This window comes from Hypomesus transpacificus, chromosome 12 (genome assembly GCF_021917145.1).
Source record: "Hypomesus transpacificus isolate Combined female chromosome 12, fHypTra1, whole genome shotgun sequence".
Lineage (NCBI taxonomy): Eukaryota > Metazoa > Chordata > Actinopteri > Osmeriformes > Osmeridae > Hypomesus > Hypomesus transpacificus.
Window position 1 is genome coordinate 7,745,976 of NC_061071.1, and position 71,332 is coordinate 7,817,307.

The window sequence follows — 71,332 nt, forward strand, 5'->3', positions numbered from 1 at the left end:
ACCGCAGAGAAGTTGCTGGTGCGGTTGGTCTCCATGTTGTCCCTCCATGCTCCGTCCTCATCCATGACGCTCAAACAACTGGGTCGTGAGGGGAAGAGGACGGGGAGATAAAGAGAGATACCGGAGGAGGTTACAGGGGTTAGGTGCGAGGAGAAGATATATGCCGCTTCAGGTGATATCCCACCCCCTTTGGCGAATCGAATCAAGTGTAAGTGGATATAGAGGCGGTGGGACGGAAATCGATTTACTGCGGCTGAGAGATGCCTGAACTCTCAGCTCTGTCGGCCATACGATAGCATCGGACCACAGCACGGAGCTCGGGTTCCGGTTCTGAGTGCTTCATCATGGTGGTTCCATCCCATCCAAATGGCATTAGTGCACACCACTAAAGCCATTTAGGCTGGTTATGAGAACAGAAGTGAACCTCCTTGGAGCTGAGAGCCTAGTTTGTTTTTACTATGGAGGTCTTCACAAAGCAGACAGCTTCAGCAAGGCATTTACAGAACTGTGGGTAATGCTCATTTTAAGGTGCACTACTCAGACTAACTACTACTCGCACTAACAGACTTCAGACGAATGGAAGCGTATGACTGAACTCTCTCCAGAGAAGGTGCTGCAAAGCCATTTGAAACACCTTTTGAGGAGATGAACAATAATCCTTTAAGGGTGAAATTCCTGGAAATAACTACATCCATATCTACGGTCATGGCCTGGATTTAACATGACAAATACATCTCCATGTGAAGTCGATTTGGGTATTTTGACCCAAATATGTTAACCTCATCTGTCTGCAGGGGCTTCGATTGGTGTTGGATCAGCTGGGCGTCCAGTTGCAGATCAAGGGCTTAGTACCACAAGACTTGAGGGTTCAGTGTAAGGACAGTATGGGATTGACACGCTATGTACGGTGTTGGTGAATTATCTGGGTACTCCTGAAAACATCATTTGGGAGAGACGCTTCACTGGCCTAGTTGAATTTCCAAAGGGCCTCTCATCAAATTCGGCAAAAAACAATCTATCAGACAAAAGTCGAGATGATCTTAAGTGTTTATCTTCCGCCCATCACCTTTCCCCATCTTCAGAGAACAGACTGTGCATATTAGGGCTCTCCAGAGTAAAGTGCTAACTGTGTGCCCTTCCTCAGGGAGCAGCGATTGGCTGTGCGTGTTGGCAGGACCTCTGGCACCCCATACATCAGCGTGGTGGGCAGGGTCCAGCCAGAGGCAGGACTCGGGACACTGTGTGCCCATTAAGGATTACACAACCCTCTGCACACGCCTGCATATTCCTCCCCTTTACTCACCTTGTGGTCCAGTCTGTGCACCAGCTCAGAGACGCTGGGTTAAGGGGACCAGAACACTTGTCATTAGAAATAGGTGAAATGAAGGAATCCAAAATCGATGTTTATTAAAATATTTATTTTTGGACCTTTTTGTACTGACAGGGCTACATGTGCAACCGCAGCTGTGAGACAGGCCAACTATAAATGTGCTGAAATTCCAAAGCGCAGTTAATGAACAAGTCAACAAACAAACCCCTACGTGAACAAAATCGTTTTTACATTCATCGTCTGACAAACTAGCCAATCGCAATTTGATAATCGGGTCACACGCTTACTGGCCTGGTGCTTTCTACAATAGGTTTGACGTCGTGAATAAACTGAATCAAAACAGGCATACAGTGATCCAAACTCCACAGTCCTACGTAAACAGTCCTCGGACTCGAAAGGCTGCTAGTGTAAAAACCCTTTTGCAACCACCCCAGGGGATTCCAAGCAGTCATTCCTCACGTCGACGCGTGGCATCAGAGAAGGGAGCTCTCAGAATCCCAAGAGTCATGTAAGCAACGCTTTGAAACGGTCTCCCTCCCAACTGTTTCGTTAGGAACAGACGGACGGAGAGAGAGGGAGAGAGCGTCTCCTGAACGTCCCCTCCACAGACCCGGGACACAGGCAGCGGCGTGGAAAACAGGTCGCGTCCAGGATCATCACATCTCGGAGGGGGGGCGGGTGAAGTCGTTCTTGAGCCGAGGTTCACCGGGGGGGGGGGGAAAGATGGTCATCCGAAGCTGGGGCCGCACTCTGCCTTCTTATCGGTGAAACCAAACGGGCCAGCCCTGTTCAGCTCCAGGAGGAGAAGGCCTGGGCCGAGGTCTCCCTGGAGGCTGTGGGCCTGGAGCATGGGGAAGGGCAGAGACAGGGGGAAGCCTAGCTAGGAGAGGACAGGGCTGGCTGTCCTAGAGGAGAGCAGGGCCGGGCCGTGCCGAGCCGCCCCCCCTTCAGTAGACAGGTCGAGGGTGCTTCATGTTGTAGTGGGCCTCGGAGGCAGACACATAGGCAGACTCTGGGAAAAAGTCTTCGTGGAACTCAGCCAGAAACCTAGGGGAAGAGAGCAGAAACGAGGGGTAAAGGAACCAACAGGGCTCATGCGTTTGATTTAAGAGGCCAGTTCGTATTTGTACGCGGCTGCACTAGGCTTAACCCTTAAAAGTACCTTCTCAGGTTGTCGGGTTGAATGTTTCAGGGAAGGGTTGAGGTACAGAACACATCAGCAAGGACAACGTAGGCCTGTAGGTGAGCCTGATGTCGAGTGGGGGAGGGGGTGACCAAAGTCATCCAGGAAATTCCCACATCCAAGTTCATCCAACAACGATTCCTCCCCCCCCCCCTTCCAGTTTCCTGGATGTCAGGGGCGAGTCCCTCATCACTCACAGTCCCTGTGTCCCTTGTCATGGACTTGTCAACTCGGTTCTGCAGGAAACCCCCCCCATGCCCCCCCCCCCCCCCCCACCCAGGAACCTCTCCAGCCTGAAGCCTGTCCAGCGACTTGCCTTAAAAAACCCAACTCAGCAGAGCTGGAGAGGGAAAATCTCCCTGTCTAATCAGGGGAAAATAATCCGGAATGTTCTTAGTATCCGCTGCCTGGCCAAATCCCCTAAATCTTGCCATCTCATCTTAGCTCCACCGGCTTCCTAATCTGACTGCAAACAAATTATCCTCATCAAAGGAGAAATTAAGAGTGATTTAACAAGCAACAAATGATTCTCCGTCCTCGTTGGCTCTGGTGCCCGGCACTCCGGACGGACCACATCTGAGACCTGCGAGAAGATGAACGTGCCAGTGTCCGGCTCCAAGCGGGCCGCGCCACCCTCGACCGGACACAACTGTCCTCCGTGAGTTCATTCCATGACCAGGGAAATACAGGCTTGCACCTGCTAGGTGTGGGACCTGAGCCAGGGAGCAGAGACTGGCTGGAACCACAGGGACGCACGGGACACCTCAGAGGAGAGGCCAGGAGAGGCTGACAAACACGCCCGTGCAACAGCAGCCAGCGGTGGCTGGCCAGGGGTACTGCACATGTTTGATTAGACGAGAAGAAATAAATCCCTTAGGTTCGGGGGCCAGCTGAAGATCGTTGGGCTGGATTTAAAGATTAGAGACAGAGGCTTGTGTAACGCCCACTCATCTTCTGCACTTTAATGTGGTCTTGCACTCCCTCCCTCTCTCCCTCTTCCTTCCCTCCCTCCCTCCCTCCCTCCCTCCCTCCCTCCCTCCCTCCCTCCCTCCCTCCCTCCCTCCCTCCCTCCCTCCCTCCCTCCCTCCCTCCCTCCCTCCCTCCCTCCCTCCCTCCCTCCCTCACACTAAATCAAACCTCGGGGACAAATAACGCCTCAATCAGCCGATCTCCTCAACCTCACAACAAAGGAACGTGGTCGGCATGCGCTGGGCCAGACACTCCGCCCAGTCCTGCAGCCCCGGGGGTTTTACTATGTCGCTGTAAAAGAGACTGTAAAGGGGCTGAGCAGCTTACAGGCTCCGCAGACAAACACTGGGCCTATTGGTTGACTGTCTCACACACACCCACACACACACACACTGTTGGCATACTAGTTAGGCTGTGCCTGCTTAATGATATTGAAAGCGCTGTGCTTACACCCCCAAGGTAATTTCCCCTCAGGGGTGACTCGTTAAGAAACGACGCGCGTGTGTGTGTGTGTGTGCGCACTGACAGCTCTGTTAACTGTATTGGTCGAAAAGCGTGTGTGCTCGCGACTTCTCTCTCTCTCTGTGTGTGTGTGTAAGCAGATCAATGCCCACTACGTACAGCTCGGGCCGGAGCGAGGCTCCCTCCCTGAAACCTGATCCGTCCCGGCGGTGGCAACTCACCCACCCAACTCACCCACCCCCCCCCCCCCCCCCCCCGCCTCGTCATGCTAGGCTACAGCTAGCGGCACGGCCCATCTCGGCTTGACGAGACACCCAGCACACTGTGTAGTTAAAGTGCTGACACAGGCTTTGTGGGCCGTGGACAAATAGCCAAGAGAGGATATCGCTACGGTGACCAAGAACTGCATAATGAAGCTACGGATGACTGGAATCTCAAGGCAGCATGTTTGATATATTTCTTTTGCTTCTACATATTATGTATTTATATATGTGTATTGATTTTTTTTCTCCCCAAGGCAAGCGCACCCCATCATCTGAGGTCACCTCTGTGTCTGCTGTTCGGAGCTAGCCTATCTGAATGACAGATGAATCCAGAACAGCAGAGAGCTTGAGGTTTCGGGGGGGACAATCATGACAGCAAAGGTACGACTAATTAGTCTGCGGAGATAAGCCGCTTTCGGTGAGTGGAGACAGTCCCCCTTGGGCTGGAGGGAATCGATTGGACGTTGGGCAAACACCAGCAGGGGTTGGTTTTGTTTGGAGGAGCGGGGAGTGGAGGCGGTGGGGAGTGGAGGGGCGTACCTGAGGAAGAGCTCTAGGTGTTTGACCAGGGCCCGAAGGTTCTTCTCTGGGATGTGCATCTTCCCGAGGATCTCTGGCAGCTTCACTGTCCAGAGGAGAGACAAGGGAGGAACGACTTAGTGCTGCTCTCTGTGGGCTGGCCTCGACACACAGCTTCACAGACCCAGTCGGAGAGGGTTGGCCTTTACAGTGCAGGAGGCAGGAGCTACGGTGAAGCACTAGGAAAGCTCCTTTCTCGACACAGACTTTGCAGGAAAACATTTTCCATTTCAATTTTTTTTTTTTCAATATACCAAGACATGTTTTGGCGTGCAGAATGTTTCCGGTTTCCGGGTGTGTTGGTGAGAAGGGTGGGTGCGGCGGAGGACACCCACCGAAGAGGCGGAGGAGGTGCTGGGAGCCGTACAGGTAGGAGGGCGGAGGGGGCTGGTCACTCTGGGGGTAGTTGTCGGGGGTCAGCTTCCAGCTCAAGACCTGCACTCGGCCGCCATAGCAAGACGAGAAGCAGTCAAACACAGGGCCCACATTTTTTGAGGTCCAGTTCACTGTTGAGACTTCACAGAGGGATACACACCATACAGACGGAGGGTGCGACCACTGAAGCGGGACGGGGGGGGGGGACGGCGGCGAACCAGACGGTGTTCTCACCTCGTTAAGCTCGTTGTTCCTGCGGCTCTCAAGGCCAGAGAACACGCCGCTGCCCTCCTTACTGGGCGTCAGGGGCAGGGGAGACGATGAACCACTGTGGACCGGTGTTTCTGGAGAGAGGGTTGGGGGTTCACAGTTAGCTTCCGGAGATCCATGTGCCATTGGAGGCTAGTATGAAACAAATGTTCTACCCGTGATGTGCAAAAGGTGTAAGAGTGCCCTCTACTGGGAAAACATGGTAAATACAATTACAAAGGGTGGACAACGTAAAGTGACGCAGCAAACACATCAAGGTCACCAGCTTATGTTGTGTGTGTGTGTGTGTGCACGTGTGCAAACCATTGCTGCTCTTACTCTTCTCCAGATTGAGGAAGAACTTGGGCAGCTGGGCAGGCGTGTCCGCCAGGCGCCGTTTGGGCTGAGGCGACGCGGTGGCACTGCCACTGCCCCCCTCCGCCAGGCGGTCCCCACCGGAAGTGTGGCGCGTGGAGCGCCGCAGGGACTGGGGAGCGTCCGAGTCGGGGCAGCGCCTGCGCTTGGGGGTGGTGGCTGTGGAGGCCTCGCTCAGGGCAGGCTGGCTGTCTGTGGACTGGGGGGTCGAGGGGTTGTGGCCCGTGGGGCTGGGGGTGCGTTCGCGGAGGGTCCTGCCAGACGGAAAGGGGGAGAGGGTGGGGTCAGTGAGAGTACATGTATGTTTGAGAGAACCTTCTTTTCAGATCAACAGGAGTTAGAAGTAGAACAAGTGTGTCTTACTTGCTGGAGCTGGTGGTGTTGTCTCTTATAGGTAGGAAGAACTTGGAGGAGCTGACTTTCTTAAACTGGGCATGCTCGTTGGAGTAGAGGAGGATCATGGGAAGGGTGAAGTCGAAGGTGATCCGGAGTCCGTCCACCATCTCCTTGCATAGCTCCTCACTGTGGAAAAGAAACAAAATGACACAACTTTATATGCAAAATGGCAACAAAATAACATTAAAAGTATCTGTACAGAGCCAATTGCGGATTCTTCTACCTCAACCTCGAAGACTCACTTTTTTTCGGGAGGAACGTAGTGAGGACTGACGCTGGCCTGGGCGGAGCTCTGAGCATGCCGATACCTCTCATTGGCTGAGAAGGCAGCATTAATAGCGAAGTGCTTCACGTAGGATTCCAGAATATTCACTATGTTCATCTGGCATGGAAGCTTCACTAACTGGGGAGAGAACATCAACTGATATTTAGACACTGAGATGGCGAAGCAGTGTTTTTTTTATTTTTTATGTTTACAATGTTTTAGAATGGGGGGAAAAGGGGTAAATTGATGTATGGTTTTGTGTTTTCTTCCCGAGTACAGGCATTTTCCTGTACCTTCTTTCTCTTGTTGATGTAGTAGCAGTCATCCTCCAGCTTCTTCTTCAGAACTTCGGGGATGTCAATATTGATGGTTTTGTCCTCCCCCTCCCTCTTGGCGTGAGCCTCCTGTTCTTCCTTATAGGGAAACGCAAAACAGCAGTCAGAAAGACAGTCACCACCTTGAGAATTGAAAATAAACAGGATGGCAAGAAAATGAAAGGTAGAAAAGTAGACAACGATGCAATCCCAGACCCCCCCCCCTGCCCCTTGTGTGATACTATGGCTGCAACACCTTACCATCTTGTCTAAATCCTCAGAGGAGTCACTTTCCTCGCTTTTTAAAGATTCAGGGTCCTCAGAATTGTCCTCGTCACTGTGGTCTGAAGATGAAATCAAACCTAATCGGAAAAAATAATTATAATAATTGTTTACGGTAATGACGGTTCATTATCTCGTTTTTCCCATTTGACCATAATTCAGGATAAGTACTAGACATGGTAGAATCCAGGTCCTAAGTGTGGTTGACCATCTTATGGTTAATATCCTTGACAGGTCAGGTGTACTCCCGCCACAGAACGTGACGAGTTATTCTGCCTGTGTCGCTTTTTGAAGTAAGAGTCTGGACCGTTCTCACATGTGTCCTCACAGTCTTCCTTCTCCTCTTCAGTAAGGGTCTTAAGAGCTGACTCAACACCAGGCAGACAGCGACGTCTCTTCCCCCATCCCTTTCTCCTCCTGGTGACAAAAATAAGGCACCTGTGTCACCAAAATGGTTAACCGGACATCGACCGACATGGTGCTTATCCACTGGCCAACAAGTACATGACTGGTTCTAGAGAATGCAAAGCAAGTAACAAGTGTAAACGTGGTGCAATTTCCATCGTTTCCACACCGTTTGGTTGGGACTTACATGCGCGCCACAGCTTTGCGAGCCAGTTTCCTCTGTAATTTGCGGTTTTCGTCGGTGTCCCTGAGCACATGGTCCTCTGCAGCCCAGCGATCCCAACTGTAACAGAAACCAACACATAGGCCTATGTATCACATCTGTCTATTGACACGTAGCTAGCCAATTATTACATTGCTTCATGCTGCTGAATGTACCTTCGGTTCCAACCATTGAAGTGAATCAGGTACTCAGAGACTCTTTTACCACGCTCATCCTTACCAATTACAATATCAACAACCTGAAACGTATGATCAAAAACAGTCAGTCAATAGGTCACATCCACCAACCAAATTAAAAGAAGAATATATATGTCATAGGCTTCTTGTATACAAGTATGTTACTAGACCGATGAGATACAGATGGATGTCAATTACATTAGCTAGCTCTACGTACAGTAGCTCAAGTCTAGTTAGCTTTTCTAAGCTAAGTAGCTAGGTTAATTATGTTTATAGCTACAGTAGAGCTATAAACGTTAGCGGTATGACAAGTTGGTAATATTTGGTCGTGGCCTGTAATACACAAATGTATTGAAATCGTTTGCTGAACAATGTGTGTGTTTGAATGCTCATATTGCCAGTATTTTTTCTTTGTTGACGTTAGCCAGCTTAGCTTGCTACTAGTACTGCTAGCTTGCTCTGATCAACTTCACGTTTCCTGTTCGTTGAAGCTGTTGTTGTTCTTAGCGCTCGTGGTAGTGATGAGCATAGTGCTTGATGACGGTCTGACTGGGCCAACAATTCGAGTCAGCTTGCAGTAGGCACACGCAAGTGGCCTAATGCATGCGCACCGAGAAGCTAGCTAGCTATCTAGCTACTAAGCTAACGTATGCTAGCTATCGAATGAACAGATATTGGATACATTTCGCTTGCAATATTTTTTTTATTATTGCATGCAAAATTTATTTGGCTGTTGCTGAAAGTCAACCACTGCAAACTGCACACGAGCCATTCCAAAAATTCAGGCTAGCTAGAGACAATCTCTACTTACTTTTGCATCATACAGTACTTTGGCCTTCGTTGGATCAGGTTCGAAACACAAGACCTTTTCTCCTTTGTGGAATTTAAATTTCATTCCCCGCGAGTTCATTTGTTCGTCATGGCGAGGAGGAGAGGAGGTATCTGGACCCCCACTCCTTAACCCCTTCGTTACTGGGCTGTATCCCACGGGGTCTTCGGAAAACTATGGAAACAGGATAGCAACCTTACTAACCAAAACGCAATTGGAAATGGTACTGTGGACCTCTATGGACACCGTCGAACTATAATGTATTGCCCAGAAGATGTCGCCAAATATCAAAATAATCACGCACACATCTTCTTTTTTCACACGTTTAAATATATTATAGTGTTAATAAGTGTTACATTTTGATATAATTGTAAAAAAAATTGAGGAATGCATATCTTGCTGTGCATAGACCAAAGCATAAAAACATCACATCTAAATCCTCACTGTGACACAAACTATGATAGGCTATTAAATGTAACTGATATTCCATTTATAAATCTTTCTAAATTAATTAAATCTACAGATAAATCTGCAAGTAAACGGACCAGAGAACGTTCTACCATGGCTATCAATAACAATCACTGACTTAATCACTGTACCCCTCCAAAGAGCAGTCGCCTACACAGACCGATGTTGCTCTAAAGATAGAAGGGATATTTTCATGAAAAGCACATGTCCCTAAGCATGACAAATTTGAGTACAGCTGACCAGTCAACATGAAACCATTTCACTTAATTGAAACAACATTTTGCTTTAAACGTGAAGGTATGGGGGAGCTTACGCACACATGTTATGATGTCACTCTGACAACAGATTCTATGTCCCAAGGCATGTGCAAGTTTGATTTCAATGCTGAGGCCCCTGAACCCTAAACCCCTATCCCTCCATGCTATAGTTTTCTGTAACACTGCCCCCTCCTCTCACACATCTCACTCACTTACACAGGCACACAAAACATGCTTTTTGTCCTGCAAGCTGTCCAATTCACTGCACTTCGAGTCCTTTAAAAACACTATAGATTTTCTTTGTTCGTCTCTCTCTCTCTCTCTCTCTCTCTCTCTCTCTCTCTCTCTCTCTCTCTCTCTCTCAAACATACACATAGACGTGCACACGCTCTTCTTCTCTGCCGGCTGTTTTTAGGCTGGTCAAATCGGACTGAGCTGTTATCAGTGTCATGCCGTGCTACTTCATAAGCTTCTTTATCAGAGCACTCCTCCCCCAGCATCCTGTGGTGCTTCATATTTCCCATACTTTCTCACACACACATGCACACACACAGAGTTGTAACTCCAGTTTTACTTTTAGACTTCATCTGAGGTGAGTTGTATGGTACAACAACACAGAGGCCTAACCTCTGAATACATTCACAAGGGTAACACCAAATCTGGAATTGAATTCAGTTTTACTACCTAGGCAGGACAATGTGTTCCCATTCCCACATATTTACATAGATACATTTATAAGAAACAGGTCTTAGCAATGTCTCAGACCATGATATATGTCTACCAGCTAATGCAAAACAGAATATGGAAGATTAATCCTTAACCAAATTAATGCTTGAATCAAATTCAATTAAGTTGAATTGTGCTACAATACATAATACCAGGTAAACATAGTAGCCTAAATCAATTAAATAGATGCGTGCAAAGAGTAACCCAATAACCAGACTGATGAACAAGGCTACATGGATTCAAAACCTTTTATGCATGGTCTTACGCAATGTAGTGCGCATATAACGGTCCCGGTCGGTCCTGGATACACACAGTGATGAAGTTCGCTCAGCTCAACCTGCCGCGTCACACTCCAGTTTGGTTTAGAGTTAGTACGTAGGTAGGCTACGTGCAGAGGAACACGAGAGGACAAATTCAGTCTCTTTTTCCAATGGGACTAAACTGCATTCCGGTTTCAGCGCAAAAGCAATCTAGACGGAGCTACATGGATTTCAAAGGGTAGCTTCTGATGGGGCAGCGTGGAGTAGGGTAGTTCATTAGGTAACTCAAACTGAACTCCAGAAATCAACTGGCACGTCCGCTAATGCGCTCTTGCGTTGAGCGGATACGGAGAGATGTCCTCCTCTCAAGGAATACTGAATAGCGTCTTCTCGTGCTCTTCTCCAGCATCAAAAGCTGTCTCTAAAAGGAAGCTACGGCAAACGCGTAGCTTGGATCCTGCCATCATAAGACACTGTGGCAGCGAGACTGATGTAGCACCTGGGGAAATATTGAAGGCACCTGGGCTAGGCAAAGCAGGTGTCTTTGCGTCCTCGCCGTTGCATGGGTCCCCGGAACACCTGGCTGCGTTGAAGCAAGACCTGCGGTCCAAAACTCTGAGATTGAATCAACCGCGATCCTCCATCTCGCCCCCATCCACACCACTGGACGTATCCCCGTCTTCAAACTTTCACTTCGAATATGATGTTAGGGGCGCAAAAAGGAATACTGCATGGGATTTACCTTTTCTTGTCCGGAGCCCCAGTAACACTACCCTTGGGAGCACCAACACTTTGTTCTCACCTCGGAAGTGGCTCCAAAAGAAGCTGCAACAATCAAGCTCAAACGCCTATATCGTGTGGAAATCCGAGGTAAGTTTTTAACATAGGGAAAGCCGAGACATGCTTATGACAGCATATTCATTTTACTTTATGGTAATTTGAAGTGTGTGAGTAAGCTTTTGGATGTGAATCGTTAGGGACTCAATTTAACCTGTTAAATTGTGTATATTCAACTAAATCTTAATTTTGGTGTCTGCCCTACTGCAGTATAACACTTGGTCATACCCGAGTCAATTAGGCCTCTTTTTGTAACTACTGGGTGCACTTAAACTAATGTGGGGAAATGGACCACTACCGTTATTGCTAACTTTAAAGCAAGTTAAAACTCCAGGATTACTTTCTAATACTTACTTTCCAAGACACAGGTCTGACTTTTAGTGCAAATATAGCGGGAATGAACACATTGCAAGATGTGGCTATTAAGTCCTCACAAGAACACCCTTGGTATGCCCTTCTTATTTTTAGCAGAGGGCTTTATTGGCTGCATATTTGGCTACAGTCCATCTGCTCTGGTGGAAAGGTATGATGATTTTGACCATATTGTATGACTCTCCTCAAAGCCCCAGTGTAAAACAACGTTAAGCACACACATCACAGAAAGGTTTGCTTTGGCACCGATTGGAGTTCTCATGAGTGTGAAACTGTCACAAGGTCAATCGCAGCCACATTTCAAGAAGGTTTCTCACGCGTTGCAGACCACCAAAGTGTATCGCTGTTCCCAGAGCCGGAACAAGGAAATATAAGTACAGAGAGAAGGGAAGACCCTAACCCCATTTGAACAGCTTGATCCAGACTCAGGAACTCATGGAGAGTTATGATACTTCAGGGCTTGCAGGTCTTAGACGCTAACACGCACACACACACACATGCACACACACAAATGCACACAAAAACGCACACGGCAGATTTTCTTTTCAAAACATATCCTTTGTATTCCAGTATGTTCTTCAACAATGACAAACATCGACACAGTATCTGTTCCAGTAGTGCAGCGAGAAGACATGGTAGAGCTGTTTTAAAGAGCCTCACTGCATAGGAAAACCTACTCAGTGAGATATACCTGTTGTCATGCTTACTTCCAGTTCACCTGTAGTCATGCTTACTTCCAGTTCACCTGTAAACATGCCTACTTACAGTTCACTTGTAAACATGCCTACTTACAGTTCACCTGTAAACATGCCGACTTACAGTTCACCTGTAAACATGCCTACTTCCAGTTCACCTATAGACATGCCTACTTCCAGTTCACCTGTAATCATGCAAACTTGTAGTTCAGCTGTGGACATGCCTACTTACAGTTAACCTGTAATCATGCCTACTTACAGTTAACCTGTGAACATCCCTACTTACAGTTCATCACATCATATGATGATGTTGCACCATACCTGTCATGACTGTGGTCTGCTTTGCTCTAAGGAGAGAAAGACTGAAACAAAGAGAAATGAAAGACTCCTAGTCTCTTTGTGAAGTCAGAATACGCAAATCACAAATATTACTAATAGTAATACTAATAATACTCAAGAGTGATGAGTCATAGAGAAAAGTGAAGGTTTGTGGATAAGACCTTGCTGTTGCCACGGTTATAAATACATACCAGCAAACAATTTCGTATGTGCTCATTGTTTGTCAGTAAGAACTTTTTCTAAAGTTTCAGTGTAACAAGTCAGAATATGCTGACAGTCATCAATCATCATTATAATAACATAATCTCAATAAAAAAATGTCAGTCAGCAAGACAGATCGTAATAATAATCAATGTCCAATTTAAGGGCTGCATTGTTTGAGTTTTTTTTAGCAATGTAGCCTATTAATGATTCAGTGAGGCAGATTTTTTTGATGTGTATTGGATTCAGTATATCTGACTGTCTTGTAATTTATGTTCATAATCAATACATATTTTGTGATTCTTTAGAAGCACATTGGCCCAATTGCAAATTGGCAAAGGTGGCTACAGATTTATGAGCAATGTCAGTTTTTGGATCCCTTTCAACTCCCACCACATGTTGTACTCACAATGCAGAATGACGCGGTTCATGAGTGAGAGTTGGGTTCACCCAAGATTTATATGAATGGAACCTGCTGTTCAGTGTTTCATGAAGATTTACTTAGAACCCACAATTTGAATTCCTTAGTATTACCGTCCCTTGATTCCTTTTAGTAAATCAGAGTATCTCTATTTAAGTTTGAGGTACGTAACTGAATAAATTAAGCTGAAAGTCTCAACATAAAAAAATGGCTTCCTAGTCATTTGTATTTTGCTTTTGCATGCATATATAGAATCAATCTGATGGTAATCAAACAGAGGATGTTTGTAAAGAGTTACTTGAAGGTTTATGTTCAGAAACTATTTTTGGACCATTAGCAGTTCATGGGTGAGGATGGGGGGCGGGGGGGAGGGTAGATTGGGAGGGAAGAGAATGTAAGATGCACGCTTGTGTTACAATCTACAGTCTTACTCCCTCTTGTGAAGGCCAGATTGAATCAACAGGTGAAAACCGTTACTGAGCATAAACTGTTGACATTTAATCAACTGTTGGAGGTGAGGCTAGGTAGCCATCACCCGCCCAGACCCAGGGCATGATGCCTTGCATGCTTTAATGCATCCATTTGGCTGGGGCACCGACGCATACATTTTGATTTCATTGACGATAGCAAACTCCCTTGCTTTTTCTCTTCTCAGATTGTTTTAGATTCTGCCAGCTGGCTTGGATCATTGCCACGGCCAATTCTTTTGGAATCGACATCCTGTTGCTAGCATGCCTGCTAGCTAGATCTTACTGTTGAGCGATCTAAAATACCCTCTCCACCCCCAGTCATAGGATTTCGAAAGTTATTAGCCTCTATTAACCTGCTTTAAACTAACTGCCTAACGGAAAGCATCTGTTAAGAAGATTGTCAAACAGGAGATGCGGCACTGCATGGTTTTGGTCAGTTTGTCTAATCGTAACAAGTTCTGTTACTATTCAGATCACACCAGTCCAAAGGTGTCTGGCTGATTGAGGTAAACAATAGTTAAATGGAGGACATCCTCCAAGAACTCACATTTCTGCCTCAGTGAAGTGTTGGAGGACTCGGGCCTTGACAGTTGTACATCGTTGGAATGTTTCACCCATAAAGTGTGGATGGCTACAACTGGATTGGAACCACCTGTCAAAGGTATCTTGCCTCTCCTTGTCGTTTCCCACTGCTTAGATTGCAACTCTGTCTCTGCCTTAGAAGGTAATCTGCTCATTTGGATCATCTGACTATTGTTGTCTGGAAGGACTGTATATCAAATGACCACCCCTTATCTTGAAAATCGGATATGCATCTGTTTCCCAACTGTGAAATAACCTACATCATTTGTTTGGCACGGCCATGTCACACTCTTTTATTCTCTATGGGGAATAGGATTGGGATTTGAGTCAGTACATCTGCTTCTTCCAGACTATTAACCATTCAACTTGTATGTTGCCATTGACCACGTTGTCATTTGTCTTGATCTATTTGGTATTTGGATTGTGTAAAGATGAGTCAGTGGTTGAATTCAACTGAACTGTGTGTAGATAGTGGACTATTCAGTGGACTACACCATAGATTGACTCTTTCTGTACTATAGCCATCCACAACTCTAAGGTTGCTACATTTTTGTTTTGTAAAGAACTGGTTCACTCAGATAACCATCAGACTGTGGCAGCTCTGCACCCAAAAAACAACAATGGGATTTTTTTGCAGTATCAATAATCGGGTTGATCTCATAGGATTCATTTTTACAGTAGGGAGAAATGAAAATAATCATAAACTGAACTCCCTGTCATAAGGGAATCCTCCATTTTTGTTACTGGTTACTGCTGAGCATGTTCAAAAAGAAATGCCATAGGTTATAACATTCTTTCATTACTTATAACATTTTATCCGACAAGATGCCTACTGAATACTTAATGGTATGTGCAACGTTTTCTATTTGATTTAGTTGTGCAAGATGGCTTAAGGTTAGGAGTTGATGAATTCTGACAAAGGTATTTGCATCAACGGTTGAGAAACCTCATTTGAATAGGTGCCTGCAAATAGTTACATTTGAGTGTGTATGTGTGTGTGTGTGAGACTGCCATACTGATAGGTTATAACATTCTTTCATTACTTATAACATTTTATCCGACAAGATGCCTACTGAATACTTAATGGTATGTTCAACGTTTTCTATTTGATTTAGTTGTGCAAGATGGCTTAAGGTTAGGAGTTGATGAATTCTGACAAAGGTATTTGCATCAACGGTTGAGAAACCTCATTTGAATAGGTGCCTGCAAATAGTTACATTTGAGTGTGTATGTGTGTGTGTGTGAGACTGTGTGTGAGAGAGTGTGTGTGTGTGAGAGAGAGGGGGGGGGGAGAGGGAGAAGGAGAGGGAGAGGGGGAGGGAGTGAAGGAGGGGGGGGGGGAAGGGGGGGGGAGGGGGGGGAGAGATAGAGAGAGAGAGTTCTGTTGATTTGTTAATAACTTGTCTTTAAGGTACGTTTCTCAACATTGAAAGGAGAACCGCTTGACATAGAGCTGCCTGTAAAGTAAACATTAATTTCCGCTGCCAAATCTTGGTGTCTGTTGCAGATTACCTTTCTCCTCCAATGTGAAGCCATCCTTGTGTAGATCTTTGTTTAGAGAGAGCACATTAATGTGGTCTGTCATGGGGAAGGCATGGGTTTGATTCAAGCTATTTCCAAACCTCACAACTCTTACCCTGGAGGGTTTGGACGGGGTGTTAGGTTTACAAGTACAATTTATTTATTCATTTCTTCAAATGTAAACTGTAGCAATATGATACATACCCGCCAAAGTCTTCCCATGAATAATATCCTGACTGCTCCATTTTAAACAGACCTGAAATTTGAGGCCATGTTAAACATGGTGTTATTGCTGTGAGAGAAGCCACACCGTAGATAACCATCTTTTGAGAAACATTCAAATAGAAATAAGAATGTTCTTTCTGTTTATAAACCCATGGTGCCTAGTGCCTGCTCAGAATCATAAACCTCACAGTAAAAACATTCACATTAAACTGTGCTCACCCTGAGGTACTGTGGTGAATGTCTTCCAGATTGTCCACACGTTGTCACATGACAACACATTCTTGTTTTCTGTTTTCTCTGTGTTTGCGTCCCTGATTTGAGCTGTCTGTTTTTGCTGTGGATGCTGCACTGTTTTTGCCTGCAGGGAACTGGGATCTTCATAAGGCCAGAGGAAGTGGAAACGTTTTCATTTCCTGTCACTGCTGCAGAATGATCCTGAAGGAAAGAACACAATACAATTGGTCCACTTTGGTTTGTAAACAATGGACACCTGAGTTCAACCAGGGACAATCTCCGACCTATTTATTCATAATGTGATGGCATTTATTTTTATAACCATTTCATTTTACTCAGTAAATTAACTTGATGTCTACAGCATGTGACATTATCCAGTGTCCTGTGCTTTCTGTTGCATAGGACATTTGATGTGCTTTAATATCCCGTCAAGCATTATTTCCTTAAATGTCTGTGTGCATGAGGCAAAAATTAGCAATGTGGATGTGCAATATCAGGCAACAATGACTCGCAAATATTTTTGAATAATTTGTAAGTATTCAGTCATTGTATTCCCTTCAACAGTGTGCTTGCTGATTATGGGTAATCCTCTATAGTTTTCTATGCATGGCCCTCTGTTCATTTGAGCCAGTGTCCCACGATGGATTCAGGCTCACACGAGGGAGCTCGGGAAGTTGTTTGGAATTCCAGGCCAGTGAAGCCTGGGGCCCTGTCAGAGAGGGGTGGCGGCCCCCAATTCCCGAACCTATCATCTGGCTTTACAGTCAGCTAAACGCCTGCTATTTCTTCCTTTTTTGACACAGTTTTCCATGGCCATATTTGCTTCCCAGAATAACTGAAGCAGTGGGGTCTGTTATACACAGTAGCTTGTCCTGTAGACCTTTCCCTACTAACAGTTTCTCACTGGATCCTCTCCTCTCTCCCTGTGGAGCAATGTGACCTGACCTCCCGTTTCCCTGGAAGCCAACAGGCTCAGCCTCCCTCTTCCTCCCCCTCCCCCTCCTCCTCCTCCTCCTCCTCCTCCTCCTCCTCCTCCTCCTCCTCCTCCTCCTCCTCCTCCTCCTCCTCCTCCTCCTCCTCCTCCTCCTCCTCCTCCACACCCAAGCATTCTTTAGAACATCATATCATAAGAAACCATAATCACCAGCAATTAGCTATGAGCTAGACAACCACTGCCTCCCACTGCTGAAAAAGTACTAATTTCCCAATCAGTTGATGGTGGAATCTGTCCAAAGCTATAGTTACAGGCACAAGCCTGAGGCCAAAGTTCTATACACACAGTTCAACAAGTACATGGATAAAAGCTAAATAACTTAAGGCATTTCTCAGCACTAACAATAAAATGGGCTAGCGGGCTAACTCTAACTGCCCAGATTACTCAGCGAAAGAGGCAGAAAGAGGGAGATTCAAAGACATAAAGAGATATAGTGAATGCCTCATCCCAGCCATTCTTATCTTTGTGTTCTCCTCTCTCCCTGTGGCCTGGCTCTGAGGAGACTGTCTTATCTGCTCCATGCAGCTTGGGCCCAGTGGTCTGCCAAACAGGCTGAAATAACTCACAACTTACAAGGATAGTGATTGGTTGATGCATGATATATTCCAAGCTCAAGTGTCCAAGCCAGTATTGCAACTGTGCTAATACTGAATACAACATGTTTCATTTTTTTTATAGAGGCTTAGAGCACAATAGGGGCCCTTGAGCTTGATGTCAAGTTGGGAGATTGGGCCAAAATGGAAGTGTATTTTTGGTTCTTATTTGCTTGGTTTTCTATTTTAAACATTGCTGACCGGACTGCCTCCAAGCAAAAATGCTTGTAATGCCTAAATAAATATGTCTGTGTGCGATGCAGAGCCCTGCGAGACAGGCTGACCAGAACCTTTCACCCCCAAATCTCTCCTGCTGCTTGGAAGAAAAGCCTAACAGGGAACCAGCATTTCAGAAACAACGGACCTTCATAGCTATAAATAGAAAACATTTTCTTTTTTGAAGTAGCCCTACTCCCCTTGAGAGGGCTTTGGCATTATAGATGGGTGTGTATCCCCACCCATGTGTGTATATGTTACACAGAGAGAGAGAGAGAGAGAGAGAGAGAGAGGGAGAGGGAGAGGGAGAGGGAGAGGGAGAGGGAGAGGGAGAGGGAGAGGGAGAGGGAGAGGAAGAGGGAGAGGGAGAGGGAGAGGGAGAGGGGAAAGGTTGTGGCTCAATAGAATATCTTCAGTACAGCTATTATAAATGATCATTATATGTTGCCGTCATTGTGGATATAATTATAGGAATGTGCTTTTCATCAGTGAGGAAGTCATTTAGCCTTCAAGAGAATTCCTATAACACCATCTCGTGGTGATCACTATAAAATGACAGCATAAAGTGCTTACTGCACTTCTTAGCCACAGAGGGGGGCTATTATCCTTCTTACAGCAAAGCGTTGCACACAAAACCTTTTGAGACTTATTTATTGAATAGGCCTACAGGACGACTGCACAACATACATATGCTTCAACTACGGTGTGAATTACACCAATGGGGGGGGGGGGGGGGGGTTGGAGGACCACACCACACCTTCAATCTATCTCACTGTAAACAAATGCTCATATACAACATGTATGAATGCTAGATAAAGCTTCCATTATGACCGTCCTGTTTACGTTGTGACACAGCAGCCTGTCAGAAGCTTATGGCTGCACCGCGGTGATAGTTTACAGTGCCGTGAGGAGCAGCTCTTGGGTGGGCTGCGGTGCCGTCTGTCCTCAGCTGCTGCCCTCCTCTGGCCAGCTGGAGCGACGACGGCCATTCTGGGCAACAACACGTGGTCCTCAAGTTACGGAGGAGCGTTGCATCACCGATGCAGATGGCAATCTTGAGTAACATACCTGACACACTGAGTATTATATCATAGGAAACATTGTTATATATTTATATACTACACTATATGTGTTGTAATAATACATGAGTGTTGGTTATTCGTTTTAAGTATTTAATTGCCTGGACTGCCATAGAATTGGTCTCTGTGCTGAGGCTATCCTTTTTTTTAACCGTACTATCCGATGGTTATCACCCTCATTGTGGTGGGTTTGTTCTCAAAATGGCTTCTCTGTAATATCTCGACCTTGTTTTTTCAACAGCTCCATTGCTGGCCCTCTTGTTCCTCCACAAGAGGAAAAAGTGAAGATGAATAACAGTGTGCGCAAGCAAACTCCAGCTGAGGGTTGTGTTTGTACTGCTTCAGCAGGGACAGGCGTCACATCCAGGCATGGATCACAATCCATGCTGTTGGTTCTCTTCCCAGAATCCTTATGCAGTGACGTGTGTGTGTGTGTGTGTGTGAGGATGTGCGGGTGTGGGGTGTGTGTTGCAATTCCATTTGCTGTGAATACCACAGAGGTCTCATTTTGCACTGTTCTTGTGTTATATCGTCGATCCTTTTCCCCGTTCTTTATCTCTCCAGTTTGATTCCTGCCCCTCCCTCCCCTTCTCCTCCCCAGGATCTGAAGCCTTCCTGGCTCACAGACGGCCTCATTAGACAGACAGCACAGGAGCTGTCACTTTGTTATCTTGGTTACTGAGTAAAACGGTACTTGTGTCTGGTCCCCTCCCTCCCTCTCATTGGTGGCCAGTCAGTGGCTGTTTCGTGTGTGTGTGTGTGTTTCATTAGTGACTGTGTGTGCAGATCAGTATTTACATCTGTGTTCATGTCTTCAAGCTTCAATCAGAAAAGCAAACCCCTCTACCCCCTTTACAACCACAAATTGCATTAAGATGGACGGTTGGATGTGATGCACGTCTCCCCCCCCCCCCCCATAGTAATGAGTTTGCAGCTTAACAGTCGAGACTCTCTCTTCTCCTTCCCAGATCGGTCAGTGTGCTACTTGGGAATGGGAGCCGAATAAACACAGCCGACGAGCTCCCTTTTTTTTAGCGACCGCTTCACCGGTCCGTCCGTCCGTCAGTGGGTCTTGGCTGTCCGTCTAACTTTACCCGTCCCTCGGTCCCGTTCGATGACCGTGGCGCGTCACCCAGCGCCACGCGGGGCCCCCGCAGATGAGAACAGCCTGTAGGCCTGCTGGAATGGAGACATTACAGGGATAAACATTTTTCTTTCGGGTTCTTTCGGGTAATTTGAGCCAAGGAGAAGCCTCTCTACTGCATGGGGGATAGGTCAGAGGGAAGGAGCGACAGTGGAGGGAGGCTGTAGAAGCGAGGTTGCCTACAGGGCCGGGAGTCGGTGCTCTCGTTTCAAAATGAGGGGATAGTACCAGTGAGAAGGAGACCCCGTTGGGTGATTTTCAATTTTTCAATTAAAAACCTAGAGTAGTGAGGAACTAAAGAGAGGAGAGAAACAACACAGAAGTGTAATTTTGGAGGTATCCTTTGTGAAGTTTAATGAGGGGATTTCTTAATGAAGTTTGAGTCCCAGGGTACGTTGAATAAACAAACAACAAAAAAACACCCTCAAGAGTAGCCTATTGCATTCCACACGGCGATAAGTCTTGGCCTAAAAAGATAGGGAGGTGTGTTGGACCCGCTTTTCCACAGGAGGCCTTATTCATTGTAATTTGCCTCAATTGGAGAAGGATGGCTGGGGAGCTTCCAGCTCAAGGGGGAGCGTGGGAAACGAAGTCTCGGGTACGGCTCAGCCTTGTTTGGCCAGCACGGTCTGCCGTCACACCTGTGTCGGATTAGCTTAGCCAGCAGGGAGGGCTCTCGTCTAATGGAGCTATAATATACTTTAAATGAGTTACTGCTGCTCATGGGGCATTGTCACACTGCAGACGCGGGCACCACTGTCTGTCCGGCGTACACGGCACATGACCAGACTGTACCAAAGAAAAACCTGAAACATGATGAGTTCATCGTATGGTGTTGTCTTTCGAAATTTGGAGTGTGAAATGGTCATTTGATTGCACTAAAGGCAGGCTTCTGGCCCAGTTGGTAAGCAATGTGAGTTTTGTGAGCCTATGTGGAGTAACATACGATATAGTGTGCGAAACGCAGCGCTCTCTCTGCTGTGTGTGAGGATATAGGTTGGGGCTCAGAGCATTAGACGCAGTCGCTGGCCAAACCGGTGACCCTGCAGCCTCGCTCGATGAAGCCGTCTGTCTCATCCTGTGTTTTCTTGTCTGGAGCCCCCCCCCCCACACACATACACACGCCCCCCTCCGGAGCCCCCCCCCCCCCCCCCCCCCCCCCCCCCGCAGAGCAGGCTGATGAAGCAGCTGGGAACACTACGATCATGCTGACACACACTGCTGACCTTTCACAAAAAAGAAAAAAAACACAGTCGGGTCAGCTCATTGACGCATTCCTATGAAAAGCCTGTTTGACTGGGAACGCAGTGGAACTGCACGGAGGCATCTCCAAACGGCCCTGAGTATTTGTGTCTGCAGGGCACATACGAGGACCCATGGTGTCTAATGGAAAACTGACTACATTTATCTGTGTGTTTTGGTCAGTAAATGTTAGCCATTGATTTTCAACTCCATTTGTGGAGTGCAGTTGCTTGTTCCATGTCATATCCTGTAGCTGACATCATGGCATCTATATATAGTGCATACACGTAAATGTGCACAATGTAGTATTGATGTACGCATAATTTAGACGTTTAATGACCTCCATTGTCATGGATATTGACGCATGAACAGTATCCCCCCCCTGGAATACTGGTCAACATGCTTCTTTTTTTTCTACGTGTTTCATTTGTTGCCGTTCTGCGTGTTTCTTTGTTGCCATGGTGATGACAGAGTGCCGTAAACACTCGAGTGTCTGTGGCAGTCTGTAGCAGTGGGCGTGGCGTACAGCAGAGAGAAGAATGCTCCTTGCCTGAGCTAAAGGCTTCTCGTTGTCTCCCGACTGGATGCACGTACATATTTCAATGTACAGGCCCCATACACGCATGTATACACACGCCCCGGAGTTACTCAGACAGGACCCACTGGTGAAGGGTCACTGTGTGCTGAGGTAGGGGAGTTGTTCCTGTGTGTGGTGTGGTTAGGGAAATGTGTTGGCGCTGGTCTCCCTGTGGGAGATGGAGCAAGCTGGGGCAGGGCACGTGGGGGAGTCTGGTTAGGATTCCAGACGCATTCCGGAGGTCCCAGGGAGAGCAGAGAGCCAAGATGCATCTCTCAACCCCCCCCCCCCCCCCCCCACCCATATACCTCTCACCCTGCTTACCTCTCCTTTCTAACTCACTTCCCCTTTCCCTGTTTCTTCTTCTGCGGGGAGATGCATGCTCAAGCCCTCGACGACACGCAGACAAAACGGACCAAACTAAGAGAGAAGGCCACACAATGACATAATCCTCTAAAATAGCTCTCCAAATTTAGATATTTTGGTGGCACGAGTAAATATTTAAAGATCTGTGGAAAAGTACTTTGCAGCAAGCCGAATGACATCATGTTTGCATTTTTTAATAATTTTTTCATTGCGAAGCCCGTAGACATTCTCAAGCTGTTTTGTGTACACGTCTTTGCCTGGATTCAGCGATTGGTGGAAGGTCGTCGTGTGTTGTTTGCTTCAAAACCTCAGCACTAGGCCAGGGTTTTTACATGCTGTCTGCATTATTTGAAACAAATCAGATTTCAAACCTGGATGGGAAAGGTTCCCCAGTGTCGGCTAACTCTCCTTTTTATAACACATACAAATGTGTCTGTTTTTATAGCTCACAGAGGGCATTCTCCGAAACCATGTGTTTATACTCCGGCGTAAATATTTAGGCCTTCTGTCTGAAAGAATAGGAGCTTCTAAGCTGTGCCTCAGATAAGGGTTTGATCTGAAGTATGTCACCGTTTAAGGCTGTCGAATGTGACGTCCCTCAAAATCGACCAGTGTGAAAGAAAGGTCCTGTTTTGGAAAACCTTTCGTCAGCAATTGAACAAAATATGTTCTCTGGAGACGTCGAGTCCGGGGATTTTTGTTCTCCACTAACAAACAATACATATGTGTTATCAACAGATAGGATGACCACACACAAACAGGCTCCTCCAAACACTGACACTCCAGTCGTTTTGTTATGTCTGACCTGGTCTGATAGGGTCAGCCACCAAAAGAGAGGTCACCCTATCAAGGTTGGCAGAAGGCCAGAGAGACACTGGAGGGATGGAGAGATGTTGAGGCTTTATGTCGCGCATGCAAGAGCAAAGGGTCTAAACCCAATGACCTTTGCCTGTGCAAATGAGCTGTGCAATGATTTTTGCCCACAACATGATTGCAATAGTGAGCGCTTGACAAACAGTAGTGTGTACTCAAGAGAAGTGTGCGCCTGCGGACGTTTCGATTTTGTTTGTAAAGATGGCAAAGTTGTCTTTTTGCCTGACATATTTGTTTTTGCTGGGAATATTAGATTTGCTGAGGAAGAATTTGTCTAAGGATCTGTACAATTGTTCTCTCGCCAGGACACAACCAAGTTCCCGTAAACCCCCCCCCCCCTCCCATTTTTATTTTTTTATCAAAACAATTTCAAGACTCTTTAAGATTCATGGAAAGCCTCTCTGAGTGCCAGCCATCTTTCAGTCCTAATTGTCTGTGCCATCTGATAATCCTTGCACTGGAGTGTGTCTCCACTTATGCAATAGTCCGGCTGCGACACCATGGCAACGGCCTTCTGCGAAAAACACCAAGCGTAGGTGGCGATGGCGTCTTTCTCCCTCTTGTGGGAGCACCGTGAGCCTCCCCACTCAGCCCTGGTGCCAGTCTGTATCCATCCCCTCTGTATCCGCCTCTCAAGTCGGATTCTTGTATATCCGTAACGGCTCCTTCTGGGAATGTCAGGCGAAGACGGATTCTTCGAGCCCAGACTGACACGTGCAGCGGAAGTCTGGGCCAAGTCAGCTAGCCGTGTCTTGAGGGTTTGTGAAACGTCTGACTCCGTCTCAGACGCACGTTACACTCATGCCCTTTGTGACAGAATGCTTTTCTAGGCTCTCGGAGGTCGTGCAAAGACGTCGCACAAGCTTTGCAACTTTGACTGGAAAGCGTTTTTACGTTGAGAAATAAGCAGAGGGAGTCTCGTCTGTGTTGTCTATGTGGAGAATGGAATGGGGAAGTGACATGGACAAGATGAGTATGATGTCACCAGCTACTCTGTGGCAGGTCCCTTTGTCCCATATTCCTATACTCCTTTGGTTAGTTTTGCTTTTCTTCTGACGGTGACATTACTGCAGGCTGTGTGATGAAACAACGTGGCCCAGCTGGAGGTTGACAGAGAGCCCAGGGTGTGATTGAGCCACTCAAAGGAGGCGAAAAAACAACCCACACACACAACACACACGCAACACACACGCAATATACACACACAGTACACGCACACACACGGGGTCTGGATTCCATCTCCCTACCGCCTAGTCTTTGTCTCAAACATCTGGGTTGTGCTCAGTGTTCCGACATGAAATATCTTGTGTGTTAGCCAGTGGAAAATGCTTCTCCCCTTTTCGGCCCTTTAGCTCTTCGGCAGGCTAACTAGCGTGTCACAGCCGTGTGCTCCCTCTCCCCGCACCCACGACAGAACAGAAGGAGCGTCAGGACAAGGCCTTTCGGCCTGAGGGATGGAAGCCCGATGATTGAATCCAGACCGGGGGAAGGGTGGGGGGCTGTCGTGTGCTCGAGGGCTCGGGGGTTTGTTTCTTAGCCTCTTCCTTTCTTGGATCATTTTGGTCCGTGGACGTCTTGAGATCCTTGAAGATGTCCGGGAGATGCGCTGGTAATAAACTGCGTTTCTCCCCCCCCCCACCTCTCTCTTTCTCTCTCTCTCTCTCTCTCTCTCTGTGTCTCTCTCTCTGTCTCTCTCTGGAGATGGGGTGAGACCACATTCCCCAGCACTGAGGTCACTCTCCAAGGGCTTTGTGTTGCTCCCGCAGTAAAGGCGTTTATGTCTGTGCCCGCTTTTTTGGGGAGTCTTGCCACTCGTTCTCCTCCTGTACTCCTGACCGCCACTCAGGTTTGTCTCTCACACTATGAACGTTTCAACTTTGAGCAACTGGATGAAACCAATCCACCAAATTGTTGGAGCAAGAGCTTCAGATCTCGCTGCTTTTCCTCACACGTACGGCAGTGCCGTAAGCACTTTTCTGGGAGATTTCCTGATGCTCCAATGATTTCCGAGCCGAGGAAGGCATCATCCCGGCTGTGGAGAGCCAACCTGTCCTAAGAGACAGACGTAAATATCTGCAACCGCACCACGCTGTGCTCACAATGACAGGGGGCATGGCGACGGCCTCAAATCATCCTCTAATATCCAAGAGGTAATAAATGTCAGTTTGTTGAGATGGTCAAGAACCAAAGCTTGTAAATACAAACAACATCCTGAGAGGCCATAGTGGCTCTGGAGTTCATAGGACACTCTGTGAGGCTAGGACATATAATTGTAAGATCATTATATGACTGTCCTGTTCCCTGAACAGGACCACTGGCCTCCCTCACAAAGCAACAAGCCTGACTTGTCCTCAAACAGGGGCTTACAAAGATCTTTATCCCTGGGTGTCCTGACTGAGTCACCTCCCCTGACCACTGGCAAATATATCTAGCCCCGAACCGCTACTATTGTGACGATGTCCATCCGTAAACAGCAATCATATACTTAGTTCTCTTTTTGGGTCTGACTTAACTGTAAGCCATTGATGGTATAAAGTAAAGAGGGTTGTAACATCCTGAAGTGCTGACATCTCAATGTGGGGGACCCTTCCTGGTTAGCATAGCCACAACTAAATATGAATTTGAGACTTTTAAGGGTAAGCACAATTTCACTCACTTCACCAATGAAATTTCTTAAAATGGTAGATGAACGTGATCGTAGTACAAAACATGTATTCGATATGAAAAAAAAAACATTTGTTAAACATTTGCTGGCAAAACTTAAAACATTTTAAGCAATGCATGAACGTTTAAGTTCCATAATTAATGAGACAAAATAGTTTAGGGTCTGTTCAATTTTCATTCTTCAGTCTTGTACTATGGAAATGCTATTTGAACCAAGGACAGTACGGTCCTAAGAGTACCTAAGATTAGCTAAGATTTACCAGCAGTGTTTGCACAGTGAGAGTAAGGTAGCTGGAATGGGTGGCACTGCAGTCTTCATTTTTAAATGCTTTACTGCATTTTCATGGCATGTTGAAAACCTAAATAATGAACTTTGAATGTTTCCACGTGGTGTTGATCAGGTCTACTCCTGTTGTACACAAGGGCAAATTAACAAGGCAGGTATCTACATTCAATATACGAACAACACATTTTAAATCAGCAATGTTCTTCCGATAGCAAGGTCCGGGGGTCTAAAATGGGCATCTTTTTTTCCCACTTACAATGATCAGTGTTAGTCTCTCCTCTGCGATTTGGAACAAACGGTGTTTTCCTTGTCTGGGCTGGGAGAGTGGGTGCAATCAGGACAAACTGCTCCATGTTGTGTGATGATGCACATCTGGACATCTGGGGATGTCCTACCACATTCCCTTCCATCTCCCCTCTTTTCATGTTCTTCTCCTCCTTCCTCCTCCCCTCAGTTGAGCTCAGGCAGTGTCAGCCGGTCACACTGGGAGGATCCCATCACCATTTTAGGAGAAAATGGATCCATTCAGACCTAAATGGTTTCCTCTAGAAATGTACTTATACGGAGGTCACTTTTTTATTATTAGCAACTATGACGCTAGTCATGATCTACCTGTGAAAGAAAAATGTGCTTTGGATACGTTTTGCGTAATTTGATGTAAGATGATGTCATGTGACTATGCCCTTTGACATATATCATGGTATCTTGTGTCATCTGATTTCATTGTAAAACAATCACCTTCTTGCTGCTCAACATTCTTTAGATGTTTACAAGTCTATCTGATAAACCCTGGAATTTACTGTGTGTGTGTGTGTGTGTGTGTGTGTGGTTGGGTGTGTATGATATGTATGAGTATAGAATGTGCCTACATAGTCAATAGGGATTTACCCATACCCAAAGGGGAAAATAATGCACAGTCTCTCTGGAAGCCTAGTAGCCTAGAGACTGACAAAAGAATAGGTAATTTTATATCCCTCATGCCCCTGCCTGCCAATGGAGAGCAAATCAAATGGTTTTCATTAACTCTAGTAAATATGATTCTAGTAACTCCATTGTAAAATCCTCACAGGAGGTGTATGAGTCCTTATGCAGCCTAACCCCATGAAACTGTGTTGTATTATTTTTGTTTTCATATCTGTTGCCAGAAGAATTGCAGGCAAAACTTGGCTGCATTGCTCAACCTTTTACACAAAGCCTCAAACTTGACCCTTTGTTGAAAACTGTTCTATTACTTCGACAGTGGCCAAGTTTCAGAGAAACACTGGATCATTTTGAACTTTTGCGAGTTATGTCAATTGTCACTGTTGACCCCTCTTTCTGACCTCATTCTGAGGCTGTGTGTACATAAGCAACTTCCCTTTCAACAACCTAGGTTGCTGCTGATTGAGTGTAATGTGCAGCAGCACATATAGACCTAGTCTAATTGCTCCACTCGATCCATGGTTCCCTCTGAGGTGCCCCGCCTATCTGTCTTTCTCTACCCGACTTTGCTTCCTCTGCTTGGCGCAACATCGCAAATTTTAGCAGTCGGAGCGGAGCGCATGCATGGAGCTGTGGAGCACTGCCCTCGGTGTCCTACATGGCATGGATATAATATTGCTACATTGTATTATTTGGAGATGCGACCATTTAGCTTGAACGCGAGTCACAGTGTGTTCTTAATAGTTAAATCCAAACGTTATTGCATGAACTGATGTGACGGGCAACAACGCGTGTTTGCCGTTGAGTCGCTTACTCTTTTGAGTCAGAATAACACTTGTTGAATCGCTTCGTTAATTTCTGGAGACTTGTATGTGGATTCTTATTTGGAGACATGGGCGACTCTGTTTTCCTCGACAGGCACAATTCCTATCTTGTAAGTTTGTGTGTCCAAAATGTTTACCACATGTTACATCAGTATTTTTGGAGAGCACAATACACATTGTTAGAATTATAATGATTCACAATCGTTTAATGTTTCCCGACTGATCATATCTGAAACTTTTTTGTGCTTTTCCTCCATGGGCATATTTTACTTCCATTGTTCACCGTATTAGAACATGCCATGAAGTCAAGTTGATGTCACTCAAGACACTGCAGTTGAGTCAAAATGTCCAGTTGAACGAGGCAACTCAGGTCAGCAACACCTCATGGCTGGAAATATGAGTGTGGTGATGGATGTTGCCAGATGTACTGTAGAGGAAGATAGGACTCTGGAGGATTGAGCGTGTTTATCACCGTTGTCTCAGTGACTGCAGCTTCACAGCACAACCCCCATACACATCCTTCCAAGACTGTACTTGTAAATACATTTTACTACATATTTTGTTCTTGGATTCTTCCCAACATTGTAGGCATACTAAAAGAGAAAGCACACATCCTTCTTTTGATGCAACAGTTACTAAGACGGTTGGACTTAATGACAGATTCAGGAAGCTGAGTTTGTTGTTTGTTAACGAAATGTGCATACACCCAGAACTCACCCCCCTAGTTTCATAGTTCTTTTGTTATTGCCAACAGAATATTGTTATTACAACGGAAGCTATACTGTGGTTGCATTTTGTACACATGAGTGTGTGTGTTTGTGTGATGAATGGTGACATTCTTGATGTGGGATTAATCGTGTTTACTTAACCTCTGTATGGAGTGGTACTCATTCACATCAAGTGTTTGGCTTTATTTACAAGTTCTGATGTGTGATAACAATAGGTTACAATATGAGTTGAACAGATGACCACGAGAAGCCGCCGTTCCAGTATGTTGTGAAGAGGTTTATTGTTAGACACCAGGAAAGGTGGTGGTAGATTACAGTAAAGACACAGTGCCAGTGCAGTACTGGCGATCAGAGATTAGGCCGTCAACGTGGGAACTCCTTCCTAACCGCTTCCTCAGCACTTTTAATGCAGCGTAGCACCTGTCTGTCAACATACAGTATGGTTTCCTGTAGAATAACTATCTAGTGAAGCAGTTGAGATTCGTTCTTTTTTTTTATCCGTTCAGGGGTAGTTGATTTGCAGCTGTGGGTCACAGTCTCTTTCTCTTACGGAATTAATTCAGGACTTCTCTCCAACTGTGAATAACCCTATGCCCATTGAGGCTGTTCAACAAGCAGTTTCACTTTATGAGCAATGTTTCTGCGGTGAAGACTTGTAAAGGGGCAACCATAGATTGAAAAACAATACAGTTTTCTTTGGCTTTTCTGGCCCTTCTCTGTGGTCTACCAGTGGGCCTCATCTAGGAAGAGGGAGTGTGTGTGTGTGTGTGTGTGTGTGTCGAAAACCACGTGAGTGTGTGTAGCCCCTCATTTGTGGCGTGGCTTACTTACACACTCTTTCATTTAGTTGGATCATCTACAAATACCCACAATGTAGTGGTGGCTGGATTGTCTCTGAGTTTAAGGGTGATATGTCATCAACGTCTTATGTCATCGTCTTAGCATTCAAAACAATGCCAGAACCTACGTCTGTCTTACTTTTGAGCAGAATGCATTGCATTGACTCGCCAATTCAGTCAAATTGCATTGTATTTGTGTTGCCCATTTTTGACATGCATGCTGGAAAATATCAAGGGAGAACGTAAAGAGTAGAAACCAGAGAAGAATCGTCGTCTCCAATGACGATCATTTGTAGTCGTTGTCCATGGGTGAGAGACTAATCCAAACGTGTTGAAATACTCCTTAAAACCATCCCCAAAAGAGGCTGTTTAAATAAACAACAGTAGTTGATAGCTAATTATTGAACTGGTTGGTACTAATATTAAAGCAGTAGTATGTGCTAGAGGAGGATAGTGTCGTCTTAAGTCCCTCTCCATCAGCCATCCAACAAACAAATTCCATATGTTGTCATTCCAAAGGCCGTGTATAAATATTCCAGATTCCGCCTTACCGGTAGGAGACATTGAGGGATGGTCTAGAGAGAGAAAGCAGCACCTCCGGGTTGCCAGAGGATAAACTTTTAATCCGTCTTGCAGGCAGCCATGTGGCTGGTCTCTGCTCACGGTGACGCGCGCGCCAATACCTTACAGGATTAGACAGCGCTTGTCTGGTTCGGTGTTCACTCGCTTGCCCTTTGCCCAGCCTCAGAAGCTGGTTGGGGCAGCTGCCCTGTAGTACTTTGGGTTTTCGAAGCTTGGAAATCCACTGGGTTTTCTCGGGCTCGGTAAAAATAGTCTATAACCTTTTCAAGTGCTGACGTGTCTGGTGTGTCCAGGGGTTTCGAGCGGATGTTAGACAGGCGGATTCTGCTTCATGGTGGTTGCGTGATGAGCACGTGATGGGATTTTGTTTTGGTTGACAGGAAGGGATGCTTTAACTCAAACCAGAGGCTCCTAGCTGGCCGTTTTGTTGTGGCTAAGTCTTCCATCGCGTTTCTCTCTCTCTCTTTCGTCCTTTGGTGAGTGTTTTTTTCCCCAACAGTCAATGCTGCTCCTGATAGATCACTGTGGTCAAGAACTCTGTTGTTGTACAGGCTCCTTACCAAGATGGATGGACAGGTGGATGAGTAGATGGATGCAGTGATTTACTGGTTTATGTTATACGTCTGCTGCTTAGCTTGGGGGCTTTTCTCTTGAGGTCATCACCAGCTAAGACGAACACGCCCACTCTTCTTGGTCGTTGGACCCTTGTTGGTCTTGAGGCCAATTAAGCAACCAGTATGAACACGCTCCACATTTTTCCCTTTTTGTCAAAGGAGGCCTCTGTCATTGCCCCTATTATCTTAAGCTGGTCAGTCTATTACACACTAAACACACATCTTGTTAGCTGCCCCCCCCCCCCTACCTGGCCCAGCAGACTCACCTTGGTGTAGGGATGTTTGCTCTGTTCATGGCCACTCCCTCTACAAACAGCATCTAATGAACAAGGCACAAAGCCACCTTTCTGTTAAGTTTGAGGACACCTTGGCATTGAGGGAAAAACACTTGGGCGATCCCATGGCATCCAGGCTGTAGACTTAATGCTCCCAGTGTTTGGAGTTTATTTTTAAAATTCTCTTATAAAGTGACAATTAGGCTAAATAAGTTAAGTCGTCAGTTTGAATGTGGGAAGAATGGAACTGTCTGAAAACCAAACAGCACCACACATTGTGTTGCACAGAAACATTAGACTGGACGCTCAGCGAGAGTTGTGTAACCTGGGCAGGGCCAAAGACATAAATAAAAAGAACAAACTGTGAACTTAATAGAAGTTTCCATAAATATTGAAGAGCCCAGCTATATCATTTGATTTAGATGTACTATGTATTGTTTATATGAATGTTAGGTCACAGGATTTTGATTATTTATTTTGAGAGCAAGATTTATAACCATATACTTTGAGATTTAGGTTAGGCCACTATTGAACAGTTGAGAGGAGATGGACCAAGAATTCCAATTTACCTGTACTTGTAAATGGCAAATAAACTTGAAGCTTTAACAAATAATTGCCTCTCAAATCAAGGTACAGTAGGTCCAACCACTCATGTCACGGTCTCTTCGTCTCAACCCTCAAAATCATAAAGGGGTCACCATGGAGTCATCAGTTCTTCTGGGATCTTGGCTGATAGGGGTCAGCTCAGGGAGTGTGCGTTGTTAGGATTTGATAGAAAGAGTGAGGATACTTCATTTCAGTAACTGAGAGACGTATAGGTAGATACGTCTACATAAGACTGTAGAGAAAGGGTCGAATAATGGTTTCTTGGAACCAGGGGCGTGTCTTCCACTTTAGAACGAGAAAGCTCCATTTCCTGTCCATTTCATTGTGTTCCTGTTAATCGGTGTAATGGTGTGAACGTTTGACTGCTCATGACAGGGAGTTGTGTGTGTGTGTGGTGACACACATGATCATGTATGAGGGCCATAATAAAGTGCAGGTGCGCTTCTAAGTGCAGTGCACCTAGAAGTTGTGAAGGCCTACTGTAAGGACGCTAGTCCCCTAGCTGCTCACGAGAATCCGAGGATCAACAAGTGTGGCTTTAAGTGCACACACACACACCCACACACACACACACACATGTGCCCACACACTGCTTTTTTTTGATCTCTCACTCTTTGAGGTTTCATTTCCGGTTATGTCTGTTCAGCATGCATGCTTGTATTTGTGAATTAGTTTACCACACTGACTCAACTTTACTTCAGTCGTTACCACACACGTCAAAGACCTCTAACATCCCTCAGTAAAGAATAATAATGAGTTTGAACTCCACCGGGTTTGACAAGTGGTTTTGTTTGTTTTTACTGTAGATTTCTTTTGGACAGAATGAAAACAAAAGGCAGACTGGGTTGGACTTCTGGGTGGCTAACTGTTTGCTTCTGTTTGCTGTTGATTGTTTACAGTTGTGAGCTGATAGTGACTTCTTTGCTTCGGGGCCTTTTAAGCAGAAAGGGTCAGGGGTGCATGCCATACTGCAGTGAACTGATGAATGATAAGACTAAACTCATCCATCAGAAGGTAGTCAGAGCGTGAGCAGTGTCTGTTTGGCTGCCTACCTTTCTGTCTATCCCTCCTCTTTCTCTCATTCTTTCTTTCTTTTTTTTTCTTTCTATCTCCTGTTTCTTGTAGACTACTAGTTCTGGGAATGCTTTTTCTAGTATGTATTTCAGTTCATGAGGCTAAGTTAAAGAGAAGGAGACCAAATGATCTCCGTCCTTTGTCACAAGAGACAGAAAAAGAAAAAATGATTTCCTTGTTTTGTTGTTTACCATTTGTTTCAACTACTGGAGCTCCCATTATCAAAAAAGGGTGTGCTAACACAAAGAGTCTGTTAGTTTGGAGTCCATGAGAACTCAGCTTTTGTAAAGGACAACTCCGAACTCCTTTCCCGACCTTCAGGAAGAGTTCAGTTTGACTTGGAGGAGCCTTGTCAAAGAAAACATTGAACAAGGACCATTAAGGTTCAGCACTTGATCTTTTTCCCTGCCAAGTTCAACAGTGTATGGAAGACACAGAGGCTTTGGTGAGAGCTACCAGATATCTTGATGAATGGACAAACTGACACACAAATACTAAACAAGATTGAAACCAAATGTAATGGAATCCAATTTAAGGTGGACAACCACATGATGTCAAGACTGACATTCAAAGATGAATGCTAACTGTGTGACTTTCTAAATGTGGTCACCATTTCTGTAGGTGTTTTCGCAGTAGACAAGTCCCGACAGAATTTAGCTGTGAAAATACATTTTTATTGAAGAGTCAGGTTGATATGCTGTTTTGGACTTGTTTGGACCAGAGTGGATGCCACAAAGAGACATTGAATTTCAGAGGAGCAGAGTGAAGTCACTATAGGGTACTGTGTAGGGAAGGATTCTCTTTTCACAACACCCAGAACCTGTGTGTGTGTGTGTGTGTGTGTGATAGAGAGAGAGACCGACCAGAAACAATTGCACACACCACATTTACCCTCATCAACACTTCGTCAATGACTAATTATTGGATTCATTAGTGATTAGTACACTACACCTCACCGTTTAAATGCCCAACACTTGTGTTGAAGAGGTCAGTTGAAGGTTGCTGTGCTGGGGAGAGAGAGAAACGATCCTCACCACAATTATCTGCCTCCATCAGGAAATCAATAGAGGACCAGCCACCTAGTCTGTGACCTCACTGATATCCACTGGCCTATATCTGGCAAGCTCCACTGACTTCTAGTTTTTTCTATGGTGTTTGAGTCTCGGGGACAAACGTCAGCCTGCCTGCCAGCCACGCTTTTTTGGGGGTCTGCAGGATGTGACACTTGCCTCATACTTCCTGTACTGAGAGGAATAAGCAATGACAGATGGGTCTGTTTCTCTTATCAATTCCATGCATAAGTCGAACAATTTTTACAATGTGGAGCTTTGGTACGTGAAAGCTACATTACGTAGACATTGCAATAGTTCCCATTGAGCAAAGTGACGAGACTTAATGCTACACACACAGATAATCCCACTTACATCCATATACATTCTTTGCTTTGAAAAGTGTTTCTTTTAAGTGGAAGAAAGTGTTCGACTCGCTCAACCATCAAGTAGCAGTGACCTTTTAGCCATGGGGTAGAAATCTGCTAAGTCATACTGGGGCCACGCATTCCGATTCAGTCATGGAAGCTTCTGTGTCTGAGGGAAAAGTAGGCCTAATGCGGAAATTCTATCTTCAAAAATAGCCACAGTATCTCCAAGACCTTTATCGGTCTGTGAGCAGTTGGGGTCACTGATAGTAAAGATCACGCTTGTAAGATATTCGAAGATGAGGATTCGCAGTGGTCATATCTCATTAAAAGAGCCTTGCTGAGGGGCAGTTATGGGGTGGAAAGAGCCACCTTGTGGAACACTGCGACCCATGGATAGACGGTCTCACAGACAAGCCTCACCTCCGCGCCCGTCTGTGGGTGTTCGTACACCATTCAAACACCGATAGCATGTTTGCCGACATGCACCTCCTCAAATCGGCTTTGACCTCGACGCACCCGTCATTAAACGGAAAGGTTTGCGCCTCAGTGAGAACGCTGACATATGTCTCGTAAAGGGGGCATTGGGTTGGCCCTGCTCTGTCATCAAAGCATTGAGGGGAGCTCAGTCGAACACACTAGAGCGTTGTAATCCATTCTTTAACAGTGTCGGAGGATTAGCAGGGGGACTCTGAAAGGTTAGGGCCTCGTTCACAGTGGGCTTGTTTAAATGTTGTGAAAGTGTTGTTAAAGAGTTGCTGGAGCATTTCGCATGCCACTTTAATGTAAAAAAAAAAACATGAAGAAAAAAGGAAAGGATCTCACAAGAGCCAGCCATGTTATAAAATCACGGGACATGAGGAGTCCAGATTTTCCCCTGAGTGTTACGAGCGGAGCGCGACGCCGCAGGATGTGGTGTCACAGCGGGCAAAGTTGTTCTGCGGGCCCCGCTCTGCTTGCTGTTTCAGAGGGAGTGACATGAGAAGAGGTACACACTTGGCGTGTTCAGCTTGGTGAGGACAGAGGAGGCCCGCAAACACAGAGAACCTGTATTCTTAATAATGCGCCACTGTGTGTTAGTCTGACCTGTAGATCTTGGTGTGTCTCAGTTCACAATGTCATTTTTCTCTGTCTCAAGCCCTGAGATCAAAATCAATGACATGCCTTGTGGACTCACTGCAGCTATGCTCCAAAGCTGGGCTGGTTCGGTATTTATTCCAGAAGTTCCAGAGGATGATTGAGCGGCACATTACTTCGAGGGGACTGGTTATGCAATAAGATGTTCTCACGCTGGGAGAATGGCAGGGCGGGGAACTCTGTGGGTTCTCTGGGAAACCAAAACCCAGTGGGCTACTTAGCCAACAAACCGCTTCGCTGCCCAGACAGACAGACAGACAGATAGACAGACCCAGCAGCAACACACCAATCGCTGACCTGACCTAGAGACCCACAGTAGCAGAAGAACGTTTGAGGCGCTGGATACCTCAGATTGGCCACCAGGTTATTTTAACATGATCTCGTTGTCTCTGCATCGTGGCAGCCATTCCTATAGACGGCCAGGCGATGCTCACCCTAGACCACCCATTCCTTTGTAAATGGACCTAGCCTTTTTTTTTACTTAGAAGAGTTGATCAACGTTTGGGTATTCTCCAACTCAGTTTTCTCTGCATCGTGTTGGCGGTATTTATTTGTTCTTCAAGCAAGGCCATGGAGATGTCTGAAAAATGATTATAGTATGATCTATGAAGACTAGAAACAGACATTAAAAGGGGACCCTTCTCTCTCTCTCTCTCTCTCTCTCTCTCTCTCTCTCTCTCTCTCTCTCTCTCTGTCTCTCTCTCTCTCTCTCTCTCTCTCTCTCTCTCTCTCTCTCTCTCTCTCTCTCCATCTCTCTCGGTATCTCTGTCGCTTGGCTGTGAAGCCTTTGAAAACACTGCTGCCTAAGATCAGTGGTTAATCAGCATGCAGCTTCAGGGGCTGGGGTCAGAGATGCATGCTTACCTTGAAACACAAGACACTGACATGTGCATGTGTTCAGCAGATGGCCTCACATAGTGTGTGTGTGTGTGCATGTGAGTAAACGTACAATAGGCAGGCCTCTCATTTATCATGTACGTGTCTGTGTGAACGAAAGACCAATGTTTTAAAAAATGTTTTATTACTTTGCTATTACTTTCCTGTGTAACTTGAATAGTTGGCCACAGGTGTGCACATAAAAAAGGAAATATTTGCGAGAGACACATTGTAATACGATATTTCAATTGTTTCTTTATTGAGGTTTACACACTTCTGATGGTTTCACACTCAAGAGTCACAGAAAGTCAAGGAGAGGAGATTTGAAGCATTCATCAGTAGTCTGGCCCTTAACATCAGGCAGGAACACTTCAAGTGGAGGAGCCTATCCCACCCCCCACCCCTCCATTGACTAATCATTGAAAGACCTACATACTATATTACAATCATTAACCGGGTTCATTAGCTCACCGTGCTGTTGGTCTGTGGGGCTACGGGATTTGCCTGCTGGCATGCAGGGGAGATTACACACATTCTTTGGCGGTAGAGGTCTTGGCTGGAGTGAGTGAGTGAGTGAGAGAGCAGGGGGTTATTGCACGAGAGCCCAGCAGTGTTTTGGCTGGTGAGTGGGAGGAGGAGGAGGAGGAAAGGGGGGCGGGGGGGGGGGGGGACTGGTGTGTTGGTCATAATGACCCGAATTAGTGAGAGGGAGGAAGTGTGCCTCAAGAAGGTTTCGTAACACACGTACAATAATACTTTGCCGCATGATGTGCATGCAAGGTTGCACACGCACAGACCCCCAAGAAGAAAAGCACTCTCCACCTTTACTACCAACAGTCAAATACATCTTAATAAGATACTATAACTGAGTTGTTTTTGTAAGTTAAGATAGTGTGATCCGTACCCTGGCCTCAAGGTTATGAATCGGCCGTTACAATGTTCAGAAGGCTGTCTGCTGCAATCCGTTCTCCAGATGTACTTCGTTAACCCCCGCCTTGCATTCAAGAAGGAAGCCTTAAAGCAGTGGCTTTTATTGTGACAAACACAAAGCACTGGTCATTTTGACTCGAGACGCTGTTGAAAGGGAGTCGTGATCATTACAGTCTGTGCTTATTTGGTTTTGTTATGTCTCATAATTCATAACCGGGTATTTGTTATTCCTCCCATTCTCCAGATGTACACGATGACATCCGGCCCTTCATGATGTAACTGCTGCTCATTAGCCCCCGACTGTCAGATAATTGGACTTTGTTCTTGTTGATGTATCAGGGTTATTCCAGTCAGGCCCATTTTTCCTCAGGCAGTGAGATGGACGGACTGGCGCAGGTGGAGGGCCTATTAATCGTTAGTGTGTGACAGGCCTGCGATGGCCAGCGGCGGTGTAATTGCAAGCAGATGTTAACCTTGGGGACGTACCAGGTCCTCACAAGTCAGCCATTACCCGTCAGAGTCAACGCCACCTGTAGAAAAAAAAAAGGAGAAAAAGAAAAAGAGAACATTCCTCCAGGGCGATCTCTTAACACGTCCTCTCTTCTCAGGGCCAAGGTGTCAGCCGGTATCCCTTATGAGACACGGGGCGGCCTCTCGGATCTCTCCCCAGATGTGTGCTGCGATGCTACGTCCGTCTCTCCAGATGACGGTGCGGGGCCGGGCGTGTTGTTTTTGGACGGAGCAGATGTTCCCGTTACATGCGCGCAAGGTGCATTTTTCTTCATGGCCTAGACGTTTCCAGTTCTGCCGTTTTGCTCCTGGTGTGAGGTGATTCGGCACGACTGCCTGTCCGCGTTGATACAGGCTTGTTCCCATGACACAGACAACAGAGATGATTTTCTCAAACTTTCAAAAACCACCATAGCAGTGTTCTTTTTTTGTTTCTGGGGGGAATTAAACCGTTACCACTCTCATGTGACAATTACAATGGATTACAATACAACAAAACACAATGTTCCATGTCATTGTCAGTCTGTTCCATACGTCAATTCAATTTAGCAGCAGTAGTTTTTGAACAGGGGCACCCATTGCATGCATGCAATATGGATGGCTTGCTGTCAATAAGCTATCAGCCCAATTACAATCCTACTGGTGAATTTATTTGCATGTTCGGTGAGAGCTGTGTCACTTTACATTATTGAAGAACGTCAGATTAGTTAGTGGCACATTTAGACTATAGACTCTGAAAACTGTACATTGTATATTCAGTCATAGAGTGACATATTAAACCTATGCTTTGGCCTGTGTTTAAGATAAACATGTTTTCAATAAGCTAGGGCCACAGTGGGTAGACATGGTAATGGATATAATCAAGCAGAATATAAATTATTGACATTGGCAGAGGGAGGGCCAGCCAAAGCTATTGCTTAGAAATCCAACTTCAAATCACTCCAGGTTTTGTTTCCCTAGGTAATAGTATTGTTTGAGTACAGTACATTATCCATAATACTGTCATTCTGTTAGAATACTTTCTAAGCGTCCAATGAATATCTAGTCAAGTCTTCACAAGGTGTGCTTTGTACAGTATATGGTTAGGGTGAACTTGATCTATTTTATATTTTCTGAATTCTCACCCTGAAGCCCAATCCAATATGCTGGTTCAGTGATTGTCCATTTGATGCAGGTTGCCATAGAAATGTTGCCTCATATCCTGCAGCATTTGATTCTCTGTGTACATGTTGCCACGGAAACTAGAAAACATTATTCTTTTGCTTCCGTTTCTATTCTGTCCTTGAGTATTGAACAAATTCAAACCAACCATGCACAGCATATTAGTCAGGATTCTAATGAATCTATGATGTACCAACGAAAGCTTTGGTTCTGAAATAACATTAATGCAAGGACTTGTGTATTGAAACTGTGGTATGGTACTGTAGTAGTGATGCTGTACTGTGGTGTAACTGTTGAAAGGAAGCCTGAGGGATCCATCTTGATTACGCAAATGCAACCCTCAACCCTGCCAGTTTGCGTGCTACAGCGGTGAATTGCCAAATAAAGATTGTCGGTTTATCTGTGGTCAATATTTCAGATCCAGATGCTGAACAAGTTCATTGTTTAATAGAAGAAAGCTTTGGGGGTTTCTGAAGAAAAACTATTCCTGATGGCTCAGATGGACCACAGACATATTACTATTTGCGTCCTCCTGTGCACTTAATTCATCCAACCATGCAGTGGATCTCGACCATACGAGCCAACTGATGTGCCCCACTGATAGTTTGTGCTATGTGTTGTCAACATTTCTGTCAGAATATTCCAACTTCTTGGCGCATAAGATTTTTTCGTGAAGCAAAAATATTGAATCATATCATTAGTTATAGTTGTAAAATAAACTAAATAAGATTATGGCTCTATAACAGGATGTCAACAACATCTTCTCTTTGTAGTTATAATATCGATACTCTGCATAACAGGATGATTTTATTAAGGTGACCAGTTGGTATGGCAACCAGAGTGGGATGCTTAGCAACAAAAGAAGGGAAACTGCTTAATTTTCACTCCAAATATGATCTCAAACATTAAAGCTTTTAATATATTATTAGAAACTTACAGTCTCTGTCAGAAACGATTAGACCTTTTATTCACGTACTATCCAGCTCATTGACAGTGGGCTCAGTTGTTAGATTAGATTTGGAATTATTTGTGAAATGTCAGTCCACCAATGCCTTTTACATGCCAACTTCCTGCTTGTGTCTAGTCAGATGGACGAGACACGGACTGTTCTGGTAGTTTGTATTGAGGCGCAGAAGCAGACACGATGTGTGTGCTGGAAAAAGGGATGTTGAAAAATGCAGAGAGGTGGTGTGATGGAGCAGTTACCCTCTGTTTATATGATGAGAAGACCATGCGTGTCAGACCATGTGGTTCTTGAGGGCAGGGCTTGGTGACTGAACTGTAGGACTGAGTAGAGTGTGTTTAAGATTTAGATTGTAGCAACTGTAATCAGCTCTGAAGACACCAGGCCAAGGATGAAATAGATCTGATGACACACAACCTGCCCTAATATTGATAGTTGGGGACAGGGAAGTGAAACATGTATTAGAATCCTCATGGCAACAAGATAAACAGTTCAGATCTAGCAGCAAACATTATCCACAACCATCCAGTTGCAGAATATTATTCAGCGCTTACCCTAGCCACTTTGATATTGGAAAAATGGGTCAAAGTTCAAACGGATCTGATGGCTGCACACATAATATTTTGCCTTCTTTTTACTACCGTCACTCTAGAGTGGTGGAGAGAAGGGAAAAGCAGATGAGCGGGTTGGATTTGGTCACGCTCTTCTCGAAACTGTGGATTGGCCAAGTCGGAGTGCTTTCAGCAGCGGGACCACTGTTCCATAAACATTCCAGAGACGTTCCTTAGACGTTCCTTAGCCTGACAAATTAGGCGCCATCCATTCTAGTCAATCTCCTGCCTAGCTGGATAACTGAGGCATGGTGGCAGCCCCTATTTTCCCAGCTGTTTCTCCATTCTTTCCCTGAACCTCACCACCGCAGCACATTGACGAGCACATTGAGTCGTCCTTCAGCAGCCCTCAGGCTATGTAAGGGCCCGTTGGAGGGGACCAATACGGAACCGAGGCGTCACACCCCCAGCTGGCCAGGGACAGACTCCGCAGAACAGCGGTGCTTTCATACATGCCGGGCAAGGCTACGCTAGACTAATGAAATGGTCTATTTTGGAGCGTGTTGTCCCGCTGGCTGGTTCCTCGTTAGGGTCGCGTTAAGGAGGGGTGGGGGGGGGCAGGGAGGTGGGGGGGCAGGCTTGGCCGATCTCAGCTGTGCAGGGTAGGCTTTTTCTACATCTTGTTTTTGGCCCTCTTTAGAGAACGATGGGATGGTTTCATCAAGTTGTTTTGGGAGCTCAAGGTGAGGGTTTTGAAGGTAAGCCAAGAGAACCATCCTCAGTACTCTTGCAGAAACGTACGCCTGCATGAATGTGAGCTGCATGAGAAAATCGTCTTCAGCATTTAGTTTGAGCAGGATTCTTTTTCCCCTCCCCATGAGAACCTCCATCTGAAACGGTATGTTCCAAAATACATATCTCAAATGTACATCTTTAAGCGGTAGCAGCGATGCAAAGTCTACTGCTCCCCCGCTCTCCCCAAACCTGGCAAAGTCATCAGCAGTAGTGCATCAATGCCCCCTGTCTGCCCACGCTCAGAGATGACATAGGGGAATGCAGGCTCATAGATCCTGGGATTCAGAGACTTATGAGTTCATTAGGAAGCTCCTTTGGGCTGCCTGCCAGTCCAGCTCTTCCTATCCACTGTACTCGTATTACTTCTCTCTTTTCCTCCTGTCTATGCAGGTGCGGCAAGATCTCCTCCTGAAGCGCTGCGACTTGCTAATCGTAATGAGTCCACTGCGATTCTGTGACGCTTATTGTGTAGAGACGATTCATGTGAATTGTGGCCGATGGAAGTCATTGTGGTCGCTCTCAGCCCTGGCAGAGTTGGTGACAAATATTTCCCTCTCCTCTAGGGTGACTTCACCTGGAACAGCCTGTCAGGGCGGAGTGTGCATCTCACACCTGTGGCCATCCAGAGCCTATCAGAGCTGGAGAGGGTGCGGCTACAGGAAGTGGCGTTCAACCGCCTCCATCAGGACTACGACCTGGGCTGCCAGATCACCATCCCTAAAGGTGTGTGTGTGTGTGTGTGTGAGAGAGATCCTTATATTGAGACATGAAAAGGAAGATGAGACAAAGAAGGAAGAAAGATATGCCGTTTGTGTCTGTCTCACTGCAAGTCTTGTCAGTAAGCTGTGTTTGTTCAGTCCTACAAATATGTTAGCACAGATAGTAATGGATCAAGGCTTGGCCTACTTTGGGACCAATCCCATTGAGCTCTTTGGAGGACCCGACAGTGTTTGGGGAGGCCGTGAGCACACATGATTTGAGACGTAAACTTCAGTTCACATGATACCCCACAGCACTTTTGGATGCGACAGCCACATCTGTTTAACAGTCAGGTGACTTTTTAGGCCCCAAAATATACATGTACATTATACGGCAGCTGTAGCCTGAAACTCAGGCAGTCAAACAATGTAGAGGGCTATATATTAGCTTGGGTCTGCATTCCTGCAGAAGGTTATACATCTCTCCACAAAGATTTAATGCGTTTGTCTGTGTTCCTTATGAATTCCAGAACTCATGCGCCATGTGCTAGTGAGATATTTCAGCACCACGAGTGTGGTTTTTTCACTCGGCTGGTTCAGTTATTTATCTTGCGCTGTGGGCTGGATTGCCCGCGCTCAGAGGCCCACGATGCTCCAAAAAAGAGAAAAGAAAACGGCTTGTTGGATCATTTCACGAGTCATTGGAGTTGGGGAGAGAGGACTGGAGGTTCCTGGGATTTCCGTGCAGCTTTGCTCGCCATCTGACAAGAATCCAAACCATTTCCTCTCTCTCTCTCTCTCTCTCTCTCTCTCTCTCTCTCTCTCTCTCTCTCTCTCTCTCACTCTCTCTCTCTGTCTCTCTTGCTGTCTCTCTCTCTCTCTTGCTGGCTCTCGCTCTCTCTCTTTCTCTGTCCTTCCCTCTTAATTTCAGAGCATGCGTCTATGTCATGTCTTCCAGACACCTTTCTTTCTTTTCTCTACCATTCTCTAGCAGCCTTTTTTCTCAACCACTTGTTCTCTTTCCCTTGCTTTCTATGGCTTCTTTCATATTTCTCTCTCAACATTAGTCGCTAAACACAATTAGTCTAAGTCGAAGGCTCTTATTGCACCTTTCACCAAGCGGAGCGGTCATGGTTTTGACCATGAGGGAATGATGTGGTCAGATGGACCAAAAGTCACATTTACACTCCCAAAAATGTGATAAGTTGAGGTTAACATCTCTAGTGGCAGAATCAGCTCCAGCTATCTTCTTGGTCAGACATGTTGGCTTTTGAAGACCAAGCAGGATCCCAACACATCATCCAAGCCAACAGGGTTTCCTGAACATTAATCATCATTTTAGGGTTCATAGATCATGTTGACAGTTGGTGAAACACTTTCTTCTCTCCTAAGTCATCCTCAAAATCAATTCCACATTTGTACTCAGTAGAACCTACAAGAACCCATTTCTTAGCAATATTTTGAGTGAGTGTATTCATTAATAAAAGGTTTTAGCCTAAAAAATAAAACCCTAACACAAATACATGCCAACCACTCTTTCCTTCCTCCCCTCTTAATAAAAACAATTCAAGGTTATCTATTAAGTCATCTATCAATGTATTTGCATTTCAGTGGCTTGATTTGGACCTGTTGTAGATCACAATATGCTGGGACTGTAGAATACAAAGTGATTAACAATATTTTCTCATTTCTTTCTACTCGTAGATGGACAGAAGAGAAAAAAATCTTTGAGGAGGAAACTTGACTCTCTTGCAAAAGAGAAGAATAAAGACAAAGGTATGTGAGCTGCTGCCACCTCTGATTTCAGGAAGATACAGATTGAGTGACACAAGCTAAAATCGCAAATCCAAGGCTTTCAACTTCCCTTCATCACTGTTTGAAGGATTAGACGAGGAGTTCTCTCGTTAAAAAAAATTCACATCGGTATTTAGTCTGTTCTGACGGTTTGTGAAGAGAGCAGTGAACTTGTCTTTTGACGTAAACACCAGGTGAACAGTAGGGTTCTGAAAACTATATTTAGAGGATCTGTTTAGATGTCATATTTAGAAGAAAGGAGTGACTCCTTGTAAGGGGACTGGGCTGAAATACACAATCTCGACAGACAGCTTTTGGCTCGGAGCAGCAAATCTGAAGAGGAAGGAACTGAGATAGGGAGAAAGGAGTAAAAAAAAAAAGAAAATCATTTCAATTCGCTCACATTTGCTTCCAAGCTTTTGAGTCTTTCAACTGCTTCCTGGCCAGTTCTTTCATGTAAACATGAACTTATTTTTACCTCTCTTTGATGCTTCGATGCCACGGTTACTTTGTTCCCTTCATGGTGACAGCCATCAGCTTGGGCCACACACACTGGCTGCAGCAATATTTACATCTCGCCTGTATTGCAGTATACTGGTAGTATTTTGTGATAGAACATGTTCGAAGATATTTGTTTTCGTTGCTGGCGCCATGTTGTGTGTTGTGAGGCTCCCTCATGCTTTATGTAACCACATTTGTTTTCTGTGTCCCAGCTTTTGCTTCCAGCTGTCATGAAGTGAGTTGTTGTATATGTGGAGTGAACTCATTGTGTCATGGAGTGTGGCTGCACATAAACCATGTCATTACTTTCACATCACACACGCGCGCACACACACACACACACGTGCACACACACAGACACACATACACACACACATACACACAGCTGGACTGTGTTTTCTTAACCGCTCGCTCATCCTAGCTGCGGAGGGAAACGTGATGATGTATACGCACGTGACGTCACGCCCTTCTCTCATCTCCAGAACAGTGTTCTCTGCTTAGACAGGATCTGACATGAGGATGTCTGAGCAGAATCACCTGGCAGACACCTGTTGGATCCTGATGGGGAATAAGATGATCTGCAATATATTTTGCCCTAACTTATTAAATTTTTTGTCTTGTTAATCACAAAAATGTTGTCAATAAAACTCTCTGTCTTGTTTGTAAATACACCTGTCAGGAGTTTTCCTGGGCTGCATCTAGATAAGCTTAATTTCCCCTACTCATACCTTCTATGTTAGCAGACCTGGCCCTCCCTCCCTCCCTCCCTCCCGCCCCCCACCCCACCCCCCCCCCCCCCCACCACCCCACCCCCCAGACAGTGACAGAGATTATGGCCTAGAGGCAAGTGATCACACAACTCTTGTTAATTGAGTTTCTCTCGTCGGCATGAGCGCCGTCTAAAAATGACTTGCAGAGAAAGCCAGCTGTTTCTGGGCCATGTTGTCCTCTCCAATCTGGTCCGGTGAACGTGGCCGGGGTTATGTGCACAGAGATCTTTTGTTGATTTAGGGCTGAAGAACTCTCTCTACGTTTTCTGAGTAGTCGGAAAAAGCTGGCTGAGCAGTTTTTATCAGATTCTGTTGAAGCCTTTTTTATTCTAAACATGTGTCGACTTTATCTCTTTATGGCTTGTTCATTAAACAAAGATCCAGCTGAGGTAATAAGAAGTTTATTTGGAGATTTATTTGATGTCTATAATCCTGAAAGTTTACCAAGTCAGTACACTCGATGCAGTTTTTTTATTCTCATTAATATCCCGCCTTACTTTCTCTCACTTTTCCTCTCTCTCTCTCTCTCTCTCTCTCTCTCTCTCTCTCTCTCTCTCTCTCTCTCTCTCTCTCTCTCTCCCCCTCTCTCTCTCCCCCCCTCCCCCTCCCTCCAGAGTGTGTGACCCATGCCTTCGGCATGCCCCTGTCCCAGGTGATCGTCAACGACCGCACCCACAGGCAGCGGCAGGACCACCTGCGGCAGGACGCTCCCCCCCGGGACGAGCAGAAGGACAGCACGGACCTGGTGTCCTCCATCCTGCAGTTCGCCACCAAGCGGCCCGCCAAGGAGCTGTCCAGCAGCAACTCCTCCCTGAGCTCCACCTCGGAGAACGCCAACGAGTCCACGTCGCCCAACACGCCCGAGGCGGCCCCGCGGGCACGCAGGAGGGTGAGCCACACCTGCCTGACCACCTCCCTCCCCCTCTGTCTGTCGGACAGCTGTTCGACAGCTCTCGTCTCTCCCCCCTCTTGAGGTTTACAATCTGCGTGTGTGTTTCTGAGTCGTCTTCTCTCAAGGAAGGGCTCCAGCTTTCTTTTTGCCCGTTTTGCTACGGCGCTCTCTGACCGTGTGTCGTGGTCTCTCGGGCAGGGCGGGATGTCTGTCGACTCCATCACAGACCTGGACGATAACCAGTCTCGCCTGTTGGAGGCGCTGCAGCTGTCTCTGCCCGCTGAGACGCCCAGCAAGAAGGAGAAGCACCGGGACAAGAGGCTGAGCCTCAACCCCATCTACAGACAGGTGCCCCGGGTGGTGGACAGCTGCTGCCGACACCTCGAGAAATATGGTAAACAGCCCCGATGCTTTGTATACGTGTCCGGAAGGGGGTGGCCTACTTCTGGCCTGTGTCTGTTTGTTGAGTGCGAGCTCGCAGTGGAAAGCGGTGCATCACCTCTCCACGCACGTACTGAGTGAAGGGGTGAATGTTGAAACCTCACAATGCCAACCAGTTGGTCAAAATGAGCTTTTGCTCTTGTAGTCCTGACTCAACATGACACTTGTGGCTCCCTTCACACTGTACGGCACACCAACCATCAACATGACCCCGGCGGCTCCCCTCTGGTTTTCATACGCATGTTTTGGTCTGTGAGCTCCAACTTCGTAGCGCCCCGCTACCGCACGTCCCGGCGTTGCTTCTCTCCTTTCTGTTTTCCCAGCAGCCCCGGCTGGAAGAGCTCGTTGTTTTCTTTCGTATGAGGTGTGGTCTGTTTAGGTAGCCTCGGCTGTCCTCCTCGTGAAGGGTCACGCTGTCCTTCTCTCCACAGGTCTGCAGACGGTGGGGATATTCAGAGTGGGCAGCTCCAAGAAGAGAGTGAGACAGGTAATTATTGTTGTAGGATTGTGAGGGGAGCAAAGACATGAACGATAACCCTGCTTTGTTCCTAGCCAGACGCCCTGCATGATCTGCCCCGGCCGATGTGGCATTCACGACGAGAGCATTTGTAGTTGCGTAAACGTCGCGCAAGCCCAGGTTAGAATCACAATCATCTCGTCTCGGTCCGTTCCTCTGAGGTTGTGAGGTTGAAAAACAAATCGAAATGAAAATATGACACGCTAATGAAAAACATAGTGTGGATGGAGTTTAGCTGTAGCTAATGGAGTGGACCTGGTCTTTCATGGCCCCGCAGCTTCGGTGAGCTGAGCTACTTAGCATTAATTCAGCATCTTATTAAAGGAAGTGGAGCAGAGCGGCTTGGCCCCTGCTGAAGAGGCCAGCCTCTCTGTACTCACGGAGGCTGTTTAAAAAGAGACGCCGCGGGCCTTAATGCCGCATTTGTAATTCAAGCAGGCTTTTAGCTGCTCCCCGCCATCTCGGGGCTACAGTAGCTGTTGTTGTGATGGCTGTTGTCTTCTCTGCCCATGTGTGCCCTTAGGCTGCGTCTCCCCCCCCCTCTCTCTGCTTGTACTCCTATGCCTCGATATCTGAGTCCATCTGTCTGTGTCTTGTTTTTCGTTTTTCTTTTTCTTCTTTGTGTTTGTCTGACATTTGGTTTTTCTGTCTTTCTTTTCTTTCCTCTCTGTCTGTATCTGTCTTTCTCTCCCTCTCTAAGCAGCAGCATATTCTGTGTGGACTAGTTTTGATTATTCGGACCCCCCAAAAATGTAATCCAATCCTACTTGTTGTTGGACAGTGATCCGTGTGAGTTTAGACCAGTTTGAGCTCTGGCCTCCATGTCTTCTTCTTCTGGGTTAGCTTTGCTCTGTATGCTCACAATGGCAGATTTGTATCGGGTTTTCAAGTCAACAAAGAATGGCACTGCCAGCAGCTCAACTGTACCCTGCCTACTGTTGGTTCAGCAAGAGGACATTCTCCCAATCAAGGGATTTATTTTCAGTGTCACTCTCCTAGTAACCCCAATGCATCCTGTGGACCAAATCAAACATGTCACGTTAGTCTGTGATTACTGACCCATGTTCATCATGATTCCATGATCTGTTCCAGAATGTTTTTTCTCAAAGAATTTGATCTTGCAATACTATTTAGGTATGGTGTCCAATATATTTTTATTCCTGAGCCTTCGAAAATATACCTCTTTATCTTACTGGACCATAGTTGAGCCTATTTAATCCTGAGTAATGCCCGGGTCAGATTGCGGGCTGTAAGCGGGCTGAGATTTTGAACACGGCAGGTCAGACCGGTTCTGTGTCAGTGAGCTCAAGGTCACCTGGGGGATTCACGGGTCGCTGAGGGCAGTTGAACAAGACGACCTGGTTCAGTGTGGACATGCGACTTTTAGGTGCTTGTTGAACATGTTTTGTGGTGGTGTGTACACGGTAAACAGACCGTTTGCCTTCGGTGTGAAATACTTCTGAACCACTGTTCTTTCTCTCTACCCTCCCCCCCCCCACTGCCACACCATCTCCCAAACCTCTGTCATTTTTCGCCTGTTTCCTCCCCCTCTTTACACCCCTCCCACACCCTCTCTCTCTCTCTCTACCCCCCCCCCCCCCCTCTCTCTCTCTCTCTCTCTCTACCCCCCCCCCCCCCCCTCTCTCTCTCTCTCTCTCTCTCTCTCTCCCTCTCTCTTCCTCTCTCCGTGTCAGCTGAGGGAAGAGTTTGACCGGGGCGTTGACGTCCAGCTGGACGAGGAGCACAGCGTGCACGACGTGGCCGCCCTGCTCAAGGAGTTCCTGCGCGACATGCCCGACCCCCTCCTCACCAAGGAGCTCTACACCGCCTTCATCAACACCATGCGTGAGTGGCACACGGGCCTTCCCCTCCCGCCCTGCCCTCGGCTGGCTCCTGCCCCTGCCCAGTGTGGACTCGCCCGGCTCTCTCCCACCCCCACGGGTCCTCTGTGAACTGCGCCGCGTTGGGTTTTCAGCCACGACCATTAGTTCCATAGCTCCGTCGGTCGGTGGGCCGTTCCACAGACGGGGACGCGTTTGTTGGACAAGTCACGCTTGTTCATAAACAAACCAATCCAAGGCACTCGTCTCCCAGAAAGTTTAAAAGCCCTTATTGAGATTACAATTTCATGGTGAAAAAAAAACTAACAACATTGTACATGTTAACAATAAAGCTGGGATAAAAGCCCACGTGTAGCGGCACAAACAGCCTCCTTCAGGGCGTGAAGGTCCCGCTTGTTCGTATTGATCCTGCCTCAAAGCGCCATTGTAGCACATCCATATAGGGTTCACGCTCGATGGATAAAGCCGTTCACGTGTGCTCGATGTGTTCCTCTCTAGTGTTGGAGCCCGAGGAACAGCTGAGTGCCACCCAGCTGCTGGTCTATCTGCTCCCAGCATGCAACTGTGACACGCTGCACCGCCTCATCGAGTTCCTCTCCACCGTGGCTGCCCATGCCCACGACGCGCACCTCAAAGATGGGCAGGAGGTGAGGAGGATCCTGGTTTTGCATCGCAGGGCAGCACGGACGGGTGGTGCCGTCCTTCTTTTTTTTGGACTGTTCTGTGGATAGAAAGGCACAAAAGGGCTTCTGAGGGGTCTGAATTACGGGCTGCTACCAACTCAACCACATGCTGAGGGCATGCCTATTAGCCACTGATAAGTATAAGAAGCTTACAGACATTGCATTTGTCTTGTGTTAGCACCCAATTATTGGGGTACTTAGCAGCTCATATGGATAAGTGTTTGCGGTTGATGACAATTGTATTCCCTAACTGACTGGACAGGGCAGGGCATTTTCTACTCAATTTAACTTGCGATAGTGTGCAGAATAGCAACCACTCTACTTTAAGTCTACACTGCTGATAATGTGTGTAGCTTATGGATTTGTAACGTATCGAAACGACCTCAGGTCAGCTGTTTCTTAAATGCATGCAGTGAATGAAGCTTTTGCAAAGCAACTTCAGTAAGCCTTCGCCAAGCCGTGATTCTAGCAAGACGCGTCGAGCAGAGAGAAACGCATCGCCTCCGTTTATCTGGGATCAGGGTTCCGGTGGGTTCCGGCGGGTGCTGGCAGGGCCTGGTGTTTCTGTGGTTTTCTCCCGCTGGTCCTCTCTCCCACACCACGCTCCATTTGTCCCCTGTGTCCTTTCCCACACGGTCCGCCCCGCTATCTGGGATCAGCACAGGAAGTGAGCTCATTTCACGCTCGGGGGGGGGGGAGGGGGGGTGACGACAGCTCGGCGCTTTCATCACGCTCGTGTCCTGCTCTCTTGCTGCTCTTTGGGGAAACCGAGTTGCGGAGGGGGCGGGGTTCTTTTCCCCCCTTGGGAATCAATAAAGTACGTACTGCTACAACATGTCATTTTGGTTCTGCTTTAGGATGCAGTGGGGGGGGGGGGGGCAGAGGAGAGGGTGAATGAGACTCACATGAGAAGGGAGGGGAGTGATGGTGGTGGCGGGGGTGGGGGGGGTGTTGCTGGTGGATGGGGGGGGGGGGGGGGCAGACTCTGAGCACTTGCCCACCACAATACTGGGATGTAATCTTGGAGGTGTGTGACGCACGGTGCCCCGTTGGCTCCCTCCATCTGGGAAAAGGGCTATTTTGGGGGAAAGATACGCGGCACGTCCTGTGCAGCTTTTACATGTCTGTCTCCAGTCGATTGCCCGTGCAAGACGTCTCTTATTGTGCGGTTTCATTCACACAAGCCTGCCTTCTGTGTGTGCCTGGTACCCGACATACATCTAACCTCCATGGTGTTGTGGGTTTGTCTCCCAGCTGACAGGGAATAAGATGACCTCTTTGAACCTGGCCACCATCTTTGGGCCCAATCTCCTCCACAAGCAGAAAAACTCTGACAAGGAGTTCAGCGTCCAGAGCTCCGCCCGGGCCGAGGAGAGCACGGCGGTGATCGCCGTCCTCCAGAGACTGATAGCCAGCTACCAGACTCTGTTCATGGTACGTTGTGGATGGGGAGGGGGGGGGTGTTTGTGTGTCTGTGTGTGTCTGTGTGTGCCAGAGCATGCCTACTTTCCTCTTCTAAAGTATCAAATGTCGTCCAGCAGGTTTCAGTGATGTGGTAATTACACAGATAAATCCATGGAAACCGTCTCAAATCAGTCACACGGGAGTCTCCACTCCCACCGTCTCAGCTGGAAGGCCCGGCAGACTGTTGAGACGGTGCAAAAGGAGTCAGATAGTCCGATAACCGTGGAATACGTTTTGAACCACACGGTATCCATCCAGTTCACTTCAATTATCACTGCCTCACTCCCACCTCTCTCACATTCTCTCTTTCCATCTCTCTCTCTCTTTCACCCTCCCTTCTGCGGTGCCACTCTGTAACACATTCCTGCGCCGTGTTTAAGTTTGCAGATTCCCCTGGCTTAGCAGACAATGGCTCGGTCTAAAGCGGGGAATCAGAGCCGTGTGTGGCTCAGTATGGCAGCGGAGACTCCTGTAGGTTCAGGCTCAGCCGCACAGGGCCGCCACATGAGACGGTGCCAGAGGGTCGCACTCACCAATCCATCCGCCTGCGTTGTGGCACCACGACTTTGGTCAACAGCCTCCCTCCTCGTTCCTCTAGGTGGAGGGAGTTAGGGGTGACTTAGTGTTTCGCCAGGACTGAAATATGACACCCCGATGTTTTAGGCTTAACCGGGGGCTAGTTTCCTGGAGTGTGCATTCCTGGCGTAAGCCAATAAGGAAGTTTGGTGATCGTTTTACCTTTCATGGGTCGCTGCAAGCTTGGAGACGTTTTTTCTCTCTAGAACACGGTGCTGCCCCACGGCAGAGTATTTCAGTAGGTGGTCAGTTTGTCATCAGTGTTTTGTTTGTTAAACAAAATTCTTTAATTATTTTTGTTCTCTTTTTGTTGTCTAAAATGGATGATTTGGTAAAGAGTGCCCCCTAGCCCCAATGCAACACAATTACATCATCAAAAGTATTCATAGTTTGGTTTAATCACTAAGTAGAAATGACAGTTCATTCAGGGTTCAGTGGATGAAAATGGGTAAAGGCATATATATATATTTTTTTTTTTTCATTTAGGTTCCTCCTGATCTGCAGAATGAAGTTCTGATGAGTCTGCTGGAGACTGATCCTGATGTGGTAGACTACCTACTCCGCAGGAAAGCATCCCAGTGAGTTCAGCCTCAATCATACACACACACATAACCACACCCGCTTGCACACACAAAGCCACAAAGCTGCAAGGATGCATACTGTGAAGTAAAACAAAAAAAAATGATTTGATTCATTCAAGATTGCCCTCCATCCTTACTTTCGCTCTCTACCCTCTCGCTCGCACTCTCTCTCTCCCTCTCTCTGTCTTTCCCTCTCTTCATCCTACCCCTGTAATCACTAACTCCGCAGGAGTCCAGACCTCCTGCGGTCCGAGGATCCCTTCTCTCTCAGCGAGCGCCGCTCTTCGAGTGATTCTAACAAAGCTTCCAGCGGAGAGGTCTCACCCTATGACAACAATTCCCCCGTCCTGTGTGAGCGGCGTGGGGAGGGCTGCAGCAGCCCGGGGTCTGAGCGCCTCTTCCGTGTCCCTGAGCAGTACACCCTGGTGGGCCAGGTGGCAGGGAGGGCCCGGGAGCCCGCCTCCAGCTCGTGGGCCGCCAAAGGTTAGAGGAGCGGGTCTGACTTTGGGCATGATGATGATGATGATGATAGGGAACTCAAAGCAGGTTCTAAAAGGTTCTCTGTGTTTCTGTCAGACACGATAACAGAGGAACATGTTAATATCTGGGGCGCCTGGCATTCCACTCTGAAGCCAGGACTTAAGGATCAAACATACACAGGTACTCACAAACATATGATTGCTTTACTGCATTTTTATAATATGAATGTGATATCATTTGAAATGTGGAACTATACTTTTCTGGGACGAAAGCCTCTTTGACATGAATTAATGTCCCTGCCTCCAGGTTCCCATGGCAACATGTCAGAGGGTAGCTCCCGCAGCTCGCAGGAAGGACTGGACGGTCTCCAAGGGGACGCCAGGCAGCTGGTACGACGGACCCAGACCTCGCTGGGCGTGGCCGAGTGCCGGCCCCACCCCCTTGTGACCCGTGTGTGCAGCAGCCCTCAGGGCTTGGCAGGGCGGCGACGCCTCCACCTCAGCCTCAACCCCATGACTGCTCACCTGAACGACCAATCAGCAGGGAGCAGCAACGAGGACCTCCCACAGGGCGGTGGAACCCGGCTCAGTCCCGCCCCGATGGCCAACCCGAGGAATGATGGGCGCTCCCCGCCTCCCTATAGCCTGTCCCCCAGGCTCCCTCCCACAGCCTCCCAGCTCCCCCAGGCGCCGGTTCCTTCCCCCCTCCGGCTCCCCCTGCAGGCTGGGAGGCCGACGCTGCAGAACCCGGCCTCCGCTTCCCCCTCCGCCGCAGACAGCATGGTGCCCATGAGCCCAGAGTGGCAAGACTGGCAGAGGGACCGGTGGCAGATCTGGCAGCTTCTGTCGTCGGAGAACGCAGACACGCTCCCCGAAACGCTGGTGTGAACTCGCCCCTCCCAGCTCACCTCCCCCCCGCCCCTCCCAGCTCACCTCCCCCCCACCCCTCCCAGCTCACCTTCCCCCGACTTCTTTCTCCCTCGCCCCATCCGTCCTGCCCTCTGTCCTTCTCTAAAACATGGCGCCATGGCGTTGTTTACATGTGCAGCTGCTGCCTTTCTTTGTATACACACTTGTGTCTTGTATACACAGCCACTACTGTTCCCCCTAGTATGCTATACGATTGATCCATTATTGGTGTGTCCTGTTGTCATGTTTGTATGCTTATCATCTATCGGTCTTTTCACCATTTTTGTCAAGGTGTTTTAGAAGGTATCAAAATTAACTGTCCACAAGACTTACCTCAAACCTAGTGTTGATAAACTCTTGCCAGATTTTTTCTTAACATTTTGAAAAGGAAGGTCAATGTCTGGCAACCATCATTAAGTTTTTACAAATAGGAACATATAAACAATTAGGAAGATATACGTGGGTTATCCAACCAAAGCCTGTAAAGTTTCTCTTTCATTTTGTAAATCAATCAATTTACAATATGATGTGTTCTTTATGTACAAATCTGGCCAAGACATTGCCTCCTAATACTTGTTAGTATTTGCTGTTGATATACAAATATGTCTATTTACTACAAGCATAGCCAAGAAACAAGGTCTGTACATATAAGCCTAAATAGAGCATATATTCAACATGAATATCTGTGATGCAACAGTTATCCCAGAGTACACAGTTTGTATATATTATATCAAAAACATAATTTCAAATATATTCATATGAACCTACCTAAGAGTAACTCTCTTTCACAGGCAGTAAAGGTAACTTGTGTGTCTCAACCTCTGATTAGGTCTCTGTTGAATGTAAAAAGCTTAGTGTATGTAGAAGCTTTAACTGTGATTAGCACTAAGAAGCATGAGCTGTGCCAAAGTCATCAACGTAACATGAAGTTGTTATCTTCTATGTTCGTTACTGTCCACTTGACTTGAAGTCTTTGAGTTCTCTGATGCACCTGAAAACTCAGCTCTCCCACATTCTCTCTTGGTAAGGATTAAAGTCAAGTTTTGAGTCAGTTTTCTTCAGTATTCTGGATAACTCTGGTCTCTTAAGTGGTAGCTATGTCATAGCTGCATGATCAGTGGGGGACACGGTAAAGCTTTTGTCGACTTTGTTATTTCAGATGGATCTGTCGGATTATGTCAATGTTAGGACTGCATGGGAATATTTTTCAAAGCAGATCAAAACAAATGTTGTACTGAAAATCTATTACCATATAGTTAAACCTTTTCTGCCACGTGGATATCCTTTGGGTACTATCACACTTTAATTACAGAGTAAAGTGTATATTTGCTGGCAAATATTGCACGTTGACTGTGGGTCAAGTGGTTCATGTTTTTCCTCAAACGGTTTAGATATTCACTCGATTGACACCAGACCGATGTCCCTCAGCATTATAGTAGATATGAGATATTTTGGTTGATCGCACACAGCACAGTAGACACACACATTTCTACATGTAATTGTTCCTATGGTGACAGAGCTTGCTGAGTATGCAATCCAAGCTCATCATTTTATGAAAGAAAAAAAAAAAATATAAGCAGTTGTTATTTTTAAGCACCTTTCAGTACCCCAAAGTGGGATGTGCCAGAGATCCTGTTTTTTGGTAAATGATTTGGTACCACAGAGTTTGCCAATTATTTTGTATCTTGTGATCTTTTTTTATTGTCTGTTACTCAGTATTGTAATTTAGGCATAACGGTTTTTACTCCAACAGTCTGAAAAGATGTGTTTTGATCAAATGTCTGCTTTTGTAATGAATGCCATCTTGGATGTGTCATGTTTGTATTAAAAATGAGAGTAAAAAGCATTTTGTTCTTTGTTGGTGATTTGCAGTTTTAGTCTCATGTCCGTTTTAGCTGGGATTGTATCTACAGCTATCTACATTCACTGAGGCACTCATCATCCACTGTCACACCGTTACAGGAGCACCACTAGAGGGCAGTCTATAGCTGTACTGGAGCGTTGTGTGGCAAAACTGTTGACAACCTCACATTTGGTTGGCAAATATTTGGAGGTGCATGGTTTTGTTTGTCGGTATTATATTGGGTATAAATGAGTATGCTCCAAAATACCACAAGCTCGTGGTAGAGCCCAAAGGAGTATACTGGATTACGTATGACCATGTAGTTTAGCATATTTCTATAAAGTATAAACTGTGCATCTTCGCGTAGGTGGAGAGAGAGAGGGGGAGGGGGAGAGTGTTGGAGAAATTGAAGATGTAACACATTTATCCTGTATAAGAATGATTCTGTGTTCAGCATTCCTTGTGTGTAGAGAGAAGCCTACCCCCAAATCTGGACTTTGGGTAACATGAGGCATACGTAAACAAGGTGACCTGGGCTGACCACTTTCTCTTACTGGAGAGGCCATAAAAGATGTCTGGCCTTATCTGTGTTGGGTGAATCATGTGGTCAAGCTTACAGGGGTCAAAAGGCACACACACGCACACACTCGAACACGCACGCACACGCGCGCGCCAGGTCTATGCAAGGAGTCAATGAAGAAGAGCAATGGAACATTTGCATGCCTTTGTCTTAACCAATGACTGTAAAGAGCGGTTTGCTTAAATAGCTAGCTAGCGCAACATGCTAGCGGACAAACTTGTAGCACAATGGGGTGTGATGTTTTGTCTCCTTGTGGGCCGGCCACAAGCAATAAAGCTTTCTTAAACTTGTTCACCGACTGACTGTGCAATGCTTGATAGATTAATACTTCTGACAGAGAGGGAGGGGGAGGGGGAGCCAAGATCTCCATATAATTTAAAATAAAGAAACTCAGATTAAAAGATTCCATTCTTGAGACTTAAATGCCTCTGTGAATCTGAAACCTTCTCAAGGCCCTTTACAGCACCATAAGATCTGAATATGAACCTTCAGGGGGATTATCAACAACAACCTATAAAGTAATGAAGTGATAATGATCTGTGTAAGTGTGTGTGCCATTGCCAGCGGCATACAGTCTAGTTAGCTCCTCTTTAGTCTCTTCTGAAGACCAGGACTGGTGCATACAGAATCCCACCCCCCACTTTAGTTTTGTAGAACTGTAGTATACTGGATTACGTACTACCATGTAGTTTAGCATATTTCTATTAAGTATAAACTACCAGAATTGTATTTGCATGTTTTTAAACCAAAACAGTTTGCCGTGAAAAATATATGTTCCTTGCAGTCCAAATTGCTGTTGATGGGGAACACATACCGCTACTAGGCCACAATGAGGCCGACTGAGTGTTCCAGGATAGCATTCAGCCCATGACCAAGCTTTCTGTCTCCAGTTTGGAAGTCCCGGTTTGTAACTGGAGCGAGACCCAAGGCTAACAGAAACCTCTTGGCCTTGTGAAGTGGTTCCTAGAACTCCACCCGCCTGTGGTTCGGTTCCCTCTCTGTTGTCCCAAGTTCTTCCCACACACCCCAGTTCGATGGAAAACCCTTCCAATGTCTAAAATAAAAGTTGAAAAATGTGTTTCCTCAAAAAGATGACCACACGCATTCCTCACTGCCTACAGTGTATTTTTCCTCTCCTTAAAAAACTCAACTATCAAGGATCAAGAGCAACGATTATTTGGATTGTTTATTTTACTTTTATTTTACCAGGCAGGTTAATTAAGAACATTTACTTATTTGCATAATCAGCCTTCTGTAGTGACAGGGATTGTGATTCAATCACAAAACACATTTTGTTGCAACCATACAATGCTTGAAAGAGTTTAGCTGATACAGTGATAAAGAAGAACTGTACTTCTTAGCATAATTTCTGTATTAACTGAAACCTATTTCTCAGTGGCACATTTCACATTTTCAATTAAAGTTCAAATGATGCCACTATAGGATAATGTGAAATGATGCTGTGTTGCTGACTGCCAAAGTGTGAAATTGAACAGTTGTTTTCGGCTTTGCATTGTTCATGTCTATTATCAGTGTGTGGTAGAAAGGGGACAGGGAATCTGACTATGTATTTAGCTCTTGTTCCTTTGTCCTTTTTTGGCTCATACCAGAGCCTGTTTTCTGGATATGAGCCTGATTCGAAATACCCTTTGCCTGGACCATGACAAAGAACACAAAGCAGCTTTCTTTCTGTGTCTAATGACATGGTTCCTAATAGTATTACCCCGCTGGAGAACACAATAGCATAGGAACTGGTTGTGTTCTTGCATGACAGTGTTTAACTTTGTTGATTTGGTGCTGCAGGGTTGTAAACAGTTGCACTCTTTGAGCTGCTCGTCAACAATTTGTTTTGTATTTTCACGGAATTTAGATCGGTTCATCTTGCGTGTGTGGTGTACGTTCGGCATTTTGCTGTGTACAGAAACAGGGATTTCAAATGTGATTTCAAATATTTTATGTAAGTTCATATGTCTAACTCAGACTAATTCTAAGATATGCATGTGCGTGGTGTGTTTTGCAGTTAAAGTTGAAACCAAAATGACTTATCTGACAGCAACGCCTTTGCTGTACCGCGGTCCCCATCACGCATTGCCCTAGAGCAGTCAAGTGTTTGCAGTTCTGACACCGACATATATCAGCAGAGGAAGTTTAGGTCCTAGTTTCAACGACATCATTACTATTTAACAGTGCAGTGAGTAAAATGTGAAAATCTCTTCTGTTTCTTCTTTTTCATGGAAACCCAATAACATCTTCCACATGAGCGTAATAGCTTGATGTAGCTGTAGGCTAGGTTTTGTATTTTTTTGGTATTTATTTCTGGACCAAAGACAGCCATGAATCAAAAGCACTGGCATACTTGGTAAACATACAGGCAGATGGGCAGCACCGCTGGCTTGTCTACAGCATGTTTGTGGCTGGGACAGGGACTTACTGTGATTTGTGTCCCACTTAGGGCACATGGCCTATTGCCATTGCGGCTTGAAGATGGCTCATTCGGAGCTGTTTTAGCAGCGTGAGGTAAAGGAAGAGGGAAGCTGTCCATCCGACCATGACACATCCACGTCTAGCCCCCAGGGGGTAGAGAGCGAGGGCGCCCTCCACATGTTCACTTGGATGGAAACAGATGCACACAAGCGCTGACGCAAAATGCATGCGCATGCAATTAGGCTCATGCACGAAGACACACTCACATGCACAAATATGTTATTTTCAATGGTTAGATGAGGTTGTCCTTCGCTTTTGACACATGTAGATATCGCTTCACTGTGCTCTGAGGGTACACTTGCCACACAGGTCTATTGGAGGTCACGGAAGTGTGTCTCAGCACAAGGAAAAGCTTCATTGTCAAGCCAACAATGACATTCTAACCATAACAGTCACACAACAGAAGAGAACGTTCAAAAAAGATTGCATTCCTTTCTTGACACTAGATACAAGTAAACAACACTCAGTTCCACAAACTTCACCCCAGCCCCCCCCCCCCCCCCCCCCCCCCCCCCCCCCCCACCCCCCCCCCCCGTTCAAGCAGTTGAGTAAAGATCAAACTCAACCTTGAGAGTCAAAAACAGCTGTTATCACTCGCCGTAAACCCGCATGTGTTCCATATCCTGCCCGGTCGATCAAAGCAGCCTGAAAAACTTAGCAACAGAGCGTGTTGGTGTGGTGAATCAGCCCTCTCAGATATTTCCTGTCTGTATCACCTGAAACAAACTGGATTCCTCTGGTCTGCCATGCTTCAGCGGTGAGCTTCCTGCTGATTCCATGCTCCAAGGAAGAATCGTTGACTTTCAGCTTTCGAGTCACACCTCAAACTATCTTATGGGAGCAAGTCACTCACAGACAGACTGGGTTGAAGGTCTTTGGCTTGTATCTCCAGTTGAGACAAATTCAACCAAAAACCTAGGACAAATCATTGGGTTTCTGCTTCTGTGATGGCGCCTGATTAATTACTTTTCAGCTCTGGCCTGCAGAATTCACAAACCACTGCATAGAGAGATGACAGATCACATACAGCCATGGATCATAGATGTCATACACAGTCTCCTAGCACCCATCTAAGTCGTTGATCAGCCTATGTCAGCTGTCATGAAATCTGGCACAGATGACTTAATACATAATTTAGGAGGTTTTTACGCAGTAGTGCTTTACAGGGTTGAATGATGAATGCTATACGCTAGACCATGAGATGGAATTGAGAGAACCCCTCTAAATTGTCCTTCAACATCTCAGTGAGAGAGAACGAAGGAAAGACCTTGGATCTAGACAACAAACACCAAGACATTTCAACCCCGACTCTGGAAAACATACTTTCAGTTTCAAGTCTCAAGACCTCAAATGAGTTTCAGTTTTAAGTCTGAAAGAAACAAACAAAAAAAAACAACTGCCACAAAATATTCCTCAGAAATAAAATGTCCCTCAGGGGTGTTTAGTTGGAAAACTAAACTGTGCACGTTCGATAAGTACCTCATCAGGGCCATATCTTCTCCTTCTCATTGCACAGTGCTCTCTCTGTTTCCTAGGTGACATGCTGTAGTCGTGTAGCTACTTGTGACTGGCTGAGAGCTATTTTCTGTTTAGTTTCCATCCGATCAGGTTGAACAATGCCTCCAGCAGGATCTCAGACACTAGTGGGTGTCTCAGAGAGTGTTATTGCTGCCAGGGACGATCGGTCTAACGATCCCTGATACAAATATTGTGCCAGCATGATGTGTGCTCCCTCCTTCACGCAGGGACATGTAATTGTCTGAAACATTGTGATATTTCCTGCAGACATTGTGACTATTCAGTCCTCACAGAGATCTGATTTAGAGTTTTTCTTTCTTTCCTTCTTTCTTTTTCTTTTTTTTGATAAATGACTGCTAGGAGGAGGCACTCTGTCCTTGTTTCACATCATGGATTAGATAAGATAATCGAAGCACATTGTTCAAACTACTGTTCTGGTTCAATAAGGGGTTTGGAGGCTAAGAGGTAAATGCCTAGGAGACCATATTCCTACTGAGGACAATGACTAAGCGCTGGCTGAGCGACATCTTTACGGAATAAGCAATATCCTGCAAGTTAAACTAGCGCAAAGGACAAGCAAAGTCAAAGCTAACTGTGTGAGTGAAACAAAGATTTTGCCTGTCCTAAGAGCAACACAACTCATTCGTCCAGATGTTTGCCTGTAGTGAGAGCTGAGTGTTAGAACCAAGCAGACCTTTTTTTCCATTTCAGCTGTCCTGGCACTGAACCAAATGGAGACAGTTTGACTTGACTGTAAGTGTGTGTGTGTGTGTGTGTGTATGTGTGAGTGTGTGTGTGTTGAGTGTGCGTGATCGTTTGAGAGTGAATTTGATGGACCTGACAGAGATAAATCGTTTCTCTCTTCTACAAGCCCCAAATGCATATGATGACCCACTCAGCGATCTGCTCCAAATACACAGCCTCTGCTGACATCTACTCTAAACAAACCAGAAGTTCATTAGATGAGGTGAACTCGAAAAGCTAGCCAAAGAACACAGATGACGAACTATGTACTGTACGGTCGTGTGCTGTACTTTATTGGAGTTAAGGTTCTCAAACAGTCCAAAATGTTCATTGCACATTCGACTTTAGAAACCAGCCAGGATGGGTGTTCCCAGTCCCTGTTTTGTTATTTCAGGGGAGGTGAGAAGATGTTGAAACGAAGAGACAGTCTCTTTTGGGGGGAAACTAGGATGGGGACAGTGTTTTTACAGATTGTGCTCTCCTCACTCCCTGTGGCCCCCATGGTGACACATCGTATCGCAGACAGCACAGTGTCAGTGATGGCTTTCCCAGCAGGCCCTCTGAGCACGTCAACCAGGTCTCTCAGGATGTACTATTTGTCTTAACCCTGACTGTGTGAGTGGTCCCATGGAAAGGCGACACTGCAGCAAGGTCCAGGGTGATGTTCCAGATCATCCCCCTCCAAGCCTGGCAGGATGTGATGTCACACCGCGGAATTGTGGAGTCGTCTGTCAGTGCTTTGCGAGTGCAACCGGTTGCGATGCTTTTCCTGTTGTAAATGCTTGGCTTGTATATCAATCCTGGGTGGTGAATTCATTCCTTATCGACGTTAACGGAATTTTGACGGCACCAGTGATCGCCTGTCGAACTTTCCACCGTGTGAATCTGTGATCTTCGTCCTCAGTGATCGTCTATTGGCATGGCTGGAACAAAGTACGCTCTCTCCTGGGCCCGTCCACCTCTTCTCCACCCCCGACCACATGATCGCAGGCCGAGTCTCCCTTGAAGACAGGTGGTAATTACTGCAGTAGAGGCTCTGGATGGCAGCCATGTTTTCATGGCTTGAATACACTTGGCGACCGCTTACCTTGACCTTTTACACACACATACGTGCACACACACACACACAGACACACACACACACATGTTGCTCAATTAGAATCATTACTTATTCCCTACCTCTCCCAGTGCACATTACAGCAGGGAGAGAGAACTGGACACTTTTGTTTGCCCTTTTTTGTACGCCATCCCAATGAGGAGAAAGAGAAAAGCAGAACTTTTGGCTTGCCTCTGCATTCCAGCCTTTCTGTCCCTCTGCACCTCTCTCCCGGCAACTCAGCTTGTAAAAAGACTGGAGCCCTCTGCACAGTTTCCTCCCCACGCCAGCCAACTGAACGTAAATCATTCATCAAAGATGACCTACTATTTCACGTGATAGGGCTGTAATTATACTTATTGTTGAGACTGAATGTCTCCTCTCAATATACAGTCACAGCTGTGCGCACTGCCGTGATTAGTCCAGAGGCTTACGGCATACTTCACAAACGATATTTCTGCAGACTTCAACAGGTGTTTCGATCTCCAAATCCCTCTTCAACATTTCTCCCTCTCGAGACGCACGTACTCCTCTCCGAAGTGAGTGGAAGCTGGAGGTTGTCATCAGCTAAAATTGGTTGTTGCACTGTGGTGTGATGGTTAATCAGTCCGTATCTGATTCAGAGAGGTTACTAGCGAGTACGTGAGGCTTATGCTGCCTGGCCGGCTGGCTGCTGATTGAAGTGATGTGCTCTGCTCAGACCATTTTCACGCACTCATATTTTTGCGACCATGGCAAATTGTGCATTATGAGATGGCGATTAAATCAATCCTGCTTGAATTGCAAAGAATCATTCGCTACGTTTTTGCATGCCCTCTCGTCATGGGCATCTGGGTATTTATGGGTTTTCCTGTGTCAGTTGCATGGAGAGATTTAGCATCCTGCAGGTTAAAATGTACTTACCGGTACTGTACACGATTCCTTGTTCAGAAGTCTAACCTCTAGCATCAGAATTTGACAATGTTTTGCCATTTTAAGGGGGAATCCACCATTGCTGCGGGCAGCTATATTTCTTGAATGCATTTTGAAGTTGCGTCAGCTGGACGTGTGCTTAACTCCTGTTGTCATGTTCAAGGTAACGTTCGGTTTTCTATTCTGTATTCCTTCAGTGCACTCCACCTACACACAGCCACCTGGGTAACAGAGATGGGAGCAAACATCTTGAAACACAGAAGTGTGCCTGGAGTGACAGATGAGAGGTACAAGGGTTCTCTTTAAAGTTTGTCAAAGTTGCACACCCCCTGTTCCTCTAGGGTGTGTGAGGACTGACTTAGGAAGGGAAGAATAGATAAATAATGCAGGTCATGGCCTTGTGGGCAGCCATTGTTTTCGAGGCCCTTTCACTACCTTGGTAAAATATTGATTTTGCACTTAGCAGTTGTTGAGGGGAATGGTGCTGGATGGGAGACACACATGGGAGATTTTCCTGAAGGATTTGGGGTTATAGGATGGAAGACTCAGCAGAGAGACAAAACCGGTGTGATTGTTGTCAAAATAACATAACAAGCCGGTGTAGTGCACATGTTCAATGTGCAGACGAGGATGTTGGATTGTTTTCAGCAGTGTGAAATGGGACAGCATGAACATGGATATTTGAGACACATGGAATTCACTTTTTGGAGTGAATTTGGGTGGTATTCAGTCAGACTGCTAGAGAATCAGATGCTGCTACAAGGCATTATTCCTATATGCAAACTTTGAAATCAAAAATAGGATTTCTGTCATCTCTGGTCTCTATTTTCAATGGTTGAGACTGCAATTTAAAACAGTAAATGATGCATGGATCTATCAATTATTAAATCAGATCTTTATAAGTCTTTCAAGCATGGGGACTGATGATGCCTATGATATGCCTATGAACTGCCGTTGAATATTCCATTAACGGTCTATGCAAAATTAATTAAGAGTATGTCTCACTTTATATCCCATCCAGGGTCAATGAGCTTATCTAGATTCCTTTTACAATTAAGTATCTGTCTGTGTTTTCCTGGTGGAAAAGTGAACTTCGTCCACGGCTAACATGTTTCTAGCTCACATGGGTTGCATCTTCTCGTGTTATATCTTCTCCGACAACTCAGGTTACTCCTATGTGGGTTAGTGCGACCACAGAGGTAATATTGGCTACACTAGACCATGACTTGATATAATGTGATTTGACTTGAGTAGAGGCTAAAACACCTCATCTCTCCTGTGTCAGAGTGACAGGCTTTCACTGTGCCATGTCAATCACTTTCGAAAATCATGTCCTCACAGCTTCTCTGTCAGTTTGGGCCCCGCGGGTCTTCTGTGTCATTCAATTGACTTCTAAAGTTTCAAAACTCATTGATAAACTCGTTCATCAAGTGCAGTATGGTGTTTGCCATCTGCCACTGTATCTGACATCATACTGCAGTGCTTGGTAATCAAAAGCAGAATCGATCAGAAGTTGTAGATCAATATGTCCTCCCTTGCTTGGACTGTTTAGAAAATACAACATGGCCTGCTCTGTATTCCCGGTGGATGAGGGAAACCTTTTGGAGGAGCAGAAACAACCCACGGATCTCTGGGGAAGGGGGAATGGGAGAGATGGTGGGTAGGGTAGTTGAGTGACATGAGTAGAGGAGAGTCCATTTGAAAGTGTCTGGTTGTGTTGGCTGCACGGTAGCAAGAAACGGAAATCCAGATCAAAAGGTAGTGAGGAGAGACTAGGTGTAGTCAATGTGGAGTCAGTTCTCTTCGGTCGTAATGTACGTGCTGGGACACAACCCACAGCAACCTGTCTCCTCACTTATTATCCTCTTTCCCAGCGTTTCTTCCCCCTTCACTATTAGAACACCACATCCTCCATCTATTTCCACTAGTCCTTCTCCGAGGCCTTCTGCACCTTCTGCTCCTCCCTTTTGGTGGTTTTCACACCCAGTGCGAAACCTCAAGCTGGAGGAAAACTCAGACTCATAAAAAACTACCAATTAACTTCATAGCAGTGAAGTGGATGACTTAATTTGAGGTTTCTATGGGAAACACATGCTGCACCAGGTTTTATTTGTATTTTCACTCGGTATGAGTGAAAATAAAAAAACAAATACATAAAAAAATATTGTATAACTGAGGCCTGATTTATACAGAAGACGGCACCAAGGGCTTTGTTCTTTTCCCTTCAGAAAATCAGTATAATTTAAAGGAGCGAGGCATCGCCACGCTGTTTGGGCATGAATGTTTAAGAGCTGGGGTTTTTTTCCTCCCATGTGTCTTGGGACTATGTTTCTCACTACTCTCTCTCTCTTTCTCTCTCTCTTTCTCTCTTTCTCCTTCGTACCCTCCCAGTCGGACTGAAATAAAGATTACTTATGAATTACTTATAGAGGAAGCGTAGGAGGACTAAAGCTTCTATGCGGGGTCTCTTTGTGCTTCATAGTTAGTCCAAGGGTTTACTTCTTCTCTGCCATGCTTTCCACTATGATACTTTGCAGTCTAGAGTTGAAAGATTCAGCATCTGGCATTTCATCCAGTTCTTATAAAGCTGTTGCTACATGTGCCATACAGTATGTAGCAAGATTAGGATGAAGGCTTCAATGTTCTTGGATATGTGAAAACGAAAAATACTTAAAGTAAGGATATGATTAAGTAAGGTTTATAAAACCACCAAGCAGCCAGTGAGTGAAAGTAGTGAGTGGCCTTCAGAAAGATTCAAACTGCAGAAGAGAAAATAAACACACAATCGGAAGTATGAGAGTTTCACCTTACATTTGCCCTTTTATAATCCCTCCTTGCACACATCCACACATCACAGGTCTAGCCAGTGACAGTGAATACCTGGAAGAACATAATCCTCTTCAAAAAGGTCATGTACTTTCCATTAATCAGTATCTCCTCAACGTCATTTTCAGTTGTTTTGTTTTTTATATATCAAATGAATGGAAGTCATTCATAGGCTCATAATTAGTTTTCTTACCTCCCCGACTTGGAAATCTTGTCAGCAGATGTTTATTTGGACGCACCGGAGATGTACGGGCATGAGGCCTCGGCATGCTGGAGCCCTCGTCTCCTGAAACAGATCGCCTCAGAGTGTGCAGCATGGACAGCTGGCCTCTCTCCAGAGCTGCCGGGGGAAGAGACACCGAGGAGAGAGCTGCACTGTCCAGACGGACTCGTGGGCTGGTAAACAACTGTCAGCCACACTAATTGCCATGGATAATCATCCACTTCAAAAGCACATAGATCTGGATTGTTGAGAATAGGACTTTATTCAGAGGGAGACTGAGAGAGAAACTAAAACAGAGGGAGAGACTCTTACCACTCAATGCATGTCCACTTCTTTGACCATCATCCAACACTTGGCTCTGCTAACCCTATTTTTACATGCCATACTGCATGTCACTCACAGACACATCCTCCCTGACAACATTATTATGTTCGACACATTGTTGACCATGTTTGACACTAAATATATAATCAGTTTGAAATGTATGAAGTCACTTTGTTTAACCCCGAGGACAGATGTCATGAATTTATGAATCTATGAACTACTTGCTAATCTCTGCAGTATATCTCTTGCATCATAAATCAAAATGAAGTCACATGTTGTCACTTGCGGCACCATATAAAGGTATTTAGCATAATTCCTTTATCCATTGCAACACACAGGGTGTTCATTTCTCATTCAATTAAGGCATCAACAGCACAGAGGACATGGTGTTTTTGCAAGTGTTGACCTAGAAGACCAAACATCATTTTCCTATTTTGCTCAAGTAATATATTTGGCAAAATATTTGATTGAATGTTCAAAAGTGTTGGTATCTGGATAACTGACATATATGTTATTCCATATGTTGTTGCCAATAACAAACTCAACGTTCAGGAGCCTAAGAGAGACCCTTGTTGTGTGTAATCTTTGCCAACATGCTTTAGACCACTTTACTATTCTGTCATTCATTGCTTTGAGATTAAGCATTCAATTTAAAATAAGGAACGCAAGCCTCAAACAATTCTAGTGAAGGTAAACCTCTTGTCAACTGAGATCTGTCAGCCAGTTGTCTCAAACACACATACTGTACGTGTATAGACAGTCACACACACACACACACACACACACACACACACACACACACACACACACACACACACACACACACACACACACACTATCACTCTTGTTTGACTAACACACAGATGACAACTGCACTTGTGCAACTTAGTTAAAAATATCAAATTCAGGTAGCACTCCAGGCACACCAGGTGCCTCACCAGTCGATGCCTCAACACAGGGGCCTGGGATCGATTCCATCCTGCATGTCCTTGACTCTCTCTCTCCACTACATTCCCTATCCCTCTCTCCTGTCACTATCATAATAAAGCCCCAAAATATCTTCCATAAATACGTGTGTATGACATTCTTATGACATTTAAATAGAAACACAAAGCAGTTTTGTGCATCAGGCGCTGACCCATACTCATGGCTACATGCAAGGAGGCTAACACGTCCATCTCTTTCACTTCAATGTAACCTCAGCATTTACATACTAAGCCTGGCTGTGGTGTGCACTGCAGTGGAAGAACACTGCAAAAAGCGCCTAGAGCATACTAACACTTTCTGTGTTGTTGACAATGCACATTGCATGTAGCATTGTTCTAAAGGAACAGAACATCCAAAACACAACTGGATCAAGTATTCCTGGCCTGTGTGTTCACAAAGCCAAGTCGTCACACAAAACAAAAATGTTGAAGAACTGTTTAAGATTTCATGTGGCTCTGAAAGCCTTTCCTTCCCTCAAAGCGTGATTGTTCCAATTCGTCTGAGCGCGCCAGTTTCTAATGCTTCCTAAGAGCCCAAGCTGCTTTGTTCAGGGACATACTCTGCCAAATAAGAATATATATTTATTTATATAAAATCAGTCAGCATGAAATATGCATGGAGAGAAGTGGAAGCTGGAGTTTTAGCCCTCATATTTGAAAAAACTTCAACATGATCTCCTTTGGGATATTCATAGAAAAAGCTATATAGAAAAGCTATTTGTGAAAAGATTTACGAAAAAGGATTGCCTATTTATTATCCTCCCCTGAAATAGTTCCAGAGTTCAGCAGGGATATACCTGAAACAGAGATCTGGGTAGAACAGTACATGGTTTGGAAAATGAGAATCACAAAGGGTGGGGGTATGAAAATTAATTGACTTTAATGACACGTTGCTTTGTCATTTCTTGCTGTGCAATTATGTGCCCGTTGTTGAGGCAATTTAAGTTTTTATTACAGAAAAGGCACATTTGGTCTTTCTGATTGCGCCATTCGTCCATGTGAAGGCGATTAACCCTGTGAGACCCCTTGTTGTAAAAGTATGTCACCTTTAGCTCTTTAATTGCTCATTTGTTTTTTTTGAAAGACCAAATGTATCCAATAGCATTGCAAGGCAAGACAATAGGACCCATCAGTTATGTAAATGTGGTCTTTCAAAAAAAATCTTATTTGCAAATGTGTTTTTTGGAGAGTTTAAGGTGAGGTTGAAATTATAGGGTTGGGTCTTACAGGGTTTTAATGAATTTTTCTGGAAATGTTTGCGTAAACTAAATCACAATTTCTGTCAAGAGATTAACCTTTACAGTTAAATATAGCAGATGCTTTTATTCAAAGCAACGTACAAATAGTACATATAGAAAGCACAGCAGAAGATCAAGGATCAGAAGTGCTTTTCTATTTTGGTTGGGACATTTTACTTCCAACTCTTGGCATCCTGACAGAATAAAGATGAAAGATGAAAGATGATTAATGACCTGCTACAGAGTGATATGTGATTCATTGGCATGTGCTGTACGTGTATTAAGTTCCCATGCAGGTGGCAGGGAATAACTGAAAGAAACCAAACATATGCTGGGAGTTCGTAAAGCGATGTTGCAGAAACGGTCACGTGGAGCAGGTGGACCCAAAAACAGACTCAGATGAGGAGGCAGGTTTCAGGCCACTAAAGTACAATATTAAGAAAACCAGGAATCTGAGGCTGGGGTAAAGGGACCAGGGGCAGGATAAGCAGGTCTGGAGAGGAATCCAAGCAAGCAGTAGAGCAGGGGCAGGGGCAGGGAAGCATCATTGACACAGGGGACTGGAGACAGGGGCCAAAGACAGAGCGGAAGGAGCCACAGCAAAGACACATAGAACAGAGGCAGGCTAAGGCACACAAACTGGGTAGGCGCGAAACGGCTTAAACCACAGACTGACTGAGCGGAGGTCGCGATCTGGCGGTGTGGAAGTGGCAGGGCTGAGTGCTTGTAGAGGACTTGATTGGAACAGGTTGCAGCTGGTGGAATGAGCTCCATCTCCAGCACACCTGTCTCTACTTACAGAGCACAAGGGGGACTTGATGGCAGGTTAGCAAGACACGGAATAAGGATGGGAGGGCGTGGCAGGAGCAGATGTAACAGGAACCGGGGAAAGGACCTTTTGAAACTGTTGTGGCAGCTGTTGTGAAGCTTTGGGCAAACTATTGTTTTATCCTAACCTTACGTTGTACTGTATTTACCATGACATGGAAAGATACAAACACAAACAGCTACACATACTGACAGCAACGTTCAAACCCTCCCTCCCTCACTCACACACAACACACTGCTGTCCATCGGCTACAACTCACATATAGTATAGCAGGGCTAAGCCTACCCATCCATCAGAATGCTAACTTTAAAGTTGACCTTGACCACCCAACTCCCAGGACTGTGTCTGCCTGGTGGGCACAGATCCAGCCCATGACCTTCCAGAGGTTGAGCCACACAACCCCAGTCACCCCAGAGGACCACCATGATCTCAGGCCAGCGATTCGAAGTCCAAAGGGTTCCCCCTGGACTCATCATGGTTAGATCACCACCCAGAGCCAGAGGCAAGCCTTATAACCCCAGCTCACCTTGACTACCCTCTCATTACACATGCCTTTTGTTATCTGGAACTAATTTCCCCCGTGTTTTGAATTTGTGATGAGTCGTACTGTCAGGATATTCCCTGTTGTGGACGAAGGGCACGTGAATGGGATTGGTGTGGGGAGCTAATGTGTGTTGCGATTGGCAAGGGTGTTGTGAATATCTGGGCTATGTGGTGTGGTGCAGCACACATGGAACTCATACGGAGGAGGAACCGCGCAGATCTCCACCCATGGGTGTCAAGAAGATGAGGGAGAGGGACTGCGCTGTAGCATCCCTTTCTCGCATCGCTGCACTTAAAGCACAGAGTTGTTTTCCATGTGTTTGTGCATGTTGAGAAGTGTGTGTGTGTGTGTGGTTAGGTGGGTGGGTGGGCTAGTCTTTGTGTTGTGTTCATTTATTTGCTCCTGAGGGTATTATCAAGGAAACATTTATCTCATATCACTCATCAACTTCTCCTCCCCCAAGATTTAACCTAGATGTGTTTTACAATGTGGACATTGTTTCTTTGTTAATCATGTCTTGCCTACCACGTGAATCATCTGCAAAATGCTTGTTAGAAATGGCTGAGTTTCTCCATCCACTTGCCTGTAGATGTATGTTCACATCTCCGGATCACGGAACATGCTAATTAACCCCAATATTCAGTGAAAAGCCCTATGGGAGATGTAGGCCATCTGTGACCTGCTCACTCAGTTAGAAACTGTGCCTGATGAAAATCTCAGTAAGCAGCCATTTTGGGAGTAATATGATTATTGTGTCAGTGTGACATTTTCTAATGTCAATAGATCTCCAAAGACCTTGGCTGTGGAACGCTGTGTTGTGATCGCGCATACAAATGGCTTTGCCGTTAATAAAACACAAAGTTAAACTGCGTTAACCTCACCTATCTCAGGTGGTGGTATTTGCTTTGGGGTAAATTACGAGTGGGCAGATTTGACTTTTCTAAATGCAAATGCGTCTGGGCTTCAGGGAGCGCTGAGCCAGCCGGCTGTGCCGGTGAATAAAGAGCGGAGGACTCCGTTTAATTTTGTTGGTTTTGTGCATGGCCTGTGGAACGGGCATTGAATTTAATGAAGTTAATGCACTTCCCTGAGAGCTTGTAGGACACATGAAACTATTCTTATCTATACAAAGCGGCGCTTTGAGGGGGCTTCTGTCCCGTTGGGTCCTCTGCACTGTAAGATAACGTTCTACTATCAGTAGAATACTATATCAGTGGTATGCAGAGCGGACCACAATGGAGATGGCTAACCATGCCTTCTGCATGTGCAATTGACAGCGTTTTCCTAGTGTGTGGTCCTAACATTGCTTTTTCATGCGAGACAACGTCTTGACTGTTGGTCGTGCAGCATACTGTTTATGAGAGTCCATCTCCGAGCCAAGGTCTGATGGGGGCTGTATGGTGGGGGCCAAGGTTTCCACCCCCACCCCCCTCTCTTACCCCAGCCTTGTGCCCTGCAAACCTTCAGGCTACCACTGAGCAGAGGAATTCAGTTTCCAGGTCAGCTCCCATACTTGCTCCTTGCAGCTGACTTGGCCCGCTGCTAGCACAAGCTATCTCGGCTAATTATGTAGCGATCCAGGGGTCAAGGGAATTGCGCTTGCGTCGACCGGCGGAGGCACAAGGCGGTAAATGGTTGTGGCATGCTCTCCCGCTCCCTATCTGAGGCCCTGAGGCTACTCCTGGAGGCTGCAGAGGCTCAGAGAGACAGACCTCCCTGTACTCATGTCAGAAGCTCTGTAAAGCCCAGGACAGATGAGGCTGTCATGAAAGTAATGACAGGATCCATGTAACAATATTGTAACCCCACTACAGGAGATCCATGTCTTCACTTGGTTCTCAAACAGATATGGAAGACTCAAAGGTCTTTTTACTTTTCTAATCAGAAACCATAAAAACATGAACTGTAAGCTCATAAG

General features: G+C 46.0%; 2 protein-coding genes across 5 annotated transcripts; one reads left to right on the forward strand and one right to left on the reverse strand.

The window, feature by feature from the left end:
• Positions 1–1,404: 1,404 nt before the first annotated feature.
• On the reverse strand, positions 1,405–8,899 carry LOC124474839 (male-specific lethal 3 homolog). 2 transcript variants are annotated; one of them, XM_047031294.1, is made up of 13 exons: positions 8,658–8,899; positions 7,826–7,908; positions 7,635–7,730; positions 7,359–7,459; positions 7,022–7,122; positions 6,740–6,859; positions 6,424–6,584; positions 6,149–6,307; positions 5,750–6,039; positions 5,396–5,505; positions 5,122–5,221; positions 4,748–4,832; positions 1,405–2,377 (listed from the first exon to the last, which is right to left on the reverse strand). In XM_047031294.1, exons 1-13 carry the CDS (start codon positions 8,754–8,756, stop codon positions 2,278–2,280), a joined length of 1,605 nt encoding a protein of 534 aa, XP_046887250.1. In that variant the 5' UTR covers positions 8,757–8,899; the 3' UTR covers positions 1,405–2,277. The 2 variants fall into 2 exon arrangements, with proteins under 2 accessions (XP_046887250.1, XP_046887249.1); XM_047031293.1 differs by having other exon boundaries at positions 5,735–6,039.
• Positions 8,900–10,107: 1,208 nt separating this feature from the next.
• Positions 10,108–55,113, forward strand: LOC124474578 (rho GTPase-activating protein 6-like). Of its 3 annotated transcripts, XM_047030878.1 has the most exons (14): positions 11,201–11,256; positions 37,749–37,909; positions 41,685–41,844; positions 43,524–43,595; positions 45,499–45,773; positions 45,975–46,170; positions 46,649–46,704; positions 48,429–48,579; positions 49,074–49,222; positions 50,513–50,692; positions 51,785–51,876; positions 52,109–52,362; positions 52,456–52,539; positions 52,666–55,113. In XM_047030878.1, exons 2-14 carry the CDS (start codon positions 37,775–37,777, stop codon positions 53,244–53,246), a joined length of 2,385 nt encoding a protein of 794 aa, XP_046886834.1. In that variant the 5' UTR covers positions 11,201–11,256; positions 37,749–37,774; the 3' UTR covers positions 53,247–55,113. The 3 variants fall into 3 exon arrangements, with proteins under 3 accessions (XP_046886833.1, XP_046886834.1, XP_046886835.1); XM_047030877.1 differs by lacking the exon at positions 37,749–37,909 and having other exon boundaries at positions 10,108–11,256; XM_047030879.1 differs by lacking the exons at positions 11,201–11,256; positions 37,749–37,909 and adding an exon at positions 27,699–28,172.
• Positions 55,114–71,332: the final 16,219 nt, after the last annotated feature.

Coding starts and splice junctions, on each gene's coding strand:
- LOC124474839 (XM_047031293.1), bottom strand. CDS start 8,756: ATGAACTCGCGGGGAATGAAATTTAAATTCCACAAAGGAGAAAAGGTC. Junction 7,460..7,634: donor CGCAAAGCTGTGGCGCGCAT/GTAAGTCCCAAC, acceptor TTTTGTCACCAG/GAGGAGAAAGGGATGGGGGA. Junction 5,506..5,734: donor GAAGAGTAAGAGCAGCAATG/GTTTGCACACGT, acceptor CCCTCTCTCCAG/AAACACCGGTCCACAGTGGT.
- LOC124474578 (XM_047030877.1), top strand. CDS start 10,741: ATGTCCTCCTCTCAAGGAATACTGAATAGCGTCTTCTCGTGCTCTTCT. Junction 46,171..46,648: donor CCGACACCTCGAGAAATATG/GTAAACAGCCCC, acceptor TTCTCTCCACAG/GTCTGCAGACGGTGGGGATA. Junction 50,693..51,784: donor GCTACCAGACTCTGTTCATG/GTACGTTGTGGA, acceptor TTTTTCATTTAG/GTTCCTCCTGATCTGCAGAA.